This window comes from Somniosus microcephalus, chromosome 10 (assembly GCF_052327205.1).
Source record: "Somniosus microcephalus isolate GS21.2 chromosome 10, FLI_Smic_1.0, whole genome shotgun sequence".
NCBI lineage: Eukaryota > Metazoa > Chordata > Chondrichthyes > Squaliformes > Somniosidae > Somniosus > Somniosus microcephalus.
In genome coordinates this window covers 165,305,844-165,377,932 of record NC_140996.1, presented here as the reverse complement: position 1 = coordinate 165,377,932, position 72,089 = coordinate 165,305,844, and the positions used below count along the sequence as shown (strand labels likewise).

General features: G+C 44.9%; 2 protein-coding genes across 3 annotated transcripts in view; one reads left to right on the top strand and one right to left on the bottom strand.

Moving 5' to 3' along the window:
• Nucleotides 1-26,003: 26,003 nt before the first annotated feature.
• sln (sarcolipin) lies at nt 26,004-29,695 on the top strand. The gene is made up of 2 exons (XM_085999088.1): nt 26,004-26,113; nt 28,386-29,695. Exon 2 carries the CDS (start codon nt 28,517-28,519, stop codon nt 28,610-28,612), a length of 96 nt encoding a protein of 31 aa, XP_085855214.1. The 5' UTR covers nt 26,004-26,113; nt 28,386-28,516; the 3' UTR covers nt 28,613-29,695.
• Nucleotides 29,696-63,577: 33,882 nt separating this feature from the next.
• Nucleotides 63,578-72,089, bottom strand: part of kbtbd3 (kelch repeat and BTB (POZ) domain containing 3) — a 36,081-nt gene continuing 27,569 nt past the window's right edge. For both annotated transcript variants that reach the window (XM_085999085.1, XM_085999086.1), the window contains exon 4: nt 63,578-72,089. This exon is cut by the window's right edge and continues 138 nt beyond it. In XM_085999085.1, coding sequence (XP_085855211.1) covers nt 70,628-72,089 — 1,462 coding nt within the window. In that variant the 3' untranslated portion in view covers nt 63,578-70,627.

The window sequence follows — 72,089 nt, the reverse complement described above, 5'->3', positions numbered from 1 at the left end:
GAGAGTTGGTGGCGCTGCAGCTGGCAGCTGAGAAAGGAGCTCCAAGAGTTTCAAAAAGGCAGAAAAGAAAAAGAAGAAGCAGAAGATAATAACTGTCTAAAATAGTATCACTTCTACCATCTCAGGCGGGACACTATGAAAGGAGCTAAATTAGTTGAAAAACCGGAAATTAGCAAGACAGCCAGTTGGTTGTAAAAGTCCGCACTGCTGGTTCAACAGGACGAAAGTTCAAGCTGTTACGTCAAGAAAAAGGCTATGGAGGAGTCACGCTAGCCATGTGAACCGGCTACACCAAAGAGATACTGTTTGGAACGAGTCAAGATCAGAGACTGAATCTATGAACTGTTTCCGCAGAGACTGAACCTGTGAACTGTTCCCACCGAGGTTATATCTGTAAATTGTTATATGAAGTTGAAGATATGTATGTTTAATGGGGACTCTGTAAGTAATAAGCTAAAAAGGGAGGATTGTAGTGTATGTACCCGTCTACCTTTAAGGGAACTATTGAATGTAACCGTTCACCTTTAAGAGAACTACTTTAGGTGTGGCACTACTTGTTTGGCTTCTGTATACTGTAATACCGACAGTGACCACACCAGTATATAAGTGTTGTGGCAGGATAACTAGGGCAGATTCGCCCTGACCTTCGAATAGTAAAGACCTGTTTGTTTGTTACTTCTGAAGTCTGTGTATTTATTAACTGCACAACCCACAGACTTTACAGGTAGTCTGGGTGCAGACAATGGTTGTCTCATTGGCCTGCTTTCAGAGCTGGAACACGAGGGGGAGCAGCAAGGTAGACACCACAGAGCAGGAGCAGCTGCTAGAAGAGGGAGGAAGAGGAGGGCACTGCGCAGCAGGCCAAATCCACAGGGGGAAACAGAGAGCACTTTTCCTGCATGAACTTTATCCAGGAACATTGAATGAGGCGCCTTCACTTCACCAAGGATGCTGTCACTGAGATATGCCACTTGCTGCATACACAACTCAAGCCTGCATGTGGCCACCTTTCAGGCTAAACAGGTGACATCGGCCACAGCTCACCGTTCACAGTACCCAGATGTATCAGGGAGGTAACCGAGGCTCTCTATGCCAGGAGGAACACCTACATCTCCTTCTCTATGGACAGAGCGAAGCAGGATGAGATAACACAAAGTTTCACCTGCATGTCCTCGTGTGCTCCTTATCACCTGCCTGGCATCTTTATCAATCGAAAGGGATTCCACTCCCTCAACCTACAGCTAGTTTGCGATCACAGGCACCACATAATAGATCTGATAGCAAAATTGAAGCCCATGGGATTAAAGGGGTTGGGGGGGGGGGGGCAATGGCTGCGTGTCACAAAATTGGCTAAGGGACAGAAAGCAGAGAGTAGTTGGTTGTGTTTCAGACTGGGGGGATAAGAACATAAGAACATAAGAAATAGGAGCAGGAGTAGGCCAATCGGCCCCTCGAGCCTGCTCCGCCATTCAATAAGATCATGGCTGATCTGATCCTAACCACCAATCTACGATCACAGAACCATCTCCTGAATCTAACAGAATTAGACACACGAAATAGGAGCAGGATCAGGCTACATGGCCCCTGGGCCTGCTCCGCTACCCACAGGGCCATGTCCGATCCGAACCTAGACTCATGTCCAAATTCCTGCCCGCTCCCCGTAACCCTTAGTTCCCTTTACTTCTAGGAAACTGTCTATTTCTGTTTTAAATTTATGTAATGATGTAGCTTCTACAGCTTTTTGGGGCAGCATATTCCATGGACCTACCACCCTCTGAGTGAAGTAGTTCCTCCTCATCTCAGTTTTGAAAGAGCAGCCCCTTATTCTAAGACTATGCCCCCTAGTTCTAGTTTCACCCATCATCGGGAACATCCTCCCCGCATCCACCCGATCCAACCCCTTCACAATCTTATATGTTTCAATAAGATCGCCTCTCATTCTTCTGAACTCCAATGAGTAGAGTCCCAATCTACTCAACCTCTCCTCATATGTCCATCCCCTCATCCCCGGGATTAACCGAGTGAACCTTCTTTGTACTGACTCGAGAGCAAGTATGTCTTTTCTTAAATATGGACACCAAAACTGTATGCAGTATTCCAGGTGCGGTCTCACCAATACCTTGTACAACTGAAGCAATACCTCCCTATTTTTGTATTCTATCCCCCTAGCAATGAAAGCCAACATTCCATTGGCCTTCTTAATCACTTGCTGCACCTGCACAATAACCTTTTGAGTTTCGTGCACCAGGACCCCCAGATCCCTTTGTACTTCAGTACTTTCCAGTTTCTTGCCATTAAGATAATAACTTGCTCTACGATTTTTCCTGCCAAAGTACATAACCTCACACTTTCCAGTATTGTATTCCATCTGCCAAATCTCTGCCCACTTACTTAGCCTGTCTATGTCCCCTTGCAGGTTTTTTATGTCCTCCTCACTCATTACTTTCCCTCCCATCTTAGTATCATCTGCAAACTTTGATATGTTACACTCGGTCCCCTCCTCCAAATCGTTAATGTAGATTGTAAAGAGTTGGGGACCCAGCACTGACCCCTGCGGAACACCACTAGTTGCTGATTGCCAGTCTGAGAATGAACCATTTAACCCAACTCTCTGCCTTCTGTTAGATAGCCAATCCTCTATCCATGCCAGAATATTACCCCCAATCCCGTGATTTTTTATCTTAAGCAATAATCTTTTGTGTGGCACCTTGTCAAATGCCTTTTGGAAGTCTAAATACACTACGTCCGCTGGTTCCCCTTTATCCACCCTATATGTTACTTCCTCAAAGAACTCCAGCAAATTTGTCAAACATGACATCCCCTTCATAAAACCATGCTGACTTTGTCCTATTAAATTATGATTATCCAAATGTCCTGTTACTGTCTCCTTAATAATGGACTCCAAAATTTTACCTACCACAGATGTTAGGCTAACCGGTCTATAGTTTCCAGCCTTCTGTCTACTGCCCTTTTTAAATAAGGGTGTTACATTAGCAGTTTTCCAGTCTGCCGGGACCTTTGCTGAGTCCAGGGAGTTTTGGAAAATTATTACTAATGCATCCACAATCACTACCGCCACTTCCCTCAAGACCCTAGGATGTAAGCCATCAGGTCCAGGTGATTTATTCGCCTTGAATCCCATTATTTTACCGAGTACCACTTCCTTAGTGATTTTGATCGTGTTTAGCTCCCCCCCTCCCCCATAGCCCCCTGTTTGTCCAGTATTGGGATATTCTTAGTGTCCTCTACTGTAAAGACTGATACAAAATATTCATTCAGTGTTTTTGCCATCTCCATATTTCCCACCATTAATTTCCTGGTCTCATCCTCTAAGGGACCAACATTTACTTTAGCCACCCTTTTTCTTTTTATATAACTATAAAAACTCTTACTATCTGTTTTTATATTTTTTGCTAATTTACTTTCATAATCTATCTTCCCTTTCTTAATCAATCTTTTTGTTATTTTTTGCTGTCTTTTAAAGTTTTCCCAACCCTCTATCCTCCCACTAGATTTGGCTACCTTATATGCCCTTGTTTTTAGTCGAATACTGTCCTTAATTTCTTTACTTAGCCACGGATGGCTGTCTTTTCTTTTACACCCTTTTCTTCTCAGTGGAATATATATTTTTTGGAAGTTGTAAAATAACTCCTTAAATGTACACCACTGATCATGTATCGTCTTACCCTTTAATCTATTTTCCCAATCCACTCTACTCAATTCCACTCTCATACCTTCATAGTCTCCTTTATTCAAGCTTAGCATGCTTGTTTGAGAGCCAACCTTCTCACCCTCTAATTGAATATGGAATTCAACCATGTTATGGTCACTCATTCCAAGGGGATCCTTCACTAGGACATTTTTAATTAATCCTGTCTCGTTACACAGGACCAGATCTAAGGTTGCTTGCCCCCTGGTCGGTTCAGTTACATACTGCTCAAGAAACCCATCCCTAATACACTCAATAAACTCATCCTCAAGGCAGCCCTGCCCAATTTGATTTGTCCAATTAATATGATAGTTAAAATCCCCCATAATTATAGATGTTCCCTTATTACAAGCCTCAACTATTTCCTGATTGATACTCCATCCAACAGAGTTGTAACTGTTTGGAGGCCTATAGACTACATCCACTAGTGTTTTTTTTCCCCTTATTATTCCTTATCTCCACCCAAACTGTTTCATTATCCTGATCTTTTGACCCAATATCATTTCTCTGTATTACAGTGATTCCTTCCTTTATTAACATAGCCACCCCACCTCCCCTTCCTTCCTGCCTGTCCTTCCTGATCGTTAAATAACCTGGTATGTGTAATTCCCAGGTATTGTCACCCTGCAGCCATGTTTCTGTAATGGCCACAAGATCGTACCCATATGTAGTTATTTGTGCCATTAACTCGTCTATTTTGTTACGAATGCTACGTGCATTCAGATAGAGAACTTTCAAATATGTTTTGTGACACTTAGTTCCCGCTTTTGCCCTTTTTATTACTTTACCTTTTACTTCATACCTTCTGCCCCTTCCTGACACGCTCAGGTTTTTAATTTCCCCTCTGCTACCTAAGTCTATGACCTTCTCTGTTGTCATTTTTATTATTTGCTCTCTAGGAACCTCCCCCCCCCACTAGTTAGTTTAAAGCCCTCTCTACAGCCCTAGTTATATGATCTGCCAGGACTCTAGTCCCAGCACTGGCCAAGTGTAGCCCGTCCCAACAGAACAGCTCCCTCCTGCCCCAGTACTGGTGCCAGTGTCCCAGGAAGCAAAACCCATTTCTCCCACACCAGTCTTTGAGCCACGCATTTAACTCTCTAATTTTATTTGTCCTAGCCAAATTCGCCCGTGGCTCAGGTAATAATCCCTTGAGGTTCTGTTTTTTAATTTGACCCCTAGCTGCTCATACTCCTTTAACAGAACCGGCTTCCTAGTCCTATCTACGTCGTTTGTACCAACATGGACCACGACAACTGGATCCACCCCCTCCCACTGCAAATTTCTTTCCAGCCCAGAGGAGATGTCCTTAACCCTGGCACCAGGTAGGCAACACAGCCTTCGGGACTCTCGCTCTCGGCTGCAGAGAACTCTATCTATCCCCCTAATAATACTATCCCCTACCACTACAACATTTCTATTTACTCCCCCCTCTTGAATGGCCCCCCGTTCCACGGTGCTGTGGCCAGGTTGCTCATCCTCCCTGCAGTCCCTGCTCCTGTCCCCACAGGGAGTAAGAACCTCGAACCTGTTGGACAAGAGCAAGGGCTGCGGCTCCTCCAGCTCTACCTCCTGGATCCCCGTACCTGCCTCACTCATAGTCACACCATCCTGTCCCTGACCATGGGCTACATCTGAATTAATTAACTTCATAGGTGTGACCACCTCCTGATACACAGAGTCCAGGTACTTCTCCCCCTCCCTGATGTGTCGCAGTGTCTGAAGCTCAGACTCCAGCTCATCAACACGGAGCTGGAATTCCTGTAGCAGCAGACACTTGTCACAGACGTAATCACCGTGAGCCTCAATGGGGTCCACTGGCTCCCACATCTCGCAACAGTAACACATCACCTGCTCCATTCTATATAATTAATTAAATTTTTTATTGTTAGTTATGGACACCCTCTGCCCGATTTTAGATGCTAGTATCCCCTTTAATTAATTGGATTTAAATTAAATCAATCCCTCTAATTACACCAGTTAAATGGTTTACCAACAGTCACTCTGCACCAGAAAGGCCTTATTAACTACAACCCACAGAGTTAAAGTTTGAAAAGAGCACCTAACACCCCACTTACCCTAACTCACACTTACCCAAACTCACAGCACTCTCTGCTGACTCGCACTCAGTGCTTGCTCACACTAGGACTGGTCTTTTTATACTGTTTGTTTGTTTACAGCCAAATGAGTCACCCCTGCTGATTGGTTAGAAAACTGGTTTCCACTGCCTGCTGTGTCAATTTACTCCTACTGCAGTGTAACCTTGTTTTACTCTTCTTAAACCAACAGAATCCCAAATATTTAACTTTTCCCCTTTACTTAAACTGCTTAAGTAATCTTATCAAGAATGATTTAAAGAGAAATAACAATTCAAGAACTCTCACACTTACCCAAACTCACAGCACTCTCTGCTGACTCACACTCAGTGGACAGTGGTGTTCCCCAGGGGTCAATATAGGGACCACTGGTCTTTTTGATATGTTTTAATGTCCTGGACTTGGGTATACAGAGCATAATTTCAAAGTTTGCAGATGACACAAAACATGGAAATGTAGTAAACAGTGAGGAGGATAGTAACAGACTTAAAGAGCTCATAAGCAGACTGCTGAAATGGGCAGGCACTTGGCAGATGAAATTTAACACAGGGAAGTGTGAAGTGATTCATTTTTGTAGGAGGAATAAGGAGAGGCAATATAAACTAAATGGTACAATTTTAAAGGGTGTGCAGGAACAGAGAGACCTGGGGATGTACGTACAGAAGTTGTTGAAGGTGGCAGGATAAGCTGTTAAAAAAGCGTACGTGATCTTTGGCTTTATAAATGGAGGCATAGAGTACAAAAGCAAGGAAGTTATGCTAAAACTTTATAAATCACTGGTTAGGCCCCAGCTGGAGTATTGTGTTCAATTCTAGGCACTACACTTTAGGAAGGATGTCAAAGCCTTAGAGAGGGTGCAGAGATTATTTACTAGAATGGTACCAGGGATGAAAGACTTCAGCTCTGTGGAGAGACGAGAGAAAATGGGGTTGTTCTCCTTTGAGCAGAGAAAGTTAAGGGGTGATTTGATAGAGGTGTTTGAAAGCTTGAAGTGTTTTGGTAGAGTAAATAAGGAGAAACTGTTTCCAGAGGCAGAAGGGTCGCTAACCAGAGGACATAGATTTAAGGTAATTGGCAAAAGAACCAGAGGCGACATGTGGAAACATTTTTTTATGCAACGAGTTGTTATGATCTGGAATGCACTGGGTGGTGGAAGCAGATTCAATAATAACTTTCAAAAGGAAATTGGATAAATACTTGAAAAGGAAAAAAATTGCTGGGCTATGGGGAAAGAGCAGGGGAGTAGGGCTAAGTGGGTAGCTTTTTCAAAGAGCCGGCATAGGCATGATGGCCCGAATGGCCTCCTGCTGTGCTGTATCATTTTACGATGCTGTGCAGATCTGTTTCTGTTATCTGTTCCTCCTATCCTGGCAGCAGTCATTGTGTGTAGGCTGCCCAGTGCACCTAACATTTCCTGGTAGTTGCTCATCAGGCCTGCGCCCTCGGAGTCTGCATCGGAGTCCTCTGCAGCAGAATAAGTATGTAACCTCGCTCTGCTATGAACCAGCAGCTGTAGCATCCTATCTCCCTGCTCCAGATCCTGCGCACTTGTGCCCTGTGATTCACCACATACAGTTACCTCCTCTAACTCAGCCTCTAAAGCCTGCATGCTACCAGTATCTGAGCTGGCGCTTGCGAGAGTCAAATTGTGCGGCAGTGCATCTTCTGGAAGTCTCGGCTCCTCTTACTCCACTGGCTGAGGGGCTTCCACATTCTCAGCAGCTGAAATGAACAGAGGGACAAGGGTTAGCTTGTGGTGTGAAGGGAGAGCAGAGAGAAAGAAGTGGGTGTTGAAAGCATCCGCAGCTTGTCATGCAGAGTGTGTGGGGTGAGGGAGAAAGTCATGATGGACAAAGAGCATTAGGTATGAAGAAACCCTGTGCGGTATATCCTTCAGTATTGACAGTTGCCACGGCCTCAACTCTATTCCTACCTACGATGGCAAGCACACTTTCTTCAAGCGGGGGAGGGTCTGCAGGCAGTCAAGCAGAGTCAGCATGGTTTTATGAATGGGAAATCATGTTTAACAAACTTGCTGGAGTTCTTTGAGGAGGTAACGAGCAGGGTGGACAAAGGTAAACCTGTAGATGTGGTGTATTTGGATTTCCAGAAGGCATTCAATAAGGTGCCACGTCAAAGGTTACTGCATAAGATAAGAGCTCACAGAATTGGGGGTAATATATTAGCATGGATAGAGAATTGGCTAACTAACAGAAAGCAGAGAGTCGGGATAAATGGGTCATTTTCCGGTTGGCAAACGTTAACTAGTGGGGTGCCACAGGGATCAGTGCTGGGGCCTCAAATATTTACAATCTACATTAATGACTTGGATGAAGTGGCCGAGTGTAATGTAGCCAAGTTTGTAGATGATACAAAGATGGGTGGGAAAGCAAGTTGTGCAGAGGACTCGAAGAATCTGAAAAGGGATATAGACAGGCTAAGTGAGTGGGCAAACATTTGGCAGATGGAGTATAAAGTGGGAAAGTGTGAGGTTATACACTTTGGCAGGAAAACTAAAAAAGCAAATTATTATTTAAATGGAGAGAGATTACAAAATGCTACAGTTCAGAGAGTCCTGGGGGTCCTTGTGCATGAAACACAAAAAGTTAGCATGTAGATACAGCAAGTAATCAAAAAGGCAAATGGAATGTTGGCCTTTATTTCAAGGGGGTTGGAGCATAAAAACAGGGAAGTCCTTCTACAACTGTACAAGGTATTGGTGAGACCACACCTTGAGTACAGCGTACAGTTTTGGTCTCCTTATTTAAGGAAGGATATACCTGCATTGGAGGCAGTTCAGAGACGATTCACTAGGTTAATTCCAGAGATGAGGGGGTTGACTTATGAGGAAAGGTTGAGCAGGCTGGGCCTATACTCTTTGGAATTTAGGAGAATGAGAGGTGATCTTATTGAAACATATAAGATACTGAGGGGGCTCAAAAAGTTAGATGCTGAGAGGATGGGCTCGATTTTGCCAGGCCCGAGGAGGTGGGATTGGAGGCGTGTGAGGTGTTAAAATCGCAAAAGCTGGCGGGCGGGCTCGATCCCACCTCCATGCCGCCTCCGAGCAATTTTCCCAAATGCATGTTTTCTGACCCTGTTTCGGAGGCGGGATGGGCCCTAAAGGCCCTTAACAACCAGTTAAGTGCCTCTATAATCCCATTTTGAGGGTCCTTTGTGATTTTAACAGTTTTCCCACGTGCTGCAGGCCTCCTCTGAAACACGCCAGTGAAACCTGGCGGTAGCACAAGTAGATTGCTTACTAACAGCTGCAGCTCCAACATTAAAAGGAATTTTCAGCAATCTTCATTTGCAGGTGGCAGAACTTTGTTGTCTCAGGTCTGGGGGAACTTTTAGCAGGCTTATTCATTGTTGTGGAAGTTTGGAGCCTGACACCCATCTCCAGTGTGACCTCCTGGGAAACCCCCCTCCCCACCTTGACTGAGCGCTTCCTCAACTGAGGCATATACCAGAAGCATGGGAACCATTTATTTCCTTTCCTACTGAACATCAGATTCGGACGAAGACCAGCTGCGGCAGCAGCAGAACCATGAACAACAGTAGCACCAACAGCAGCAGCAACAACAGGAGCGCCAAGCTGCTGCTCACCCACCTGAAGCTGCACAGGCCAGAAGGCGCCAGCGCATGGAAGCCCGCCGGCGCAGGAGATACCCCTCAAACAGGGTCTACAGACAGAGGATCAGCTACCTCAACATGACTGAGCAGCAGTGCCAAAGGAAGCTGACTTTCTTGAGAGGTAGTGGGTGGCATCTGCGCAATGCTGCAGCAAGACCTGGAGCCCAGAGGAGCAGGTGGACACCCCTTGCCAGTGGCCGTCAGTCATCACCACACAACATTTTTGCTTCAGGCTCATTCCAGGGATCAGCAGCAGACATCAGCGGCGTCTCCCAGGCGGCCACAATCACTTGCATCACGCAGGTAACCGATGCCCACTTTGCCATCGCGCACCATCACATCCATTTCTCCAAGAATCAAGCCAGTGTAACCATGTGTGCGGTTGGGTTTGACAATCTGGCAGGCTTTCCAAGGGTGCAGGGCATCATTGACTGCACACATGTTGCCCTTAAGGCACCCCATCACAATCCAGGTATTTTTGTCAACCACAAGGGCTTCCACTCCCTCAACGTACAGCTGGTGTGTGACCACAAGAAGGAAATTTTGCATGTTTGTGCCAAGTACCCTGGCAGCTACCATGAATCCTTCATCCTGCGCCAGTCGAGTGTGCCTCTGCTCTTCCATCCGCCAGACCCACTTAACGGATGGCTACTTGGAGACAAAGGCTATCCCCTGAAGACGTGGCTAATGATGCCGTTGAGGAGGCCTTCCAACGAAGCTGAGGAGCGCTACAACTCGAGCCACATTTCCACCAGATCCATAATCAAGCAAACCACCGGCTTGCTGAAGATACGCTTCAGATGCCTGGATAGATCAGGTGGAGCCCTGCAGTACTCAGCAGCCAGGGTCTCCAGAATGGTCGTAGTTTGCTGTGTAATTCACAACATGGCACAGCATCGTGGCTTGCAGATGCCTGAGGAACAAGTGGCTCATTACATAGCCTCCTCAGATGAGGAGGAGGAGGAGGAGGAGAGCGACAATGACCAGCTTACAGAGGCGCATCAACCAGCGCCAGCAGCATGTGAGCACATTGCTGGCCGGGATGCAAGGGACGCACTCAGCTTGGCCAGATTTGCTTAGCCTGTCCAATCAAAAACTATTGTCTTGCACCTTCTTACCAGAGCATTGACAATGGCCAAGAACCTGCGGATTCCTATCACTCTGACCACCATACTGACAATTGCAAGTCACCCTAAGCCCTCATTGTGGAAGTCCCATTTGCGAAATGACACAGGCCACAACTGCAACAGTTTGCCATCAGAATTTTTTTATCAAAACAAGCAACTGATGGCATTTCAAAAATGAACACAACAATGACACCCAAGTGACTACCCTTGTGACTACTTGTGCATTATCTTCCTCATACGCGTGCTCCTATGTGGTGCTTCTCCTGTGGCTTCAGCAGATGTGGAGGCCCCTTGCTCACTTTGTTGCTGCTCCTGTCTCGACACCTTTGGCGGGCGACCTCTGGGGTTGCGAACCTGTGAGGGCTCAGCAACAGTCTGCTGCTCCTATGGCTGTGCAGGGGTTGAGACGCCAATCTCAGTTGGGTGGGGACTCTGGTGGGGCTCTGACCGAGGGCTTTGCAGTGGCATGGTCGTGTGCGCACTTGGAGAGGAGCCCCCACTTCCTTGTTGTCTGCCACCAACACCCCTCTCATGGGTCTGCCCCACTTCAGAGCTAGCAAGTGGCTTGACAGCACCTTGCTGCAATTCAGGGAGGCCATGAGGACCCGTTTCTGTACTGGAAGTCCTACTCCCAAGGACTTGCCTGAAGGTCTGGTTTGTTTGCTCAATAGCTGACCATCGCTCCTCAAGAGATGTCAGTCTATTCTGAACAATGACCATGTTTTCCATACCCTGGCAACTAAGCGCCTCCATGGACGTAGCCATCCTCTCCTCTACCATAACCATCCTGTCCTCTATGGTAGCCAGCCTTACCATAGAGGTAGCCATCCCTTCCACGGAGGTTGCCATCCTTTCCGTGGTGATGTGTTCATGCGCCAACGCCTCCACAAATGCTCTGCTCATGTTCGCGATGGACAATGAGTATTGTGTGCAGTTTTGGTCACCTTATCTGAGGAAGGATGTTCTTGCCATGGAGGGAGTGCAGCGAAGATTCACCAGACTGATACCTGAGATGGCAGGAATGAGTATGAGGAGAGATTGGGTCGATTAGGCTTATACTCGCTGGAGTTTAGAAGAATGAGAGGGGATCTCATTGAAACTTATAAAATTCTAAAAGGGTGGTAGAGAGAAAACAGGGAATTACAGACCGGTAAGCCTGACATTGGTAGTGGGGAAAATGCTGGAGTCCATTATAAAAGATGTAATAGCAGAGCACTTGGAAAAAAGTGACCGGATCGGACAAAGTCAACATGGATTTACAAAAGGTAAATTGTGCTTGACTAATCTACTGGAATTTTTTGAGGATGTAACTGGTAAAATAGACAAGGGAGAACCAGTGGATGTGGTGTATTTGGATTTTCAAAAGGCTTTAGATAAGGTCCCGCATAAGAGATTAGCGTGTAAAATTAAGGCACATGGGATTGGGGGCGAGGTATTGACTTGGATAGAGAACTGGTTGGCAGACAGAAAGCAAAGAGTTGGAATAAACGGCTCTTTTTCCGAGTGGCAGGCAGTGACTAGTGGGGTACCGCAGGGATCGGTCCTTGGACCCCAGCTATTCACAATATATATTAATGATCTGGACGAGGGAACTAGATGTAATATCTCCAAGTTTGCAGATGACACAAAGCTGGGTGGGCATGTGTGCTGTGAGGAGGATACCGAGAAACTCCAGTATGATTTGGACATGTTGGGTGATTGGGCAGAAGCATGGCAGATGCACTATAACGTGGATAAAGGTGAGGTTATCCACTTTGGTATCAAAAACAGGGAGGCAGATTATTATCTGAATGGCAATAGATTGGGAGAAGGGGAAGTGCAACAAGACCTGGGTGTCCTTGTGCACCAGTCGCTGAAAGTAAGCATGCAGGTGCAGCAGGCGGTTAAGAAGACAAATGATATGTTGGCCTTCGTAGCAAGAGGGTTTGAGTACAGGAACAAGGATGCCTTGCTGCAGTTGTACAGGGCCTTGGTGAGACCACATCTTGAGTATTGTGTGCAGATTTTGTCACCTTATCTGAGGAAGGATGTTCTTGCCATGGAAGGAGTGCAGCGAAGATTCACCAGGCTGATACCTGGGATGGCAGGAATGATGTATGAGGAGAGATTGGATCGATTGGGCTTGTAGTCGCTGGAGTTTAGAAGAATGAGAGGGGTTCTCATCGAAACTTCTAAAATTCTAACAGGACTAGACAGACTAGATGCTGGAAGGATGTTCCCGATGGTCGGGGAGTCCAGAACCAGGGGTCACAGTCTAAGGATAAGGGGTAAGCCATTTAGGACAGGGATGAGGAGGAATTTCTTCACCCAGAGAGTGGTGAACCTGTGGAATTCTCTGCCAAAGAAGGCAGTAGAGACCAATTCATTAGATATATTCAAGAAGGAGTTGGATATATTTCTTAAGGCTAAAGGGATCAAGGGATATGGAGAGAAGGCAGGAACAGGGTACTGAGTTTGGATGATCAGCCATGGTCTTATTGAATGGCGGAGCAGGCTCAAGGGGCCAAATGGCCTACTCCTGCTCCTATCTTCTATGTTTCTATGTTATGTTTCGAACAGGACTAGACAGACTAGATGCAGGAAGGATGTTCCCGATGGCGGGGGAGTCCAGAACCAGGGATCACAGTCTAAAGTTAAGGGGTAAGCCATTTAGGACAGAGATGAGGAGGAATTTCTTCACCCAGAGAGTGGTGAACCTGTGGAATTCTCTACCACAGAAGGCAGTTGAGGCCAATTCATTAAATATATTCAAGAAGGAGTTAGATATATTTCTTAAGGCTAAAGGGATCAAGGGATATGGGGAGAAGGCAGGGACAGGGCACTGAGTTTTGATGATCAGCCATGATCTCATTGAATGGCCTATTCCTGCGCCTATCTTCTATGTTTCTATGTTTCCTCCATTCGTTCCACACTCTCAGTGACCCTGGAGACAAAACCTGCCAGAGACTCCTGCACCTCTTCCTGGAGTTCCAGCACCACTCTTCTTCTGGATGGACCCGGAGGCAGAGGATCGACATGCAGCTGAGCCGAGCTGGCAGAGTCCTGCGCTCTCTGACTAGGACTCTCCACTGCTGTCCCTGTCTCCACAATCTGCTGATGCTCACTTGTAAGCTGTGATATACCAGGTGACAACTCTACTCTATCGCGTGAAGGTCCCACCGAGGTGTGAGTGTCTGCGCTGGTGCTGGGTGCGCTGAATTCTGCTGACACTGCGCCCTCAGATGTTGCAGCTTCCTCTGAGGAGTCTGGAGGCTCAGGCTGTTCCTCCTGGATAGTGGGGACGGGGGCTTTCAATAGTCCTGTGGGGGAGTAAAGGAAAGAGTCAGAGAAGTGAGGCCAAGGTTACATGCACATAGAATATTGCAGATGTAGGGTTTCACAAGAATTTCGAAAATCTCTACAACTCCGAAGACTTTTTTTGATTAAAGAAAACCTGGGTAGAATATACCTTTAAAAATCCAGGGCATCAAAATGGCCGTCAGACCTCGTGGCAGAGGAAAAAGGCAGCCTGTGTGTATGTGAAAAGGAAAATCAAAGATGGCTGTCCGGCCTCGTGGCAAAAGACACAACACAGCCTGTGTGTATGTGGAAGGAAAATCAAAGATGGCTGACAAAGGATTTGAAAAAAAAACAGCCTCTGAAATAATGAGGTATTTAAACTGTCAATCAAATGCGGTTTGGGAAGCTGCACCATGAACAAAGCTACAAAGTTGACTCAAGAGATTAATTACTTGAGACTGTCAATCAATTGCGGTTGGGCAGGACCGCAGGACAATGGATTTGTTTACACTAACATCCAAGGGCTGTTTACTCAGCACATAAGGAAACAGACATGTTTTTTTCAAACTGAGACAGCTTTATTCAAACCAGTCAATGAATGGGGTAATACATTAAAACCCATCACAGTCAATGGGGACAGATCGATTCCCTTTTGTATAGCCCAGATACATCCGGATTTGGGCGCGAAGATTTTGGCTCCAAATGGGGTATAAAGATAACTTCTCAGGAAGCCATCTCTCTCTCTCTCTGCCGCCTCACCTGCGTGCTCTGCCTGCAAGGAAGAACAACTCAACAGCCCGCCCAAAAGAGTGGAATACCAGCAGTTACTTTTAAATACTGGGGTATCTCTACTTCGGGGCGGTGAAGAACCTAAGACCGCAAGGGCATGGAGCAGGCATTCTCTGGTGAGCATAGATTTTCTGGCCCATCACAAGGCAACCTAGATAGGATTAGGGGTGGGAATTAAGGGGAATTTTTGTTCAATTGTAATTTTAGTCAATTTTCCCTTGTTGTGTCCGTTTTCTCCTCCCCTATTAAGTAAGACTGCTGCACTAGGTAAAAGTGCTGTATTAAGTAAAAGAGTGCTGCACTAGGTAAAAGTGCTGTATTAAGTAAAAGAGTGCTGCACTAGGTAAAAGTGCTGTATTAAGTAAAAGAGTGCTGCACTAGGTAAAAGTGCTGTATTAATAAAAGAGTGTTGTACTAAGCCAAAGAGTGCTGTAGTAAGCAAAAGTGTACTGTATTAAGTAAAAGTGCTGTATTAAGCATAGGTGTGTTGTATTGATTATTTTCCATTTATATCTTTTTATTTCAATAAATACTGGTCTGTTTTGCACCCAACCACGAGTCTCGTTTTGTCTACATCGCTGCTGAATAAGTCCAGCGGTCAGAACCAGGAAAGGGGAGCGATTCAAAACCGCACGGGGCTCTGGCCAGAGACAATAACCCCAGTTATAACCCCATCCCCCTTAATTCCTACACAGATGATCAAAAGTCAATCTGTTAGAGCATCAGAATCATTATCAGTGACTCATGCAATGTCAATGAGAGAGATGATAAACTATTCTGTCACCAACTTGCTCTGATGCACCCGTCTGTCCATCCCCCACTTGCGCATCCTCCTCCACTCTCACGATCTCCAGGGCCGCCTCCTCCCAGGGGGTGAGCTGGGCTACTGAAGGTGGCCCTCCTCCTGTCCTCGCTCTTTCCCTCTTATTGTGAGCTTTCTTTTCCTGCAATGAGGGAGACAAGTGGAGTTTGAGTGAGAATGAAGGAGTGAGTGTAGAGAATCCATATCATTGATGGCTAGAAGGAGACAATGATGGAGTGATGTGGCAAGACTAAGGGCCCTCCCTGTGTGTTGTAAGTTGTTTTCATAGCATCACAGCGATAGGGAGTGTGAGGGCTGCATAGTCGAATAGTTAGGTGAGTGTGACCATAGAGAGAGAGGGAATGGGTGAGGGTGCAGGGATGTCATTGTCAAGTGGGATGTGGAGGAAGAGGTTGTCAAAGCTGAGTGCTGGTGAGGTGAGGCAATGGGGATCAGATTGAGGGTGATGGGAAAGTCATACTCACTTTTCCAGTGCACAGAAGGTCATGAAACCTCTTCCTGCACTGAAGCCAGGTTCTGCGGCACATAGACAAAGAGTTGAACTCCTGGGCCACTTACATCCACACAGCTTTCGTCTGCTGGGGAGGCTTCTTCCTCCCTGAGGAAGGGAAGAGCACCTCCTTACTTCCTCTTGCTCCCTCCACCAAAGCTTGCAGGGTGACGTCATCGAATCTTGGTGCAGACTTTGGCCTACTGCTGGACATATTGGCTGAATGAATCGATCACACCACAGGCCATAAAGTTTAAAGGCTGCTTGCAGGCCTTAAATCCAGCAGCATTGATGACGTCATCGGAGGTGACTTTCAGAATGGAAAGACTCATTGGGCCAGGGGTTCCCACACGCTGGGAATCAATTGGCCAATTAGGTGAAAATCGCATTTTTCCCCCACATCAAAGTGGAGTCGGGTGGATAACACGAAAAGCGGCTGACACGCCCCCAGTCTGCCCCAATGACAAAATCGAGCCCAATGTTTCCCCTCGTGGGGAAATCTATAACTCGGGGGCACAGTTTTGGAATAAAGGGTCGCCCTTTTAGAACTGAGATGAGGAGGAATTTCTTCTCTCAGAGGGTCGTAAATCTGTGGCATTCTCTGCCCCAGAGAGCTGTGGAGGCTGGGCCATTAAATACATTTAAGGTGGAGATAGACAGATTTTTGCAAGTTAAGGGAGTGAAGGGTTATGGGGAGCGGGCAGGGAAGTGGCTTTGAGTCCAAGATCAGCCATGATCTTATTGAATGGCGGAGCAGGCTCGAGGTGCCAAGTGGCCTATTCCTGTTCCTATTTCTTATGTTCTTATGTTCTCCTCCCCCGGAGCGAGCTGCTGCCAAGAGTTGTGCGCAACCATCGCCTGCAAGAAAGAAGGGAGTGTGTTAGTGAGAGTCTTGTGAGGTTTTTGGAGAATGTGGCTGTCATGGTGGAATAGCTGATAATCCGTGAGATGTGAGTTGTGGATAAGTGAGTGTTGTAATAGTGATGATTGTGTGAGTATGAGGAGAACGAGGTGTCGTGAAAAGTGGTGCAGTGATTGTATGATAGTGAAGGGAAGTGGAAGAAGGGATGCTTGTGAGTGCTGTCAGTGTTGTTATTAATAAGGCTGTAAGTGGTTCATCATAGAAACATAGAAGATAGGAGCAGGAGTAAGCCATTCGGCCCCTCGAGCCTGCTCCGTCATTCAATGAGATCATGGCTGATCATCCAAATTCAGTACCCTGTCCCTGCCTTCTCCCCATATCCCTTGATCCCTTTAGCCTTAAGAAATATATCTAACTCCTTCTTGAATATATTTAATGAACTGGCCTCCACTGCCTTCTGTGGTAGAGAATTCCACAGGTTCACCACTCTCTGGGTGAAGTAATTCCTCCTCATCTCTGTCCTAAATGGCTAACCCCTTATCCTCAGACTGTGACCCCTGGTTCTGGACTCCCCGGCCATCGGGAACATCCTTCCTGCATCTAGTCTGTTTAGTCCTGTTAGAATTTTATAAGTTTCAATGAGATCCCCTCTCATTCTTCAAAACTCCAGCGACTGTAAGCCCAATCGACCCAATCTCTCCTCATACGTCATTCCTGCCATCCCAGGTATCAGTCTGGTGAATCTTCACTGCACTCCCTCCATGGCAAGAACATCCTTTCTCAGATAAGGCGACCAAAACTGCACACAATACTCAAGATGTAGTCTCACCAAGGCCCTGTACAATTGCAGCAAGACATCCTTGTTCCTGTACTCAAACCCTCTTGCTACGAAGGCCAACATACCATTTGCCTTCTTAACCGCCTGCTGCACCTGCATGCTAACCTTCAGCAACTGGTGCACAAGGATACCCAGGTCTTGTTGCACTTCCCCTTCTCCCAATCTATTGCCGTTCAGATAATAATCTGCCTTCCTGTTTTTGCCACCAAAGTGGATAACCTCGCATTTATCCTCATTATACTGCATCTGCCATGCTTCTGCCCAATCACCCAACCTGTCCAAATCATACTGGAGTTTCTCGGTATCCTCCTCACAGCACACACGCCCACCCAGCTTTGTGTCGTCTGCAAACTTGGAGATATTACATCTAGTTCCCTCATCTAGATCATTTATATATATTGTGAATAGCTGGGGTCCTAGGACTGATCCCTGCGGTACCCTACTAGTCACTGCCTGCCACTCGGAAAAAGAGCCGTTTATTCCAACTCTTTGCTTTCTGTCTGCCAACCAGTTCGCTATCCAAGTCAGTATCTTGCCCCCGATCCCATGTGCCTTAACTTTACTCGCTAATCTCTTATGCGGGACCTTATCGAAAGCCTTCTGAAAGTCCAAATACACCACATCCACTGGTTCTCCCTTATCTATTCTACCAGTTACATCCTCAAAAAATTCCAGTAGGTTAGTCAAGCACGATTTACCTTTTGTAAATCCATGTTGACTTTGTCCGATCCTGTCACTGTTTTCCAAGTGCTCTGCTATTACATCTTTTATAATGGACTCTAGCATTTTCCCCAGTACCGATGTCAAGCTTACCGGTCTATAATTCCCCGTTTTCACTCTACCACCTTTTTTGAATAGTGGGTTAACATTAGCTACCCATCAATCCATGGGAACTGTTCCAGAGTCTATAGAATTTTGGAAGATGACCAGCAATGCATCTACTATTTCTAGGGCCACTTCCTTAAGTACCCTAGGATGTAGATTATCAGGCTCTGGGGATTTATCGGCCTTCAATCCCGTCAATTTCCCTAACACCATTTCCCTACAAATACTGATTTCTTTCAGTTCCTCCCTCTCATTAGACCCTATGTTCCCCGACATCTCTGGGAGGTTATTTGTGTCCTCCTTTGTGAAGACAGAACCAAAGTATATATTTAGTTGGTCTGCCATTTCTTTGTTCTCCATTATAAATTCCCTTGATTCTGACTGCAAGGGACCTACACTTGACTTCACCAATCTTTTTCTCTTCACATATCTATAAAAGCTTTTACAGTCAGTTTTTATGTTCCCTGGAAGCTTACTCTCATTCTTTATTTCCTCTCTCTTAATTGATCCCTTTGTCCTCCTTTGCTGAATCCTAAACTGCTCCCAATCTTACCAAGTTTACTGCTTTTTCTGACCTTTTAGAATTATTATTTACTGTGGCCATGTTTGATTTAATCCCTTGATTTCTCTGACTGCCACCTTTGTTTTTCTCCTTCCTGTCTTATGCTTCTATCCTTGTTTCCCTTTCCTCTGTCTCCCTGCTCAGGTTCCCAACCCCCTGCCATTTTAGTTTAAACCCTCCCCCAGAGCACTAGCAAACACTCCCCCTAGGACATCGGTCCCGGTCCTGCCCAGGTGCAAACCGTCCGGTTTGTACTGGTCCCACCTCCCCCAGAACCAGTTCCAATATCCCAGGAATTTGAATCCCTCCCCCTTGCACCATTCCTCTAGCCACATATTCATCTGAAATATCCTTCTATTTCTACTCTGACTAGCACGTGGCACTGGTAGCAATCCTGAGAGTACTACCTTTGAGGTCCTATTTTTTAATTTACCTCCTAACTCCCTATATTCAGCTTTTAGGACCTCATCCCATTTTTTACCTATATCGTTGGTACCTATATGCATCACGACAACTGGCTGTTCACCCTCCCCTTCCAAAATGTTCTGCAGCCGCTCTGAGACATCCTTGACCCTTGCACCAGGGAGGCAACATGCCATCCTGGAGTCACGTTTGCGGCCGCAGAAACGCCTATCTATTTCCCTTGCAATAGAATCCCCTATTACTGTAGCTCTCCCACTCTTTTTCCTCCCGTCCCGTGCAGCAGAACCACCCACGGTGCCAGGAAGTTGGCTGCTGCTGCCTTCCCCTGATAAGCCATCCTCCCCAACAATATTCAAAGCGGTATATCTGTTTGAGAGGGGGATGGTCACAGGGGACCCCTGCACTACCTGCCTGCGCCTATTACTCTGCCTGGTGGTCACCCATTCTCTTCCTGCCTGTGCAGCCTTTACCTGCAGTGTGACTAACTCCCTAAACGTGCTATCCACGATGTCTTCAGCATTGCGAATGCTCCAGTATGTATCCACTCGCAGCTCCAGCGCCGCAATGCGGTCTGTCAGTAGCTGCAGCTGGATACACTTCCCGCACACATGGTCGTCAGGGACACAGGAAGTGTCCCTGATTTCCCACATAATGCAGGAGGAGCATACCAAGGCACAGAGCTCTCCTGCCATGACTTACCCTTTAATTAATTCAAATTAACTTAAATCAAATCAATGCCACCAATTAAATGATAATGATAGGGCCCTTGGTTACTATAACCACAAAAAATTAAGACCTTCTAAACTTTATAAACTATGAACCTTAACTGTCTAACCTGGCCGTAATCACCCAATCAGCTGCTCCCTCCTGCCCGTGTCACGTTTTGAATCGTGACTTGGCTCTGGAACGCCGCCGCCAGTCTGAAATTGGTAAGCCTCTGTAAGAAAGTCCGTGAAAGTGAGTTTAAATACTCACCGGGCCTTGGGTCTCTGGTCTCACCGCTCCCACACCAGCCTCTGTAAGAAAAGCCCGTGAAAGTGAGTTTAAATACTCACCGGGCCTCGGGTCTCTGGTCTCACCGCTCCCACACCAGCCTCTGTAAGAAAAGCCCGTGAAAGTGAGTTTAAATACTCATCGGGCCTCGGGTCTCTGGTCTCACTGCTCCCACACCAGCCTCTGTCAGTGAGCAGATAGTATGAGAGCAGTCTTCTTACCTTAACAACTCTAGTTAGATCATTACATTTCTAGTGGCATTGCAGCCATGTCGTGGGTGCAATGCTCCTGGCATTAAAATGCTCGGCAATTTCTTCCCACTATTGTTGAAGTTAATGCTGGGAGGGCTCCCTGCCCCCTGGGCAGGGAAGAGGATGTTCCTCTTCACCTCCACTGTCTATACAAGGGCCTCCAAGGCAGCATCGGAGAATCTTGGTGCCCACTTCACTACCTCCTTCAGCCATTTCTTCAACACAAGTTCTTCCTGTGTGTCTGCAGCCAGAATGCACTTCACCAAAAGTGGTGCTGTCTGCCTTTAAGTGGCATCATAGACGCCCGATATCTGGCCCACCCCGATAGCCGTGCAATCAATCAGTAGAATGGGTAATGTTGGCTGCACGTCTGTGTCATTATAATCAGCAGGCAGCGCGAATATTACATGCTGCCTGAGTCAACATTAACAGGCACATGTAGTGTGTGCCCCAGCCCCTGCATGCCCGGTTTTGGGCACGATCGGATTTCTAGGCCAGAGTTTCTTCTAGCAGCAAACTAATACTGAGTCTATGCTTAAACCACAGAAAGACAGATATTTTTGTTCCAACAGTGTGCAAGGATTATTTTAACCAGCAATGTGAGAACTCTAGAAGGCTCCATAGCAAGCATAGCAGACAGTGACAGGTGTTAGTACGTGCACTATGCAAGAAGCAGAGTATTGGATTCTATTCAATGTGGAAAGAACTAGAAATAAGTGTTTACTATTGCAAATGCTTTATTTAACCTTCAACAGCAAAATAACACTTCAGCCAGGTAGTATAGAAATTAAAGTATTCTACAAATCTACAGACACAGATCTGGCTTGAATCCACTGATCACATACTTGATATTTTGCCAAATCACAGCTAGATCCATAATGTGGGACACCTCACAACAAGGTATTTTCCTTTCAAGAGAAAATATAAAACGGACTCACCACCAAACAGGCACAAGTGATACAAATGATTGACTCCTGCACATCATCTACTTAGCTGAATAGCTCATGGTAATGATAACATTTGGGAAATCAAATATGTGCACTGTAAAATCATTTTATACATGTTATGTGTGTGTTTTAGAGGAGAGCAAAAATGAGGGGAAAATTTAAGTGATTAAAAAGTAATTTTTTGTCTTAAGATACTTTTAAAGTGTGGAAACTCTGAACAAACTCTTTAAATAATTAAGAACATATGAAATAGGCCCCTTGAGCCTGCTCCGCCATTCAATATGGAAGGTGGCATCGTCAGAGCAGATGCGGCGGAGACGGTGAAACTGGGAGAATGGAACAGTCCTTACAGGAAGCAGGGTGGGAGGAAGTGTAGTCTAGGTAGCTATGAGAGTCAGTGAACTTATAGTGGATGTTTGTCGATAGCCTATCCCCAAAAAGTCGAGGAAGGGAAGGGAAGAGTCGGAGATGGACTATGTGAAGGTGAGGGTAGCATGGAAATTGGAAGCAAAGTGAATGAAATTTTCTAGTTCAGGGCGAGAGCAGGAAATGGCACCAATAGTCATCAATGTACCAGTAAAAGAGGTGAGGGAGTGGACCTAAGTAGAACTGGAACAAAGAATGTTCCACATATCCCAGGAAAAGGCAGGCATAGCTAGGGCCCAAGCAGGTTCCCAGAGCAACACCTTTAATTTGGAGGAAGTGAGTGGAGTCAAAGGAGAAGTTGTTCAATGTGAGAACAAGTTCAGCCAGGCGGAGGAGGGTGGTGGTAGATGGGGACTGGTTGGGCCTCTGTTGAAGGAAGAAGCGGAGCACCCTCAGGCCATCCTGGTGGGGGATGGAGGTGTAGTGGGATTGGATGTCCATAGTGAAAAGGAGACGGTTGGGGCCAGGAAACTGGAAACTGTTAAAGTGGTGGAGGGCGTCGGAAGAGTCGCGGATGTAGGTGGGAAGAGACTGGACAAGGGGTGAAAAAATAGAGTCAAGATATGAAAAAATCAGTTCCATGGGGCAAGAACAGGCTGAAACAATGGGTCTACCAGGGCAGTCCTGTTTGTGGATCTTGGGAAGGAGGTAGAAGCGGGCTGTGCAGGGTTGGGGGACTATGAGGTTGACAGCCATGGAGGGACGATCTCCAGAGGAGATGAGGTCAGTGACAGTCTTGGAAACAGTGGCTTGATGTTCGGTAGTGGGGTCATGGTCCAGGGGGAGGTACGAGGAGGAGTCGAAGAGTTGGCATTCAGCTTCCACATGGTGGAGGTCAGTTCGCAAAACAACAACAGCACCACCCTTGTCAGCAGGTTTAATGACAATGTTAGGATTGGATCGGAGAGAACAGAGTGCTGCAAGTTCAGGGGGAGGTAGGCTGGAGTGAGTGAGAGGAGCAGAGAAATTGAGATGGCCAATGTCACGGTGGCAGTTAGCAACAAAAAGATCTAGAGAGGGTAAGAGACCAGAGGGAGGGGTCCAAGTAGAACGAGAATTCTGAAAGTGGGAAAAAGGGTCAGCTGTGCGGGGGGCGTTGGGGAGACTCCTGGCAAAAGAAGTGGGCACGGAGACGAAGGCAACGGAAAAAGTGCTCGGCATCGTGCCGAGCTCGAAATTCATTGAGATGGGGGCGCAAGGGGATGAAGCTCAGGTCTTTGCTGAGGACTGATCGTTCGGGGTAAGAGAGCGGAAGGTCAGAGGGGATGAGTTTGGAAGAAGGGATGGGGTCAGAGGAAAGTGAAGGGGAAGAAGGGCCCGGAGGGGTGTTAGTGTCCAAGAGTTGTGGAAGTTTGCGATCCTTGACATCTGAAAGGAAGAAAAAAAGTTTTTTCTTGAAACGTCGGATGAGGCGAAGGATGAAATGGAACTGTGGACGAGGACAGTTTTGAGATAGAGTGCGTCGGTGCTGCTGAAGAGAGAGGTGGCGAGTGTTCATGTGGCAATGCATGGCGTTGAACGTGGATCTCAGAATGCGGTGAGAGCAGTAGTTCGAGGAATGCTAAATATCCTGGAGATGTCTGTAATCCTGGGTGGATCCGAAACATGAAGGGTGGAATTTCAGTTGGAATCCACATGGAATAAGTCGGAACTGGAGGCAGTTGCTGAGGAAAGAGAATGTGTTGTTGCCTGTCTAATCCATGCCCATCTTTCCTGCAACTCCAGGTTTGAACCTCTCCAGTCAGGCACTGCCCACACCTGGTTCCATTCTTATCTATCCAGTTGTAGTCAGAGAATCTCCTGCAGTGACTTCTCTTCCCGCTCCTGCACTATTACCTTTGGAATCCTCCAAAGATCTATCTTTAGCCCCCTCCTATTTCTCATCTACATGCTGCCCCTCGGCCCCAGGCTCCACATGTACTTTACCACGACCTCTCATGAACCTCCACTGCCTCTGATTTGTCACGCTGCTTGTTCGACATCCAGTACAGGACGAGCAGATATTTCCTCGGTTTAAACATTGGGAATACCGAAACCATTGTCTTTGGCCCCCGCCACAAACTCCATTCCCTAGCCACCGATTCCATCCCTCTTCCTGGCCACTGTCTCAGGCTGAACCAGACTGTTCGCAACCTTGACGTCCTATTTGACTTTGAGCTGAGCTTATGACCTCATATCCTCTCCATAAATAAGACCGTCTACTTCCACCTCCCTAATATCGCCCGTCTCTGCCCCTGCCTCAGCCCATCTGCTGCTTAAACCTTCATCTATGTTTTTGTAACCTCCAGACTCGACTATTCCAATGCTCTCCTGGTCTGCCTCCCATCTTCCAGCCTCCATAAACTTGAGCTCATCCAAAACTTTGCTGTCTATTAACATTCACTCTAAGCTGTGCGGCTGCGCAGCCCGGGACCAGCTATTCCAATGTGAAATTTTGCACATGCATGAAACTTTGAATGGGCCGCGTAGCCCATTAGAGGGACCAGGCACCCAAAAAATAATTAGGGGAAACATTGCTGCCTGTATCCTAACCTGCACCAAGTCCCGTTCAAGCATCACCCCTGCCTATGCTCGCTGACCTATATTGGCTCCTGGTCCACCAATGCATCGAATTTAAAATTCTCACCTTTGTGTTCAAATCTCTCCATGACCTCACCCCTCCTTATCTCTGTAACCTCTTCCAGTTCTACAACCCTCCGAGAAAAAGAAAAACTTGCATTTATATAGCATCTTTCACGACCTCAGAACATCCTATAGCGCTTTATAGCCAATTAAATATTTTTGAAGTGTAGTCACTGTAGCAATGTAGGAAACGTGGCAGCCAATTTGTGCACAGCAAGGTCCCTCAAACAGTAATGTGTTAATGGCCAGATCATATTTTTTTAGTGATGTTGGTTGAGGGATAAATATTGGCCAGGACACCTGGCAGAACTTCCCTGCTCTTCTTCGAAATAATGCCATAGGATCTTTTCATCCACCTGAGAGGGCAGACAGGGCCTTGGTTTAACATCTCATCCAAAAAACAGCACCTCCGACAGTGCATCAATCCCTCAGTTCTGAGTTGGAACTCTGCGTTCCTCCAATTCTGGCCTCTTGTGCATCTCCGACTTCCTTCACCCCACCATTGCCGGCCATGCCTTCAGCTGTCCAGGCCCTACACTCTGGAATTTCCTCACTAAAGCTCTCCTCTACCTCTATCCTCCTTTAAGACACTATTTAAAACTTACTTCTTTGACCAAGCTTTTGGTCACCTATCCTAATGTCTCCTTCTTTGGCTCAGTATCAATTTTTGTCTGATTACGTTTCTGACAAGCGCCTTGGGATGTTTTGCGACATGTCTGTCGTTATATAAATGCAAGTTGTTGTTGTTGTGCTATATCAAGTGGGCAGGCATTGAGCGCAGGCTGCAATATGTCTCAGAAAGGGGGAGAGAAAATCTGATGGGCGAGTTGTACATGGGTGATCCTGGGTGCTTCCTAGCAACCAGTTATAGGGGCATTCATGGCAGCTTGGGAACAGGTTGTGTGCTTACTATCAATTTCCAGATGTCAGACCGGGCAGATGAAGAAAACAAGACAAACCTACTCAGAAAAATTAATATATGGAAAATTTAACGTTTAAAAAAAAATAATTTTGACATTTATAATATTTCTGCACATACATAAATGAAAAGCTTATTTGAATTTAAATGATTATATTGCATTTTCCTATTACTTTTTCTGCTATGAAAGTATTTTATTTTGTGGTTCAGACTTTTTTAAAAGTTACTAGTAAGATTTAACATGTAAATATTTAATTAAAAATTACTCAGAGAACCCACCCATCCTCCAGGCCCATCCACTCAGTGGCATACCTTACCTGTGACATCATTGCTTTTATTGCCAAATATGTGGTGCTGTCCTCCCTCTTGGACTACTTTAGATCCCACTCAGAGATTCTCTGCCCAGACTGCAGTTGAAGATAGAGTGAACCAGAGCTATCTGCCCAGAGCGGGAGAGGCATTAATAACTACAACATTTAGATCATTTGCTCCATAGGTAAAGTATAAAGTGCATGTTTGCGAAGTAATATGTCAAGTAACAGCTGTTACTCTTTACAGACTTTGTAAATCTTTCCAAATGTGTGAATTATTTTCTGAATTATTCAAACATTTTAATAATGAACACAAGCTGTTAGATTAGCTAAACTAAACACTGATGTTGCATTTATTGGAAGAAATTTGAGTGTAGCACAAGAGAGCAAGCATTCACACGCATTTTTAAAACGTGATGTCTGAACTTCTCTTATCTTTTTCCATTTTTAGGATTTTAATTTTCTAGAACAAACAAGAATGTCATATAAAGTTAGGAGTTTAACACTAACAGTAATCAATTAAACCTACATATAATATGAAGAATTTTAGCTGCTAACTTGTATTTTTAGATGTGTAATTCTTCTCCAATCAATATTACTTTTCGGTAGACTGAAATATTACACATAAAATCACAGCTTCATATTACATTCTGTTTATAGCTGATCATTAATTCTTTCAGGACTGCTATACCATTTCACACTAAAATAAAAAAATACATCTTTCTTTTAGTTTATTAATAGAATATTGCAACTATGTATTGCATTCCAATAGATGTTTCTAATTCTGTTTTATAATATCCATCGTTATGAAATGGAAGAGAGAATTCGTTTTGCAAATGACTTAAACTAGATGATTTTGGACTTTGTAAACAGTTAAGGATGTGCAGTACTCAAATGATCAGATGCAGCTCTAAAATGATTAAGTGAATTCCACAGCAAAAACATGTGAAGCTTTTTGATGCCAATGTATTACAAAAATATTTAATACTTTAAACATAATTGGCTTCACGGAACAATTATTTCACACCTCTTCTCATCCCAGTGTCCCATCTGAACAGAAATGAGAGATCTTGTGCTTGAGACATGCAATTATATTTAATTTTTTGAAATGATATGAACCCTAGCCATATGAACCTAAGCACAACTACACAGTCCAAAACAGAAAAAGAAATACTGTTTTTAAAATGATTTAGTATTGTTACTTTTTTCCTATTTTAATTTCCTAAATATATTACTAAGAATTTTGAATTTCTAAAATAAACTCTCAAGTAATAAAGGTGAAGAATTTTCAAGTTAGAAATATTAGATCAATTAGTGTTAGAACCCAATGTATTTTTAGACCATGGCTAGTGAAATGATATAATATCCATCCCTTCGACACATATGTTGAGAGCAGTGGTATTAGTATCAAGCATAAATAGGACTTCTTTGTAACCTGATAGTATAGCTCTTCAGAGTTGCAGAACACACTCCAAAAAGTACATAGAATAAACTCATCAAAAGTTGATTGTAATTATGTTTGTTGTGCTTGGATGTGTTGGAAAATATTTCAGCTGCAACAGATATGTTCTCAGTTTGGCACTATTAAAGGATGAATTTTAAGACTGTAACTATAACGATGAAGAATCAGTTTGGTCTCAAGAAGCTTCTGTACTGTCCTTAGGCGGCCATTCCCAAATATTGTAGTTAGATTACAAATATTATAAACATATTCATTGCACAACTGTTCAGCTCATTTCATTACTAGTTAACTCCTGTCTTTACTAAAGATACATAATGCACTTTTTTGGTATATTTTTGTGCTCACCAAGGCGAGGGATGTTAGTGGTGGGGAATTAAGCTCTTTACCATTTTGGGAACTTTAGTGTTAGTATTGAACAGCCCTAGGTCTGGCATAACATGGTTCAGAAGCAGAGCTCAGCTCCCTGTACTGAGTAGAGTTTATTGCATCCTAGCAATGTGTCTTGATTCCAACTTCTGAAGATCAACTCGAACTGTGATTTTTTTTTCATCCTTTCTACACTTCTGATCCTTAAAGCCGCTGAGTAAGATTTTCAGTTTCCTGCCAGCTTTGGACAGTTTTATGCTGTGGCCCCACATACACTGGAGGCTGTCCAAGGTCATTTCAGCTAGGCTTCTTGGAACCAACTGAGAAATGTGAGACTGCCATCTCATAAGTCTGGGTTGGATTTGAATCGAGGTCCCAGAAATGGAAGGAAAGCAGAGCAATGCACTATACTTCCCTGTCAACTACAATTCACATTTTCAGCATAAGAAGAAATTATATTTAACAGGACAGGTCAAGAGCTGATATGTTTCCAATGCCATTTTGTTCCTTTTTAACGTATTAAGTGTTGAAAGCTGTTTATTCAATTAATAATTAATACTTCTACCAGAATGCTCTACGGAAAACAACATCTAAACTAACAAGAAAGATCTGTGTAATCTTTATTTCAGACAACCTAAAGGTGTAAGGAGTGCGCTGGAGTACAGTCCAACCTGCTGTTATTCTGAGGTGTTGGCTCATCTGAAGTGGTCTATTTCTGTGGAACTGGTTGTGCCATCCTGCTCCCTAACACTCTGTAACCATGGATAAATCCACACAAGAGCTCTTCTTGAACTTTATGGTGGTTTTGATGACTGTGCTACTTATGTGGATTCTCGTTAAATCCTATCAGGAGTGAGAGACTGTCCTCTATGTAAAACTAGCTCTTACAATAAATTGTGCCAGTCTGTCATGGCTTCTGTTGTTCTTTTGCTGTATCTCTAAGGAGGCTATTCAGTGGCTAGTGTGCAGATGATTTAAGTTTGCAATTGTTTACTTGAATTCTGATACTTTGTACATTACACCTTTTGCCAAATGCCCTATTTTTACCCTTTGTAGTGTATTTGAAAGGGCATGTGTCACCCCTTTCATGGTTTGGGGGCATGAACAAACATGTTGCGTGAAATTGCCTGCAAAGAACAAAATCACTTCACAGTATCACCTTTGTAATGTTGTGTACAACTGCAGCCATTAGGAGCAATGGGCTACAACTCAGTACATTCTGATCACCTTTGCACTTGCATGAGACAACATGATGGTGATGATGCTGCCCATCAAGGATCTCATATTTTCAAGCAGGCTTTTAAAACACAAGCTTGGCGTCAAGCAAAAAATACTTCTTTTGATTTATCTCTGTTCTCTACTACACTTTTCAATCTTGGTGTTGTCCAGCATGGTTTTTGGCCCTTCACCTAGGTTTCTCAATTTTCTGGTTTGAAATCCAGAAATACGGGATGATACATGCCCTTTAATCCATACAGCTACCTGCTTTGATATTTGCAGTACAATGTGATGGTACATATGTGACTTTGTTTATCAAATGGCAATTGCCACTGACAATTCAAAGAAAATTTTGATTAAAATGGTCAATGCAAATGTACTTACAAATATAGTAGCACTACTAAAATCATACTGTTGTAAGTGATTTCTGTATAGTGAACAGTTTGCTTTCTACCTTTTGTTCTTTCTATTCCTTATGATGCCCACTCTTGAAATGAATGGTTATCTATTACCTTCACTTTAGATATGCCCTGTAATATTGTTTGAGGTACAAAGTCATGTATAACAAATATACTGTCTTGATCAAACAAGTGTCACAGTATTAACCCTTAGCCTCCTACATATGGATTATATTCAAATGTTTTTTTGCCCAGCAGGCTAAAGGTTAATGAATCTTCCCCTCATGTATCATTTTATTGTAATTAAATATATTTCCAAGCTCTTTCATTGTTCCCATGTTGCTTTGTTCACTATAGCATCTGAACTACCTACACCAATATATACAGTACAACCACTTGTACTAAAAGTATTGTCAATCCTATGAACTCACTAAATAACACCAGAGTTGAATATATTCACACAAGCTCAAAATATGAATTATAGTCCATTCAATTGCATAGGTCTTAAATGCTACTGTGTGTTCACAATATTTTATTGTACTAATAAGATGTGTTATGCTTTTGTAAAACTTAATAGTGTTGACCAGCAGTTGGAACACAATGAAGATTTATCATGAAAATACATGCTAGATGCCAGTTTTAAGGATTATTTACTTACTTACATAAGTAAATAACTCTTTTGCCCTGGTTATAAATATTGTTGTCCCTGATATTCTCCAGCCACACAGACAGACAGGTGACCTGCACCCACGGCTTTGCCAACGTTAGTAAGAGGTACTAGAGGGTGGCCTGGTGCATTTCACATTCTCTTTTTTTCTGTGAGGCTGTGCCTGGGATCTACGCTGTATCTCACCCCAGCGTCACATAAGAGAATATAAATTGTGGGCAGGCACAAGCACAAATTCACAAAACACTCCATACAGTTTTTTACATATATTACTTTGTCTTATGAAGTAGGGGTGGCCATAACATATTGAGGTCAAAATAGCCAATTAGACACTTTGGCCTTGATACTAACCCCACCTCCCCCCCTCCCCATGATGAATGGGAGAGTGTCATGGGATGGGGGGGGGTTTAAAAATTAAAACTTGGGGAGCACGTCCGCAACCCAATGCTTACGCGCCTGCCGCCATTTTTACGGCGGCGGGTTAAGTGGCATGCGAGTGTCTCATCATCAAGAGGTGGGACACTTCATTATAATATTTAAATCAGGCTCCTGCAGTGCAGTTGGGAGCCTGATTTAAATTTAACAGCTGCTGGCTGGGTTTCCCGGGGCTCGGGAAAACTGGCAGCGAAATGGAGGCGAAAGCTACAACAACAACAACTTGTATTTATGTAGTGCCTTTAATGTAGTAAAATGTCCCAAGGCGCTTCACAAGATTATTATAAGACAAATAAAATTTGATACCGAGCCACATAAGGAGAAATTATGGCAGATGACCAAAAGCCGGTTCTAGCAGGTTAGTGCTTTTTAGAGAACTCCTTGTGGGCCAGGAAGAGCAGGTGTGCTTCCCCCAGCTCCTCAAGGAAGCCTTCCTTCTGATGATAGCGGCCTCTCCTTGCGCCCCCCCCCCCCCCCCACCCCCTGCCAAGCTTTCCCAGCAAGCTCCGATTTCAAGCCTCCTGCTGGGCACTGACACACAACCCTGTAAGAAAGGGCTAATCCGCTCGAAAGCTTGGTGAGAGAGCATTTAACGAACTAACATAGTTAGCAGCTATTGTGTAGAGAACAGTCGAATCAGCAAACTATATCCTGTTACTGAATCCAGAACAAACCTCAGCTACAATGCTAGGAAGACAAGACATGATCACGAACTAGGAAAGTGAGTGTGGTACGTGCTGATTGGATTAGGTTGTGTTCCATTCTCTAGTGTGTAAAGGACAAGCGCTCAGGCTGTTTAGTGTAGAAGAATCCTGAGGCGAGAGGCGATGGCAAACATCCACAAGGAAGGGAATAGATCCATAACATCAAGAGGCACACTTCTATCCAGGGCAGAGTGGGTGATATACATTCTGTCTGGTTCTGTATACTATCGCTCATGTGTTAAGTTTTACAAGTCTTAAATAAAGTACCATTGTATCCAATTGGAGTTGAGTCAAATTCCTAGATGCGCCCCCTCCCCACCTTCCCCCAACCAAGCTCTGATCTAGTGCCTCCTGCCGAGTTATGACCCGACCCCCCACCCCACCACCACCAAGCTCCAATCTCAAGCCTCCTGCCAGGCTCTGAACCTTCCACCCCTCCCAACGAGCCTTAATCCTAAGCCCTGATCTCTCCTCAATGGTCCCCGCCTGTGGCCTCCCACCGCTGGTTTTCCCGTCCGGCAGCCGAACAGCCTGTCAATTTGGGAAGTGGAAGAAGAAAATGTTAGAGGTTCTGCCGTTAATATCGACAGGACCGCCATATCCCCAGGCTTTCCAGATTTTAGATGCACCATTGCGCTCCCCCGCACCCTCCCAGGCATGATATTTTTCTTTTCGTTCTTACCTGCTTTTTCCTTTTAGACGATTGTCATTATGAAGCAATAACAAAAAACAAATTGAAATTCATGTAAGAACCAGACTTATAGGACAATGGACACTATTCGTTGTAAATTGTGTTTGTTAGGATCATAAAGGTCACAACAGGAAAAGGACCAAACAAAGAGAAAGGAAAAAGCTGTCACATCAATTTGAATGCAACATGAGCAGGGCCTAGTTATAAAGCAAGAGGCAGGGGGTGGGGTGGGGGAATATGATGAGACATCAAAAAGCATTAACTTATTCTGATTAATCACAATATAGCAAAACTATTTCCCCTTTGATCTAATATGATTTTTACTATATGCTGCAGATATAGATTTGCACTTTTTACAACAAATGGACATAATTAGAGCAAAGAAGGGGATGAAAAGGAGGATTCAGAGACAACGCTTAGGGAAGAAACAATTGCCTGTTGGAGAGGCAGGAAAACTGGAAGCAAGGGAGTTATGCTAAACCTTTATAAATCATTGGTTAGATCTCAGCTGGAGTATTGTGTCCAATTCTGGACAACACACTTTAGGAAGGATGTCAAGGCCTTGGAGAGAGTGCAGAGAGATTTACTAGAATGGTACTAGGGATGAGGAATTTCAGTTATCTGGAGAGATTAGAGAACATAAGAACATAAGAAATAGAAGCAGGATTAGGCCATTTGGCCCTTCGAGCCTGCTCCGCCATTCAATAAGATCATGGCTGATCTTCTACCTCATCTTCACTTTCCTACACTATCCCCATAACCTTTGATTCCCTTAATATTCAAAAATCTATCGATCTCTGTCTTGAATATACTCAACGACTGAGCCTCCACAGCCCTCTGGGGTAGAGAATTTCAAAGATTCACCACCCTCTGAGTGAAGAAATTACTCCTCATCTCAGTCTTAAATGGCCGACCCCTTATTCTGAGACTGTGACCCCTGGTTTGAGACTCTCCAACCAGGGGAAACATCCTCCCTGCATCTACCCTGTCAAGTCCTGTAAGAATTTTGTATGTTTTAATGAGATCACCTCTCATTCTTCTAAACTCTAGAGAATATAGGCCTAGTCTACTCAATCACTCCTCATAGGACAATCCCCCCATCCCAGGAACCAGTCTGGTGAACTTTCGTTGCACTCCCTCTTTGGCAAGTAGGTAAGGAGACCAAAACCAAACACAATACTCCAGGTGTGGTCTCACCAGGGCCCTATATAATTGCAGTAAGACGTCTTTACTCTTATACTCAAATCCTCTTGTAATAAAGGCCAACATACCATTTGCTTTCCTAATTGCTTGCTGTACCTGCATGTTAACTTTCAGTGATTCTTGTACAAGGACACCCAGGTCCCTCTGAACACCAACATTTCCCAATCTCTCACCATTTAAAAAATACTCTGCTTTTCTATTTTTCCTACCAAAGTGGATAACTTCACATTTCTCCATGTTATATTCCATTTGCCATGTTCTTGCCCACTCACTTATCCCCTTGAAGCCTCCTTGCATCCTCCTCACAACTTACATTCCCACTCAGCTTTGTATCACCAGCAAATTTGGATACATTACATTTGGTCCCCTCATCCAAATCATTGATGTAGATTGTGAATAGCTGAGGCCCAAGCACTGATCCTTACGGTACCCCATTAGTTGCAGCCTGCCAACCCGAAAATGACCCGTTTATTCCTACTCTCTGTTTTCTGTCTGTTAACCAATCCTCAATCCATGCTAGTATATTACCCCCAATCCAATGAGCCCTAATTTTGTTTAATAACCTCTTGTGTGGGTACAGAAGCTAGGAATGTTATTCTTGGAGCAGAGAAGGTTAAGGGGAGATTTAATAGAGGTGTTCAAAACTATGAAGGATTTTGATAAAGTAGATAGAGAGAAACTGTTTCAACTGGCAGGAGGGTGACTAACCAGAGGACATAGATTGAAGATAATTGGCTAAACAACCAGGGGAGATGAGGAGATTTTGTTTTACACTGAAAGGGTGGTGGATGCAGATTCAATAATAACTTTCAAAAGGAAATTGGATATATATTTGAAATGGGAAAAAATTACAGGGCTATGGGGAAATAGCAGGGCAGTGAGATTAATTGAATAGCTCTTTCAAAGAGCCGGCACAGACACAATGGGCTGAATGGCTTCCTTCTGTGCTGTACGACTCTATGATAATCATAGTTAGTACTGGTATAAATCAGATATCATGTTTCACACTGAACCCAGTACAAATATATTTCATTAAAAATGAAAGCATCATCATGTATAGGAATCTAGCAACTTCATCTGTCTCCATATTAAAGGCACTAACATTTCCATGTAAGGTCTCAATATATGTATAGGTGAGTGGGCTGTTTGGCCTATCTTAGTTTATTGATCCTGGCTCAGAAGTCAATTTCAAGTGATATTTGCATGAGGAAGAACCTCCTGACACTAATCCTAAATTTGCCCTTCGCAATTTTGAATCTGTGCCTTCCTGTCCTAATATACCCAATTTCTCCCCCATTTGGTCTACTGATAAGACTGATTTTAGTTCAGTGCACTATGTATAACAGTAAAAAAAAACTATTCCCCACCTTCCACTACTCTGAAGTTCTCACTATTTTAGCACCGTAAAATTCTCCAAGAGTTTGTACAAACACATTCCATGTTGTACAAGTTTGAAGTCATTCAGGTCACAATCATTGCTAATGGAAAGAAGCTGTTGCAATCTGTTACTGACACACTGCTGAAGGCAACAGTAGGAATGCAGGATATTGAATCTCTCAGCTACTAGTGTTTAGCTAACTATGATAGATTTCACCAAGAATTTTCCTTAACACTCTATAGGCCAGAAATTCGGGCGCACCCATTTTAGGGGGGGTGGGGGGCCTGCGCCTTAATGGTGAGGCCCGTAGCTCCCCCGATATTGTGCCTCTGGCCTAATTTCAATGGAGCCAGTGAGGCAATACGAGACTGTCGGTGAAGAGGAGTGCAAGATCAAACCATTGCTAGCATTGCAGCGGTCCTCAGTTAAGTAGGTCTAGGGGTTGGGTCCGGGATCAGGGCTGGAGTTGGGGCCAAGGGTTGGGTCCAGTCGGGGATTGGAGCCAGAGGTCTGGCCGGGATCAGGTCAGGGACAAGATCAAGGTCGGGGCTAGGGATCGGGTGCAAGGTTCGGGTCCAGAGGTCATATTTGGGATTTAGAATTGGGGGCTGGGGATCGTGGGGTCGGGGGAGGTAGATCGGGGTTTGGTGCCAGGAGCAATGGTGATGAGGGTAAAGGGGGGTGGTTGGTGTGGCGGCGATCGGTTCCTTTAATGTGGGGTCAGGAGGAGCACTCCTGGTCCTACCGGCTCCACATTCAGGTAAGCTGAAGACTTAGGGCTGTGGGCCCTGACAACATTCCGGTAATAGTACTGAAGACATGTGCTCCAGAACTAGCTGCGCCCCTAGCCAAGCTGTTCCAGTACAGCTACAACACTGGCATCTACCCGGCAATGTGGAAAATTGCCCAAGTATGTCCTGTCTACAAAAAGCAGGACAAATCCAACCCGGCCAATTACCGTCCCATCAGTCTACTCTCAATCATCAGCAAAGTGATGGAAGGTGTCGTCGACAGTGCTATCAAGTGGCACTTACTCAGCAATAACCTGCTAACTGACGCCCAGTTTGGGTTCCGCCAGGGCCACTCAGCTCCTGACCTCATTACAGTCTTGGTCCAAACATGGACAAAAGAGCTGAACTCAAGAGGTGAGGTGAGAGTGACTGCCCTTGACATCAAGGCAGCATTTGATCGAGTGTGGCATCAAGGAGCCCTAGCAAAACTGAAGTCAATGGGAATCAAGGGGAAAACTCTCCATTGGTTGGAATCATACCTAGCACAAAGGAAGTTGGCTGTGGTTGTTGGAGGTCATTCATCTCAATCACATGACATTACTGCAGGAGTTCCTCAGAGCAGTGTCCTAGGCCCAACCATCTTCAGCTGTTTCATCAATGACCTTCCCTCCATCATAAGGTCAGAAGTGGGGATGTTTGCTGATGATTGCGCACTGTTCAGCACCATTCGAGACTCGTCAGATACTGACGCAGTCTGTGTCCATAGGCAGCAAGACCTGGACAACATTCAGACTTGGGCTGACAAGTGGCAAGTAACATTCGCACCACACAAGTGCCAGCAATGACCATCTCCAACAAGCGAGACTCTAACCATCTCCCCTTGGCATTCAATGGCATTACCATCGCTGAATCCCCCACTATCAACATCCTGGGGGTTACCATTGATCAGAAACTGAACTGGACCAGCCATATAAATACTGTGGCTACAAGAGCAGGCCAGAGGCTGGGAATTCTGCGGCGAGTGTCTCACCTCCTGACTCCCCAAAGCCTTTCCACCATCTACAAGGCACAAGTCAGGAGTGTGAGGGAATACTCTCCACTTGCCTGGATGAGTGCAGCTCCAACAACACTCAAGAAGCTCAACACCATTCAGGATAAAGCAGCCCGCTTGATTGGCACTCCATCCACCACCTTCAACATTCACTCCCTCCACCACCGGCGCACTGTGGCTGCAGTGTGTACCATCTACAAGATGCACTGCAGCAACTCGCCAAAGCACCTTCCAAACCCGTGACCTCTACCACTTAGAAGGACAAGGGCAGCAGACGCATGGGAAAATCACCACCTACAAGTTCCCCTCCAAGCCACACACCATCCTGACTTGGACCTGTATCGCCGTTCCTTCACTGTCGCTGGGCCAAAATCCTGGAACTCCCTTCCTAACAGCATTGTGGGTGTACCTACACCATATGGACTGCAGCGGTTCAAGAAAGCGGCTCACCACCATCTTCTCAAGGGCAATTAGGGATGGGCACTAAATGCAGGCCTAGCCAGCGACACCCACATCCCATCAATGAATTTAAAAAAAAGTTACTTAGCTTCTTGGTTGGGCCTAGCACAGCGGTGGGAAAAATACGGCCCTCACCTGACCCCCAGCTTGACCCCACCCCATGTAACGTCAGGAGGCGGGTCATTATCTCTGAGGCAGCAGGGGAGCCATAACCAACAACAGAGGCAGGCAAATCGAATCTGCTGCTCGCTGCATCAAAGTGTTGTTAACACACCCGAAACCTCAGATTCTGCTCCTTCACTGCAATGTGAAAGGTGAGTTACTCAGGTGGGTTCAGCTTCCATAAACCTGTGCAAACTTTCCAGATAAATGCATGATAACATAAATACTTTACATATATAAAATAACGCCATTGGCAGCATAACTCGGAATTGACTCAATTGAATCGATTGGAAGATTATTTACTTAGAACTTTTTTAAAAAACTTGCAGTGAGTTTTTAGTCTCAACTCGTCTCTGAAGGAATTTTAGCGTCTAATTCAAAATTAGTCCTGGGCTTGATTTCATTCCAGTGAGTTATAAAATGCTATTTTTGTTTACTGGTACAATTGGGTGAACGGTGTTGTCTGAATTCTGCGGGGGTACCGCCGGTCTCCCGGCGTAACTCTGGCGCAGACCCATTTACGTCGAGCCCCTGCCGTTTCTAGGAGTTTCCTCAGTAAAGAGCGGGGGAGCCTCAGCGAAAACCAATCTTGGATGGGGGCGTCAAACAGGCATTAGGTTCCTTGTTTGCATATGCGAAACACCTAACAACAGTTTCAATCGTGGGTAAAGGATGAATATTTTTTGTCCTTACCCATATGGCGGCCGTCGCACTTCCAGTTGGAAATGTGTGCACGCTTCTTGCCTGCCATATTGGAGCCTTAGTAGACCAAGTAGCACCCTAGTAACTGGTGCTGTATGGACCAATTCTTAAGCCTGTGACTTCCCTCATGGTAATATTTAACAAAAAAGCAGAATGTAACCATCTTCCAGAGTCAGCACCTGAACAGTGAGATACCTGATGCCATAGAGCAAATTTTGGCTCCAATTTAAAATTTTCGTTAACTAAATATAAGTTTCAGAAACTAAATATAAATTCCTAACTTGATCTGTTAATAAAATATAGGTTGATTTCCACTTTAGTTTGGAGTTGAAGTGTATTTGTGCATCTTTCCTCAACACAGCTTCCATTTCTTGTGTAAAGTAAGCACCACTGATAAATGTATTATGGGAATAAATTGTGTGTAGCATTCATAACAGTAAAGGTCAGGAAGGATAGGAATGAGAGGTAAGTGGGATAGGATAAGATGTAGGCAGTGGAGTTCTAGATGAATTGAAGTGTCCATAAGATGGAGTTCAGAAGTAAGGTTAGAAGAAATCAAATCTGAAGGTGACATAGGTGTGCATGAAGATTCTGGCAGCAATGTGGGTGAGGTATGGATAGAGGTGAGTGATATTGTGGAAATGGAAAAAGGCAATCTTGGTCACAGGATGGATGTGGAGCTTGAAATTCAGCTCATTGTTGAACAGAAACCAAGACTGAGTGTTGTTGGTTGATCTGAAGTGAGAACCATGGTTGACTTTTGCTCTCATTAAATCAGGGGTGCTGAAGCTTTCTGCTAGAATCAAATTGTTTACTGTAACTGTATTACTGGAACATTTACAGAGAATTATTTGTTTTGTGGCTTTGTGACAATTAGTATTATTACTTTTAATTATTCCTTACCATTTCTCCAAGTTTTTCAACATGATGGGCTGGATTTTTATTCAGAAGTTGGGAAGGAGGTGGGACTACAACTTTCGGGGTTGTAGTCCCGCCTCCATCGAGATGCGGCCAATCCACGCGATTTTCACTTGATTGACCTTGTTGAGCCCGCCCAGTGGGCTCAGCAGGCCAATTAAGGGCCACCTGGCAACAGGTGACGTCACAGACTGAAATTTCATCTGTCAAGGCGTGTTGACAGATGAAATATCAGTGTTTCACAGCTGTTTGAAGCTGTCAAACACTGACAGTCTTACTTCTAACCTGAGTCCTTCTACGCAGACTCAGTTAGAAATCTCACCGACACTGAAAGCTGCAGGCTGTCATTTTTGACAGACCGCAGCCATTCTGCTTTCTGTGCCGGCTGAATGATGGACTCCCGAAGCCTAGAGGAAGGAAGGCTGTAAAGGTAAGTACAGTTAATTTAAACTTCTTTACACACTTTAGACACACCGAACACACTTACCATTGCACTCAATGGCAGTTAATTGGCACTAATCCCTTCCCGCCTCGGGTCGGCGGGTCCCAGTGCGGGGCGGGTACCCGCCTCCTTTGTAACTTACATGGAGGCGGGTTTTGGGCAGGATGGTGTCGGGACCCCCGAATTCGGGATTTCAGCCCCCCGCACGTCTAAAAGCCCGCCTCATGGCACACTGATAATAGACCCCGATGTGTCAGGTGTTGGAGTTGTTTCATCTGGTAGCACACCTCCTCATAAACATTAGCAGGTAACTGGTTTCCAACAGGGTTTGAGAGCAGGGAGTTCCCTGTTGAATAATCAATACTATACATGGATGAGCAGCTACTTGGTGGTATAGCCATTTCTTCACTTCCACATTCTAGGTCAGGTAGGGTTAAAGTAGAATCTGAACTCCAGAAATTGGATTGAAGATCATACCTCACTTTCTCTACAACATTCTCTGTACTGTGATAAGAAAGATCCTCTGGCTTTTGGAACTTTGTCATTTCAGAGTGTTCTTTCTCCATCTGCCTGTCTGTATTCTGGTAAACAGATTTATTCAAGTGCTGAAGACGGTTCTTAAATTCAGTCTCTCCGTGAGTCTTCCATATTTGAAAAGGTACTGTACATCTGGGGTTGATATGAATCGCAGGAAAATTGGAAAATGAAGATAACTTTCTGCTGTTTAATTTTGGGGTTTGTTTTGAGGTGGAGCTGGAGCATCTTTTAGCACTGCGACGCTTTTCCTGGTTAGAAGTTAAGAAGGCATTAAGAGAACAGTGGCGTTTCCCCATGAAGTAATTTTCACGCGATTTTCCATAAGGGTTAAATCTGGTTAGATGTGTGAATATGGGAGGATGAAGTGTACAGCTTGAACATTCTGCAAGAAATTAATGTAAATGCTTACTACCTGCAAAATGTGCACTTATTTCTAAAGCCATGCTTGGAACAAGATATTTTGATTAAAGCACATTTTATTTCACAAAGCTATTTATCAGCTAACGTGGCATCTTAGCTTAGCTCTGGTACATCAGTTCCTGGTTTAGAAAAGTGCTGGGAATTCAGAATAACATTGCCTGGTTATTAACAGTTTTCTTCTGCACGCTCCTGGGAAAAAATTTCAGTGGAAGTACAATATTGCCACTGGTACATCACAAGAACAAAATGCAGTCACATGGTTGAACTGCCTGGAGTTATGAGAAATTAGCAAAATGGGTGGGAATTTTAACTGCCAGTGGAATTCCGGTGGGAAACTAAGTTGGCGAGTTAATTTCCCACCCACCTGCATCCATTCTTGACGGGAAGTGTGATGTCAGCGGGAAGCGGTGGAAAATCGCGTGGCCCAGAGGCCGCCTGCCGACAACAGGTAAGTGGTGAGATCGGCTGACGGACTACATTGTAGGGGTCCTGCAATCGGGGTGGGCAGGGTGGAAGATTGCTGCAAGGGAGGCGTAAGCATTCCTTGTGGGGTCTTGCAGGAGCCCCCAGAAGGAAAGTAAAAATGATTTAAAACCTACCTTTTTGGGCCTTCTCTGGCCCCAATCCTCTTTGCCACAGTTAGCCTGGCAGGAAACTCACTGTCACTTGCTGCTCAGGAGACCTAGTAAAAACTGCTGTTGGGTCCCGATGACGTCATTGGGACCTGACATGTATGTGTTTGGTCGGGTATCATTGCCATCTCCTCAGGAGAGCAGGGGAAAACCGGAATCTGTCAGCTTCCAGCATCTCTAGGGCATATAAGTAACTTGGTGACTTTATCTGACCCACAGCCAGTTTCTGCTGGGCGTTTAGGGTTAAAATCGCCCCTAATATATAGTGTGGAATGAAAATAAAAAAGTGATTTGTACAAGATACAATGAGAAAGTGACAGATATAGAGTCACAATGTGAAAGTGACTGATGCACAGTCACAATTAAAAAGTGCAACAGAATATGTCACAGCCAAATAGTATGAAAGGATAACACCTTTACTTGCAGTTATTCATTAAGTTTATCTGTGGAGATATTTAACAGATACAGCATGTCTTAACATATTTATTTATTTTATTTATTATAGAGAAAGGGGCTAAGTTCACAACCTAAACCTTGGCATTTCTCAGCACACAGATAGTGAAGTCAACACTGTGCTTTACACCAACCAAGTTACATAACTTAAATATATGTTGCGAGGGGGGGAGGGGGGAAGACTTGCGACCAAAATGAGTGCAAAGTGGGCGGGGTGACCGTTCGACTTGCCAGTGATGGCAGCATGAAGCACAATCCCTTTTCAAGTTCATGCCCCATTTAGATTTGATGGATGAGCTGTCAGCACGAATCGTGCTAGTAATTGGACATCGCGCCGATTGGGCAGGGGGTAGCGATTTTGGACAGGCCCAATGCCAGTTTCTGGTTGTTTGCACCTCTTCTAAGAAAGGTGCAGTGCTCATTGTGGAGCTCGGCTGAAAACTGCTTGGGTACTGGAAGGCAAAAAATGTTGATTGGGAGAGCACCCAGATTCTGTACTAATGCCTAGGAAGCTTTAATGGAGGAAGCAAGGAGAAGGAAGAATATCCTATTTCCAACAGATAGGAGAAGGGTTCCGTGCCATACTGTGAGGGAAGGATGATCAGAGATGGCTGAGTATGTAAATACTGGAGGTTTAGTCCCCTTGGACCTGGAAGCAGTGCAGAAAGAAGTTTAATGACCTGACCTGGGCTACTAAGGTGAGACTTCCATTCGCAGTCTTGGTGTCATTATCAGCACAGCCCTGCACTACTTTACTGTATCAGCATCAATGAAAATCTTGACCTCCCCCACTTCACTTTCCTCTCATCCAATCATTGCAACACCCTTCAGTGACCCATCTCCTGCTGCCACTTCCAAACACTGCCACTGCTCTCATTATTCATGCCCTCTCTTGCACACATCTGATGCTTCCTCATAATACCAGACAAACTATTCTACCCTCATCAACCCTCTCTGTTACTTCATTAAAGAACTCATTCAATTTAGTCAAACACAATTTGCCCGTAACTAATCTGTGCTGGCTTTTGTTTATTATCCCATAATTTTCCAAGTTACAATTAATTTTATCCCAGATGTTGTCTCTAAAATTTTCCCAACCAAAGATCTAGCTTTGGATGACTTTCCTTTCCTCCTCGTGGGAATGTGTCTAGAGATACCCAAACTAGCTCCTGTTTGAAGGCCTCCGATGCTGTCATTCACTGAAGAGGCTGCTATGGACAGCCTGGGCAGAGCGAGAGCCAGAGCTGTTGCAAAGGATGAGGCAGGAGGAAGCATGCCACAGGGTGCTGGCCCTATAAACATCCATTCTCTTATCACTTAACTATGATCCTCAATCAACCTACATCACAGTCTGCTGCTTCGGTGAGCAACCAATGTTTTCAAACAAACAATTTCCTCAAGTTACTAACCATAGACTCAAGTTACTAACCATTTTCTATATTACCTCTTTCCACTTCCTTTTTTAACTGTAGAGAAAATGGTTGGTAGCTTGAAAGTAGCACACTACAGTCTAAATAAAGTAACCAGATGTTTTACCTGAGAGAACCTTTGATCCCTTTATATATCGCTAGGAATGGCACCCTCCAGACTGTTCCTACCTATGATTTCTGTGACTGATTTAGAATTGACAAATAGGATGCAGAGGAGTTGAAAAGCACAGGACCCTAACTTGCATGCTTAAATAGGCAGCCGCCAATTTCAGACGTGAACGCTGGGTGCCTGAAAGATGTCTCGATTCAGAATGGTGACGGGTTAATTCTGTGCATGAAATGGACGTGCAAGCTCCTGACCTGACTTTCAGTGCCTTTGGAAGTAAAACAGGTATTCCCAAGTTGAAAGTCCCCCCTATATACTGAAGGGCAGCATGAAACTACTGGACTTCAATTATCTGAAAATGCTTTTCTTTCCAAAAGGTATCAAAAACAAATGGTGACAAAGTGTTTCTTTTAATTAAAAATCCTCATTTATAAAATTGCTCTTCTTGCCGGCCTTCCATCTTCCAGTCTCCATAAACTTGAGCTCATCCAAAACACTGCTGCCCGTACCCTAACTCGCACCAAGTCCCGTTCACCCATCACCCCTGTGCTCAATGACCTACATTGGCTCCCGGTCCACCAATGTCTCAATTTTAAAATTCTTATCCTTGTGTTCAAATCCCTTCATGGCCTCGTTCCTTATTATCTCTGTAATCTCCTCCAGCCCTACAACCCTCTGAGAACTCTGTGTTCCTCCAACTCTGGCCTCTTGTGCATACCCGACTTCTTTTGCCCCACCATTGCCAGCTGTGCAGTCAGCCATCTAAGCCGTAGTGCTCTGGAATTCCCTCCCCAAACCTATATAAATGCAAGTCATTGTTGTTGTAATATTTCTCTCCAATAACAGCATATCTCCAATAGCTACTGAACAGCAACTAAAATTGTTATAGGTTTCTGGCCCAGTGACGCACCATATTAGTGTCTTGGAACATCCAGCTTTGGATTTCAGTCTCAGCTGCTATTTGTACTGTAGCTTCCTCCTCGACTACTTCTGCTGGGACACTAGGGCCATCACCAAAGGAGATAGAGTGGTGACTAGACAGAAGGAGTAAATATCAACAGGGGTTTTAGAGTTGCATTGAAGCCTCCACAACACACACAGGAATAAAGATGGCATTTTTAAAACAAAATTCATAGTAATATTTTACTTCAAAGAAAATGGGCAATAAAAATACTTACAAAAACTAAAAATAACTATTAATAATGTTAAAGGTATTATTAAGCATATGAAACGCTACCTCAAATTGGAGTATATATGAGAATTAGTCAGCTGTTCACACAGAGGCCTAGATTTTCAGTATGCTGTGAGGCGGGCTTTTAGGCGTGCGGGGGCCTAAAATCCCGAATTCGGGGGTCCCGACACCATCCTGCCTCCACGTAAGTTTCAAAGGAGGCAGGTACCCGCCCCGCACTGGGACCCGCCGACCCGAGGCGGGAAGGGATTAGTGCCAATTAACTGCCTGTTAACAGGTAGTTAACAGGCAGTTTTTAGCCTAATCCCTATTTTGAGGGGTGTCGTGTGGGATTCCCGACGGCTCCAAACCACGCCAGGTTAGAACAGGCGGGCCGTCGGGTTGAAGATTTGGAGGGATCGCAATGTCGGTGTTCAGGTGAGTGATGGGTGCATAAGTGCAAAGGTAAGTGTGTTTGATGTGTCTAAAGTGTGTAAAGAAGTTTAAATTACCTGTACTTACCTTAACAGCCTTTCTTCCTCTAGGCGTCGGGAGTCCATCACTCAGCCAGCACTGAAAGCAGAATGGCTGCGAGCTGTCAAAAGTGACAGCCTGCAGCTTTCAGTGCCGGTGAGAGTTCTAACAGTCTGCGTAGAAGGACTCAGGTTAGAAGTCAGACTGTCAGTGTTTGACAGCTTCAAACAGCTGTGAAACACTGATATTTCATCTGTCAACACCTCTTGACAGATGAAATTTCAGTCTGTGATGTCACCTGTTGCCAGGTGGCCCTTAATTGGCCTGCTGGGCGGGCTCAACAAGGTCAATCAAGGGAAAATCGCGTGGATTGGCCGGATGTCGATGGAGGCGGGACTAAAACACAAAAGTTGTAGTCCCGCCTCCTTCCCGACTACTGAATGAAAATCCAGCCCAGAATGTTTTCCTGCAACTAAGGACAACAGTAATAATATTACATTTGTTTCTTAGCAAATTAGTTCTAAGATGATGTCATAACATAAACTGCTGATGAGATCATGAGACTGTTTATAACATCACATTAAAGGTTTAAAAAAAATATTCAACAGCCTTTGAACAAGGGACACATAATGGCTGGAATTAGTCCAGTACCTAGTGGTTATGACACTGGACTAGCAATCCAGAGGTTGTGGATTCAAATCCTACCATGGCAAGTTGTGAAACTGAATTCAATAAATCTGATGATATGTAGAAAAACAACCGGTAAAAGCTTTTGGATTGTTGCTAAAGCCCAACTAGTTCACTAATGTCCTTCAGGGAATGGACTCTGCCACCCCTACCTGATCTGGCCCTACACGTGACTCTCGTCCCACATTATGTGGTTGACTCTTAATGACCTCTGAAATGACGTCGTTGTGAATCATTCAGTAGTAAACAATCGCAACAAATTTCCGTAGTAAGAAGCAACTCAGGCATCAAAATAAAACTAAGGAAACCTCCGCCCAGTCAACCCGAACACTATCACGTTCTGACTCTATACCAATTCTGGACACTGAGGGCCTCAGGTCAAACAAGATCAAGGAAACCTGCTGATCACTCCCCTCAAATGATGAATATAACTTGGAGCACACCGTGAGAGAAAAAAGGGCATAGAATGTTCTCTGGGTGGGGGACTTCAATATCAAGAGTGCTGCCAGACTGCATCTGTGTCATGTGGTGAGGGAACTAATACGAGGAAGTAACCTCAACCGTACCAATATACTTGTTGAAGACCTTGATAGCATTTGTAGAAATGTTCATCGCTCTCGTCTTCACCATGAGGACATCTTCCATCATGTAGTGTGGCATTATAACCAAGTGCCAAGTGGGACAGACTTGATCGCCTAAAACTGGGCAATCATGATGTACCATGGGTCATTAGTAACAGTAGAATTGTATACAACCATAATTTGTAACCTCATGGTCTGCACATCCTTCAGTTGTTGATCATGATCAAGCCAAGAGACTGAGTTCAGAAAGGCTGTCAGGAGCAGTGTACCTTAGAATGAGGCACCAACCTAATGAAGTTCCCACACAGGGCTACCTGCACACTAAGCATCCAAAGCAGCAGGCTATAGACAGAGCTAAGTGGTCCCATAACCAATTGCCGGAGTCATATCAGGAATTCTTCTTGCAGTATGAAAATTTGTAACTGTAGAATGTTGTTAAAATTCAGCATTTCATAAAATAAACTATCACATTCAACACAATAAAAACTGTCATATAATAATAACCTTAACACCTTCACATACTGCTGGTTACTAATCTATTACTATTTGTTGATCTAGTATCCCATGGTAGACAAATATGGACATCAGATGTATTATCAGTTTGAGATGCACTTTTGTTTAATAGAACAATGTTTATATTTTTTCAGAAGTGATCTGCAGTTTGGAGATATGTACCAATTTCAATTTGAACAAGTTAGTTCTGATCTTCCGCTAAGGACGTGTTGACAGGGCAGAAGGAGTCATAATGATTTTTTTCTCTCTTCTCTCCACATTTGCGATAGCTTCCAGTATTTGTTTAAGCTGTTGCTCAAGTTTTGCTAAGATGGTCTCTGCATCTTCAGAGCTCTTTGCAGCCTGCATGTACTCTGTCCAATATTTCAGCAAGTATTGATGAAGGAGTCACCACACAAGTAATTCTTAATACCAGCATCTTAAACTGTCAGTTCCCTACAATAGTAGCAGTCTGCCTCTAATTTTGATTTTACCAGCCAGCTGTGTACCTTGTTCCATGATCAGCTTTCAGATTTAATTTTCCTGAAGCTTGTTCCTTATACCCTGTGAAAGTTTGCAGGCTGCCCAGTGCACAAAGAAGCAGGAGTCAGAGGAATGGAGAAGTCAGAGGTATGGTTGTAGGGCTGGAGTTGGTTACAGAGATAGGGAGGGACAGGGCCACAAGGGATTTAAACAAAAGATGAGAATTTTTAATTTGAGGCACTGGGGGACCAGGATCCAATGTAGGTCAGCATGGACAGGGCTGAAGGACTTGGTGGAGGATAAGAAATGGGCAGCCGAAATTTGGATGAGTTGAAGTTTACAGAGGGTGGAGACAGGAGTCCGACCAGGTCGTGTCTGGAGGTGGCGAAGACACAGATGTTCAGTGGAAGATGGACTGAGGTAGGGGGTGGAGATGGGTAAAGTTACAGAGATAGAAATAGGCAGTCTTTATCATTGAGAGGATATGGAATTGGAAGCTCAGTTCGGGGTTTAATAGAATGCCAAATTGAAGAACAGTTTAGTTTAGCCTGAGACAATGGCTGAGGAAGGTGATAGAGTTGGGGCAAGGGTACAGAGGTTGTGATAAGGACTGAAGATGATGGTTTCAGTCTTCCGAATGTTTAGCTGGAAGAAACTGTGTTCATCCAAGACTGAACGCTGATCAAGTAGTCTGATAGCAAGAGGCAGTGCAGGAGTCAAGAGTAGTGAAAAGGTAGACCTGGGTGTTGTAAGTGTACATGTGGAAGCTAATCCCAATGTTTGCAGATGAGGTTGCCAAGGGGCAGCATGTTGATGAGAAAGAGGAGGGGGCGGGTGGGGGGGTGGGGGGGAGTATGGATCCTTGTGGGATTCCGAAGGTACCAAATGCAAGTAGTTTAATGTTGCACAGTTATTATCTCTTCTGTTATGTGCCATGTTATCCTGAAAGTAGTGAAGAAGTCCTAAATTTGAAGAGCACTAACAGTGAGACACAAGTATTGTCCATTGTGTATGTGAACTTGCATCATGAAGTTAGATTGAGTTAGAAGGATTTGCTGTTTGAAGCCCCTTTAAGATTTCAGTTTAATTGTAGTTTCAGGTGTAAATTGCAGTTTGTATTTGTGACCTGCTGTAGTATCGCCATGTATGGAAACATTTTGCGAGGGTAATAACTGAAAGATTATTTCCACTGGTTGGCAAATTAATAATAATGGAGCATTGATTTGGGATTATCACTAGAAGAACAAAGGAGTACATCAGAAGAAATTGGGGGAGAAATTCAACTTGCCCCTCAAACGGGCTGCATGTTGGCAGAGCAATTACTTCATGCGCTGGCCCGATCGGCATCAGGCCTCATTTGAATGGAAGCGGCGAGCTGCACGCACCATATGGTCATCCCAATGCTGGTCGGGACCTGACAAATTCTGTGCGGCTCCAATGTTGAGCTGGCCCACAGGTAGGTCCTGGTAGGGGGAGGCAAAGCTAAAGGGCGCGAGTTCAGGCTGACAGCAGTGCACAATATTTTTACAGAGCCTGGTGAAGCACTCCTACTCCTTCTGGCTCCACAAAAATATAACTTTGAAAAGGTTTTGTGGTAATTTTTGAGCAGCCTCCAGCGGTTGGTTCGATCGCTCAAGACCTGGTACAATTAGATGGATGCACAAGTTCTTCCCATTTGTTCCTGAATTTTGCATCAAGAATTTAGGATCTATTTATCCAGACAGTTCTCTGCTTTCAGATTTAAGATTCTTGAAGTTTTTACCTCATCCCGATTGAAAAGGATAAAATTGAACTTGAGTGATTTTTAAAATTTATATTTCCTAGTTAGAAATCAGGCTGCTAACATGGGCCCCAGACAGCTGCAAATGTTGCTCTGCTCAGGCTGCTGAGACTTGCCCTCTGATTTTCCACTCTTCAATCACTTGGTGTCATATACATCATAACCAAGATCAGGAATTTGGCCAGGTTTCCATATTAACTTCACTTAATCCTGTTCATTTGTGTGACTATATGAAACAGTCATGAAATATAGTAGAGGTCTCCAAATACTAATACATCGCTGGCAAGCAGCAAAACCTTTTTATCATCCCACCTAAATTCGCGACTCTTCCGACGCCCTCCGCCGTTTTAACAGTTTCCAATATCCTGGCCCCAACCGTTTCCTTTTCACTATGGACGTCCAATCCCTCTACACCTCCATCCCCCACTAGGATGGCCTGAGGGCGCTCCGCTTCTTCCTTGAACAGAGGCCCAACCAGTCCTCATCCACCACCACCCTCCTTCGCCTGGCTGAACGTGTTCTCACATTGAACAACTTCTCCTTTGACTCCACTCACTTCCTCCTAATTAAAGGTGTTGCTATGGGAACCCGCATGGGCCCCAGCTATGCCTGCCTTTTCCTGGGATATGTGGAACACTCTTTGTTCCAGTCCTACTCAGGCCCCCTCCCTCACCTCTTTTTCTGGTACATTGATGACTCTATTGGTGCTGTTTCCTGCTCTCGCCCTGAACTAGAAAATTTCATTCACTTTGCTTCCAATTTCTGCCCTTCCCTCACCTTCACATGGTCCATCTCCGACTTCCCTTCTCTTCCTTGACTTCTCTGTCTCTATTTCTGGGGATAGGCTATCGACAAACATCCACTACAAGCTCACTGACTCCCACAGTTACCTGGACTACACTTCCTCCCACCCCGCTTCCTGTAAGGACTCTATCCCATTCTCCCAGTTTCTCCGTCTCCGCCGCATCTATTCTGACGATGCCACCTTCCATACTAGTGCTTCCGATATGTCTTCCTTTTTCCTCAACCGAGGATTCCCCTCTACCATGGTTGGCATGGCCCTCGACCGTGTCCGTTCCATTTCCTGCACTTCTGCTCTCACCCTTCTCCCTCCCAGAACCACGATAGGGTTCCCCTTATCCTCACCTTTCACCCCACCAGCCTCCACATTCAAAGGATCATCCTCCGCCATTTCCACCACCTCCAGCGTGATCCCACCACCAAACGCATCTACCCCTCCCCTTTCAGCATTCCGAAGGGACCGCTCCCTCCGCAACACCCTAGTCCACTCCTCAGTCACCCCCAACAGCCCTTCCCCTTCGCCTGGCACCTTCCCGTGCAAGAGCAGGAGATGCAACACTTGCCCTTTTACCTCCTCCCTTCCCACTGTCTAGGGCCCCAAACACCCCTGCCAGGTGAAACAACGATTTACTTGTACTTCTTGCAATTTAGTATACTGTATTCGCTGGTCATGATGCGGTCTCCTCTACAATGGGGAGACCAAATGCAGATTGGGTGACTGCTTTGTGGAACATCTCCATTCAGTCCATAAGGGTGACCCCGAGCTTCCGGTCGCTTGTCACTTTAATGCTCCGCTCCACTCTCACTCTGAGCTCGGCCTCTTACACTGTTCCAGTGAAGCTCAATGTAAGCTCGAGGAGCAGCACCTCATCTTTCAATTAGGCACTTTACAGCCTTCCGGACTCAATATTGAGTTCAACAATTTCAGATCATAACCTCGGCCCCCATTACATTTTTACTTATATTTTTTATCCACACCTTTGTTTTGGCCCCCCCTTTTTTTCTCTCCCACATGGCAGCTGTCTCCCATTCTGCCAGCGCATTTTACACCTAATCTAGAGCCGTCTTTTGTCTCCACTAGTCCTATCACCATCTCGTCTTGTTTTGAATACCTCTTGATGTCTTCACTTCTCTTTTGTTCTCTCCCAGCCTCCAAACTGGCCTTTTAATTTGTTTAATTTCCTGCGCTTTTTCAGTCTTGACAAAGGGCTTTGACCCGAAACATTGACTCTATTTCTCTCTCCACAGATGTTGCCTGGCCTGCTGAGTTTTTCCAGCATTTTCTGTTGTTATTTCGGATTTCCAGCATCTGCAGTATTTTGCTATCATAATTGAGTTCAACAATTTCAGACTATAACCTCTGCCCCAATTTTTTCACATGGCAGCTGTTGATGATTCTGCCATCCCCATTTGCAACATTTAATCTCTCCTAAAATAACAACAGAAAATGCTGGAAATACTTTGCAGGCCAGCCAGCATCCTATTGTATTTAATCTCTCCTGCCTCCCACCCTATCACAGACCATTCCTTTTGTTCTTTCTTCCCCTCCCCCTTTCCCTGCCTCTGCACCAGCTTAAAACCTGTTACACCTCAAACCTTTTCCAGTTCTGATGAAGGGTCACAGACCTGAAACGTTAACTCTGTTTCTCTCTCCACGGATGCTGCCTGGCCTGAGTGTTTCCAACATTTACTGTTATTTTACATTTCCAGCATCCACAGTACTTTGCTATTGTAAAGCTTTTTTATCTCCTTCTTAGCATGAAGCAAACCGTAGAATGTGCAGGGATCAAATTGATGCCAAATCAAATGTTCTATTGAAAAGCACATCCTTATTTAATGGCATGCTCATTAATTGGTATGCACTGTTCAATTAATTTACTGCTGTGCTCATTTTCACTACCTATACTGCTAGGGACAGAGACAGCTGGTTAATCACAACAGATTTAATACCGTTCATTTTTGCCAACCATGGTCTGGTCTGTTGCTGCATAAGCAGCATTGCTCATAATGCATCTATGGATTGTTTCACTGAAGGGTGATGTTTTAATAATGTTGCCTAAAATAGATGCTGTACTGAAAACACCAATTTAAAGATAGTTTACAGAGACTACAAAATATTGGCAGACAATATGGGGACGTGTGACATATATAACACTAGCTGGAGTGCCCGGCGGTGCCGAGGCTTTTTTGAGGGAATGTTGTTGTTGGAAGAAAGAGAGAGAGCGACTGGGGGGAAGAGAGAGAGCGACTGGGGGGAAGAGAGAGAGCGACTGGGGGGAAGAGAGAGAGCGACTGGGGGGTAGAGAGGGGGGAAGGACGGGTAGGGAGGGGGGAGGGGAAGGGGGGGAGGGGGGGAGGGGAAGAGGGGGAGGGGAGGGGTGGAGGGGAAGGGGGGGAGGGGGAGGGGAGAGGGGAGGGGAGGGTGGAGATGAGGGGGTGGAGGAGGGGAAGGGGGGTGGAGGGGAAGGGGGGAGGAGGGGGAGGGGGTATGTGGGGGTGGGAAGGGTGTGGGGGGGGAAGGGTGGGGGAAGGAGGGGGGAGGTGGAAGGGAGAAAGGGAGGGGGGGAGAAAGGGAGGGGGGGAGCCAGCAGACCCTCTCCCCTCTGCCGGCGATGGCTCCGCGGAGCTCAGTGCCGCCCCTCGTACTGACATGGCCCAGCCGAGCGCAGCACCCCGGTCAGCCTGAGCCCCGCCCTCCCAAGCCCCGCCCCACGCCCTCCCGAGCCCCGGCTTCAAGACCGCCGATTGTGGCTAGGCCTGCGCTGGAGCCAAGCCCCGGCAACGGGCGTGAGCCGGCTTGAGGCTGAGAGAGGGCCGGGCCCGGTTGCCGGGGTAACCCTTCCCCCCTTCCCGCTCTCCCGAGCACCGGCCTCCCGAGCACCGCCCTCCCGAGCACTGGCCCCCCGCCCGAGCCACGGGGGGGGAAGGAGAGAGAGAGCCGCCGCTCCTCCGGTCGATGTGTTGCGGGCTGACCCCTGATGAGCGCCCGATCAGCTGAGCCCGAGCCCCGCGGTGACCACAACTCACCTCCCGCTAGGCTCCCTCCCGCCCCGCCAGCCTTTACCAAAATGGCGGCGATGGCTACGCTTGGCCCAGTCCCGCGCCACCAGTCTTTACCAAGATGGCAGCGATCGCGGGGCGGGCCCAGCGGGAGGGGCGGTGCCTTGCTTGGGCGTGGCTGGGCAACAGAAGCCCAGGCTTCCAGGCCTGCAAAAACGGTGAAAGGTAGGAAAATTATAGAGGTTAGAGAAAAGATTGACAAATTAATTAACTTTTTTAAAAAACAATTTGTGTTTTAAAAGCAACTTTTTTTTTTGCTGGAAATCTAGATTTGAAAAGAAACACGCAGAAAGTGGGAAAAAAAACTTACGAATCACGATGGCGGACACTCACCTCAGTTCAGAATGATAAGGCCCGCCCACACACGTACCGATTGGTCAACCGTCAGGTCACTGAACTGTAGGATTGGTCAATCATCACGTCACTCAACTCTAGGATGGCCCGCCTGCACACACAATGAACCCGCCCCCACTCGATGCTAATGAGCAGATAATGAGCGGAATTTTGAACGTTTTTTGGATACCGTCGGCACAATTTTTGTCCGACCAAAAAGTAAATACACCTACAAGAGTCCCCTAATGATGAGCTTTCTTTTGATATAACATATGTGTAGGTACGCTCTATAACTTTTGATTGTATAGCCAGACAGACAGAGAGACAGAGAGACAGACAGACAGAGAGACAGACAGAGAGACATACTGTTTTATATATATACTAGCTAAAGTGCCCGGCGGTGCCGAGGCTTTTTCGAGGGCATGTTGTTGTTGGAAGAGAGAGAGAGAGCGACTGGGGGGAAGAGAGAGAGCGACTGGGGGGAAGAGAGAGAGCGACTGGGGGGGAAGAGAGAGAGCGACTGGGGGGAAGGGAGAGGGGGAAGGGGGGAAGGGAGAGGGGGAAGGGGAGGGGGGGAAGAGGGGAGGGGGAAGGGGGGGGGAAGGGGGGAAGGGGAGGGGGGAAGGGGAGGGGGGAAGAGCGGGGGAAGGGGAGGGGGAAGAGGGGGGGAGGGGGGAAGAGGGGGGAAGGGGGGGGAAGGAAAGACAGAGAGACATACTGTTTTATATATATATAGATAGATTACAAATCATATAGATTCGTGGGCCTAAATTCATAACGGGGGCGAAATGGTTGGCACTTCACATGCTCTGATCGCATGCCTGTTTACATGGGCTTGGGGCCTGCGCTAAATTTCATGCCTGGATAGCACGAAATAATGAAGCCGTAAGCGCTACTGTTGCTCTTCAATGGCAGATCACCTAATTTGCGGGGGGTGGGGGGGGAGGGACTTGAAATTGGACGTCACTTGCATCAGTTAAAAGCAGCCAGCACCTCTTAAAGGGAGCTGCAGTATGCCTGTAATCAGGTTCATTTTGAACACCACTGAAATGGCAGACAGAAGTGGTACTGGATGGGGACCCTGTATTTCAGATGCAGTTCTGGAGGTGGTGGTGGACGAGATCGGCAGGAAGATGGACTTCCTCTTTTCACTGAGAAGATATTCTGGGTAGTTTTGCGACAACAACGGGCAGAGGTGACAGAGCAGATCAGTACCAGAAAAATTGCACCAAGTTGCAATGCTAACTCATTTCTTTCATTACTCTATGCATAGCCCTGTATTTCGTATAGCCTCAGCACTCACACCCTTCGCTGCTGCGCTTTCTGCCAATCTCCTTCAATCATTGCAGCACAGTTCTCTCCACCTCCTTCTGCTGCTATTGTCAAGAAAGAAAGACTTGCATTTATATAGCGCCTTTCATGACCTCAGGACATCCCAAAGCACTTTACAGCCAATGAAGTACTTTTGAAGTGTAGTCACTGTTGTAATGTAGGAAACGCAGCAACCTTTTGCGCACAGCAAGCTCCCACAAACAGCAATGTGATAGTGACTTGATAATCTGTTTTAGTGATGTTGATTGAGGGACAATGGCCAGCTAGAGATAACTCCCCTGCTCTTCTTCAAAATCGTGCCGTGGGATCTTTTACAGCCACCTGAGAGAGCAGACGGGGCCTTGGTTTAACATCTCATCCAAAAGACAGCACCTCCGAAAGTGCAGCACTCCTTCAGTATTGCACTGGTCAGCCTAGATTTTTGTGCTTAAGTCTCTGGAGTGGGACTTGAACCCACAACCTTCTGACTCCGAAGCGAGAGTGCTACCAACTGAGCCACGGCTGACACCGTCGCGCTCTGTACCTACTACTCTCCTCATTATCACTTCCTTCACCTCCTCATACTTGTACCATAAGAACATAAGAAATAGAAACATAGAAGATAGGACCAGGAGTAGGCCATTCGGCCCCTCAAGCCCGCTCCGCCATTTAATATGAGATCATAGCTGATCATCCAAATTCAGTACTCTGTCCCTGCTTTCTCCCCATATCCCTTGATCCCTTTAGCCTCAAGAAATATATCCAACTCCTTCTTTAATATATTTAATGAATTGCACTTCTGTGGTAGAGAATTCCACAGGTTCACCACTCTCTCGGTGAAGAAATTCCTCCTCATCTCAGTCCTAAATGGCTTACCCCTTATCCTTAGACTGTGACCCCTGGTTCTGGACTCCTCCGCCATCGGGAACATCCTTCCTGCATCTAGTCTGTCTAGTCCTGTTAGAATTTTATAAGTTTCAATGAGATCCCCTCTCATTCTTCTAAACTCTAGCGACTATAAGCCTAATCGACTCAATCTCTCCTCATACGTCATTCCTGCCATCCCAGGTATCAGTCTGCTGAATCTTCGCTGCACTCTCTCCATGGCCAGAACATCCTTCCTCAGATAAGGCGACCAGAACTGCACACAGTACTCAAGGTGTGGTCTCACCAAGGCCCTGTACAACTGCAGCAAGACATCCTTGCTCCTGTACTCAAATCCTCTCGCTATGAAGGCCAACATACCATTTGCCTTCTTAACCGTCTGCTGCACCTGCATGCTTACTTTCAGCGACTGGTGCACAAGGACACCCAGGTCTCGTTACACTTCTCCTTTTCCCAATCTATTGCCGTTCAGATAATAACCTGCCTTCTGTTTTTGCCACCAAAGTGGATAACCTCGCATTTATCCACATTATATTGCATCTGCCCAATCACCCAACCTGTCCAAATCATACTGGAGTTTCTCGGTATCCTCCTCACAGCACACACGCCCACCCAGCTTTGTGTCGTCTGCAAACTTGGAGATATTACATCTAGTTCCCTCGTCTAGATCATTAATATATATTGTAAGAGCAGGAGTAGGCCATAGAGCCCCTCGAGCCTGCTCCGCCATTCAATAAGATCATGACTGATCTTTGACCTCAACTTCACTTTCCCGCCCAATCTCCACATCCCTTGATTCCCCTAGAGTCCAAAAATCTATCTATCTCAGCCTTGAATATACTCAATGATCCACAGCCCTCTGGGGTAGAGAATTCCAAAGACACTCAACCCTCTGAGTGAAGAAACTCCTCCTCATCTCAGTCTTAAATGGCCGACCCCTTATCCTGAGACTATGCCCCCTAGTGCTCCACTCTCCAGCTAGGGGAAACAACCCCTCAGCATCTACTTTGTCAATCCCCCTCAGAATCTGGTATGTTTCAATGAGATCACCTCTCATTCTTCTAAACTCCAGAGACTATAGACCCATTCTACACAATCTCTCATCATAGGACAGCCCTCATATCCTAGGAATCAATCTAGTGAACCTTCGTTGCACTGCCTCCAAGGCAAGTATATCCTCCCTCAGATAAGGAAACCAAAACTGTGCACAATACCCTAGGCATGGTCTCACCAGAGCCCTATACAATTGTAGTAAAACTTCCGTATTCTTTTACTCGAACCCCTTTGCAATAAAGGCCAACATGTCATTTGCTTTCCTGATTGCTTGCTGTACCTGCATGCTAACTTTCTGTGCTTCCTGTACAAGGACACCTAAATCTCTTTGAACACCAACATTTGATAGTTTCTCACCATTTAAAAAATATTCTGTTTTTCTATTCTTCCTACCAAAGTGAATAACCTCACATTGCCCCACATTATACTCCATCTGCCACCTTATTGCCCACTCACTTAACCTGTCTACAGGAAACTTTTTTTTATCCGGCACGGACGGGACCGACGTGGTGCCGGTTCATCAAAAATTCCGGATAACCGAACGCTATAGTAAAAGATACGGAGCTCTAAAGCAAACCCTGTTGCTTAGCAACAGGTTCAAAACAATGGCCACAAGTTGCAAGCGTCTCTGTAGCTTAGCAACAGTTGAAGCCACACCCTTCCACAGCAACACATGGAGCAACACAAGTAATAAAAGTTACCTGAACCTACTCCTGAATTTTGCCGGTTAACCAACATTTCCGGTTATTTAGGTGCCGGTTAATCGAAAGTTTCCTGTATATCCCTTTGCAAGCTCTTTGTGTCCTCCTCAGTTTACTTTTCCACCTAGCTTTGTATCATCAGGAAACATGGATACATTGCACTCGATCCCTTCATCTAAGTCATTAATACAGATTGTAAATAGCTGAGGCCCAAGCACTGATCCTTGCGGCACACCACTAGTTACAGCCTGCCAACTGGAAAATGACCTGTTTATCCCTACTATTTGTTTTCTGTCCGTTAACTAATCCTCTATCCATGCTAATATTATTACCCCCAACTCCATGAGCACTTATCTTGCATAGCAACTTTTTATGTGGCACTTTATTGAATGCCTTTTGGAAATCCAAATATACTACATCCCCTGGTTCCCCTATATCTACCCTGCTAGTTACATCCTCAAAAAATTCTAATAAATTTGATTAAATACGATTTCCCTTTCAGAAAACCATGTTGTCTGCCTAATCAGATTATGATTTTCTAAGTGCCCTGTTGCCACTTAATAATGGATTCCAGTATTTTCCCGACGACTGATGTTAGGCTAACTGGCCTGTAATTCCCTGTTTTCTTTCTCCCTTTCTTGAATAGCGAGGTTACATTTGTTAGCTTCCAATCCACTGGGATCATTCTAGAATCTAGGAAAATTTGGAAGATCACAACCAATGCATCCACTATCACTGCAGCCACCTCTTATAGAACCCTAGGATGTAGGCCATCGGTTCCAGGGGCTTTGTTGGATTTTAGTCCCATTAGTTTCTCAAGTACTTTTTCTCTGATATTAATTAATTTAAGTTCCTCACTCTTATTAGCCCCTTGGTTCCCCACTATTTTTGGTATGCTTTTTGTGTCTTCTACTGTGAACAGATACAAAATATTTGTTTAAAGCCCCTACCATTTCCTTATTCCCCATTATAATTTCTCCTGTCTCAGCCTCTAAGGGACCAACGCTTACTTTTGCCATCTTTCATTCAGCAGCAATACTATTCTACCCTGACGTGCACATCTTCACAACGGCAACATTAACACACTTCCTTCTTTTTTCAGGAGAAGCTAGCACGCAATAACAGGAACCAGACAGCCACAGGAGGAAGCCCAGCATCCACATCCATCCTATCCTCTCTGGAAGATAGCTATGGACATAATGGTCAAGGTGTGTGCTAGGAAAGTGGCTTCTGGAGAAGTCCCCAGTTTTTTTTCTTGCCATCTCAGCCTCTTTTTCACTTAACTTTCACTCTCACATACTATGCATGACAAAGGGGCGCTGCTTTCAGCAGTCACTCATCTGTCTCTGCTTACCCTTGACACTAATTGCTAACACTTTTCCATCTTCCCCTTTAGATCCCAAAGGGGACAACGGGACAGGAGGAAGAGGTCATCCGTCCAGCATTTTTTTCTTGGATTGTTTTTGGTCTCGGTATTAGTCTTGTAAAGCCAACCCATGAAGTTGGGCTGTATGATTGCATTCAGATGGCAGTTGTGAGGAGTGGGTTAGGTGGATGGAGGGACTGTTGGTGCATTGGGGAGGGGAAAAGAACATCGATGAGCGTGTGTCATCAATGAGTTGTTGCCCCGAGAACTCTGGCAGTTGGCAGAACGCCTGGACCTTGGTCTTTCCCAGCCGCCTAAATCTCTTTATCCCCTTCTTCCTGTGCCTCCTCTTGCAGCTCCAATATTAGCCTCCTTTCCACGGTGAGAAGGTCAAGCATGTAGCATACAATGACAAAGCTTGACACTCTGCTTTATCATTTTCAAATAAATCATCACGGACCCTGAAGGACGAGTTATTATAGAAACAAACAACTGAAAAGTTAACTACTGTGGGGCAGTGCAACTTAAGTTTTTATTTTATTGCCCTACTCTGCAAAATCAAAAACAAAGCAAATTAAAAAAGTCAAAACTTAATGTATTCATTAACTTTATTAGCCACAATAAAATAAAACAATCATACAAACAGCACTAAAACTACCATTGAATAATATTTTGAGTAATTTTTGTTGTCATTTTTCCACTGATTACTCTTAACTTTCCAATAAAGCGAGTAGGCAGGCGTGTTTGTGTTGAGGTATACCCATAAACCTCAGCACCATCTACTACGCTCTTTCCTTCTTAAAATATCTGTACAGTAATGCCCACTTCAGATCAACTCTGTTGAGATCAAACCCACTTCCTATATCATTCCAGCACACCTTCTGATGGGTCAGATAAGGAAAAACTCTAACACTACCCATAGAGAAAGCTACATGCTGGACCACTTTATGCCCCTAATGCAATAACCTAGCAAATAGCAGCCAACAAGGCTTCATAAGGGAAAGATCCTCCTTGACTTTTTTTAATTGAGGAACTGACATCCCAAATGGACTGTGGAAAACTTTATTATATATGTACCGAGATTTCCAGAAAGCCTTTGAAAGACCTACTTCCAAAGGCTGTTACATATGCTTATAGCAGTTAAGAATTTAATATAAAACATTAGGCCAAGCACAGACTCATTTCTAATCTTTGCTATAAAATGCTGTCTCATGTAGCAGTCTCTTACCACATCCACAAATTTCTGATTATTTTGCTCCTGGCACAAGCACTACCCAAACTCCATTCAATATCTGGGTAATTATTAAAGCATTACCCTTCCTAGATGTACTTCTTACTTTCCTGTGAAATAGCTATCAATATTGGTCTGCTACAAATTCGCAGTTTCCCTCATTTAACTGTCCAGAAACATTCAGTCTCTGCCTTTCCTGTACCTTTATGCTATTCTCTATATGAAACGCAATTCTTCCACCTCTATCTGTTCCTTCCGAATAGCGAGTAGTAGCTGTAGCACTTAACATGCCCAATCACAAACAAATAAAATGCTGCATTATATTACTAAATTAGTAGAGTATAATTTATGAGGCTGTGTGCTCCGGTCAGACCACACCGTAAGTCCAGTTTTAGTCAGAGACACAAGGGATGCATTCAAGCCTTGGAGATGATGCAAAGAAATGCCACCAGGCTCCCTAGCATCAATGACTGAATTACGAGGAAAGGCTGGAGAAACTTGGGCTCTTTATCCTTGAAAGGACATTACAGAGAGCACTTTAGAAATATAAAACATATTTAATGATACAGGAAAGGTAAATACAGATAGCTCCTTCAAGGTCAGCCATGATTTTATTGAATGGCGGAGCAGGCTCGAGGGACCGAATAGCCTACTCCTGCTCCTAATTCTTATGTTATTTTTTTTAAATCGGCGCAGTGTTGACCTAAATGAAATGTAAGTCTTGGTGACATCCTTCCCAGTGATTGGTGTTTGCAGTTGTAGTCCTATTGGTCACAGCCATGGCAAATGGAGTGAGCGGCCAGTACTGGGTAGTGGGGGGCGGGTGCACGTGTCGACCAAGCTTGGAATCTGAAGGCCAAAGCTCTGTCTGATCCAGCTGGGGGGGGGGGGGGGTGAAGACCTGGATGGTCTTAAATTATCACGATAACGATAAAGGCCAGAAAGCGAGGCACAATCGATAAAGAGGAGGTACTTAAAAAGGTTGGCAGCGCTCAAAGTAGAAAAGTCACCCGGTCCGGACGGGATGCATCCTAGGTTGCTGAGGGAAGCAAGCGTGGAAATTGCAGAGGCTCTGGCCACAATCTTCCAATCCTCCTTAGATATGGAGGTGGTGCCAGAGGACTGAAGGATTGCAAATATTACACCCCTGTTCAGTAAAGAGGGGAGCGATAAGCCCGGTAACTACAGGCCAGTCAGCCCAACCCAATGCTGCTGGTGGGGAAAATTTTAGACAATAATTTAGGAAAAAATTAATTGGCACTTGGAAAAATATAATGAAAGTCAACACGGATTTATTAAAGGAAAATCACATTTGACTAACTTGATTGAGTTCTTTGGTGAAGTAATGGAGAGGGTGGATGAGGGTAGTGTGGTTGATTGTCAAATGCTTTTTGAAAGTCCATAGACACAAGTGCCACATAATAGACCTGTTAGCAAAATTAAAGCCCATGGGATTAAAGGGACAGTGGCAGCGTGGATACAAAATTGGGTAAGGGACCGAAAGTAGAGAGTAGTGGTGAACGCTTGTGTTTCAGACTGGAGGGAGGTACACCATGGTGTTCCTCAGGTATCGATATTAGGACCACTGCTCTTTTTGATATATATTAATGACTTGGACTTGGGTATACAGGGCAGGACATAATTTCAAAGTTTGCTGATACAAACATAGACAGGCTAAGTGAGTGGGCAGAAATTTGGCAGATGGAATATAATGTTGGAAAGTGTGAGGTTATGCACTTTGGCAGAAAAAAATCAAAGAGCAAGTTATTATCTAAATGGAGAGAAACTGCAAAGTGCTACAGTACAAAGGGATCTGGGGGTCCTGGTGCATGAATCACGGAAGGTTAGTCTGCAGGTACAGCAGGTGATCAGGAAGGCCAATGGAATCTTGGCTTTTATTGCAAGGGGGATGGAGTATAAAAGCAGGGAAGTCTTGCTTCAGTTATACAGGGTACTGGTGAGGCCACACCTGGAATACTGCGTGCAGTTTTGGTTTCCATATTTAAGAAAAGATATACTTGCTCTCGAGGCAGTTCAGAGAAGGTTCACTCAGTTGATTCCAGAGATGAGGGGGTTGACTTATGAGGAAAGGTTGAGTAGGTTGGGCCTCTACTCATTGGAATTCAGAAGAATGAGAGGCGATCTTATCGAAACATATAAGATTGTGAGGGGGCTTGATCGGGTGGATGTGGGGAGGATGGTTCCACTGATGGGCGAGACTAGAACTAGGGGGCATAATCTTAGAATAAGGGGCTGCCCTTTCAAAACTGAGATGAGGAGAAACTTCTTCACTCAGAGTAGTAAATCTATGGAATTTGCTACCCCAGAGAGCTGTGGAAGCTGCAACATTAAATAAATTTAAAACGGAGATAGACAGTTTCCTAGCTGATAAGGGAATTAGGGGTTACGGGGAGCAGGCAGGGAAGTGGACGTGAGTCTAGGTTCGGATCAGCCATGATCCTATTGAATGGCGGAGCAGGCCCGAGGGGCCGTATGGCCTACTCCTGCTCCTACTTCTTATGTTCTTATAAAACTCGGAAATGTAGTCAGCAGTGAGGATAGTAACAGACTTCAGGAGGACATAGACAGACTGATGAAATGGGCAGACACATGGCAGATGAAATTTAACACGGAGAAGTGTGAAATTATGCATTTTGATAGGAAGAATGAGGAGAGGCAGTGGCCCGTATATTCTGATGCCTACGGGTGTGTACGGGCTGTGTACACACCCGTAGGGACATCGGGAATGCCTGTTTCAGGCATGCGAAGCGCATGCGCTGAAAACTGGTATTTCCGATCTGTCAAGAATGCTCTCAACAGATCGGGCACCTGCCCTAGAGAAGGGCCTCTGTGGGCGGATAGTTCCATTTTCTGGAGAACCTCTGACCGCAGAAAACCCTTAGAAATCTTACGCCTGGTAAAAGAGTTGAAAAAAAAAGTTAAAACATTTTTTTCCTCTCATTTATAATTTTAAAATACTTTATTTTTTTCAAAAAATTAAATTTTTGTTTTAAGTATTTAATTAATTGTAATTTTAACTCATTAAAAAAATAATGTAGTTTTACTGTGTTTTTGGGGTGATCTCCATTCATATATTTGACAGGTCTGTCAAAAGTATGATGGGAGATTCCCTTCTGCTATTGGCTGGCCTGGCCCACATGATCCCAGGGACGCTTGCGAACTACATGCACCTCTGGGATACCTGGGCCCTGCGCATTTCGAGTTTGGAGAGGCCCAGGAACGGAAGAGTATGCACCTCGGGAGCCCTCGGGTAAGTTCGTAGATCTTTTTCCCCGATAGGACGCATCCGCACGCAGGAAGCCTCCTATCAGAAATTACGGGCCATTATAAACTAAATGGTACAATCTTAAAAGGGGGGTGCAGGAACAGAGAGACCTGGGGGTGTACTTACACAAGACTTAAGGTGGCAGGGCAAGTTGAGAAGGCTGTTAAAAAAGCATGTGGGATCCTTGGCTTTATTAATAGAGGCATAGAGTACAAAAGCAAGGAAGTTATGCTAAACCATTGTAGAGCACTGGTTGGACCCCAGCTGGAGTATTGTGTCCAGTTCTGGGCACCGCACCTTAGGAAGGATATCAAGGTCTTGGAGAGGTTCAGAGGAGATTTACTAGAATGGTTCCAGGGATGAGGGACTTCAGTTGTGTGGAGAGACTGGAGAAGCTGGGCTTGTTCTCCTTGGAGCAGAGGTTGAGAGGAGATTTGATAGAGGTTCAAAATCATGAAGGGATTTGATAGAGTAGATGAGGAGAAACTGTTTCCAGTGGCAGGAGGGTCGGTAACCAGAGGAGACAGATTTAAGGTAATTAGCAAAAGAACCAGAGATGACATGCGGAAACATTTTTTTACGCAGCGAGTTATGATCTGGAATGTGCTGCCTGAAAGGGCGGTGGAAGCAGATTTAATAGTAACTTTCAAAAGGGAACTGGATAAATATTTGCAGGGCTATGGGGAAAGAGCAGGGGGGAGTGGGACTAATGGGATAGCTCTTTCAAAGAGCGGCACAGGCACGATGGGCCGAACGGCCTCCTTCTGTGCTGCAAGATTCGATGATTCTATTCTATAAGGTGTGCCATGACAGTATGACAAGAGAACACAGGTTCAAACTGGTGCAAGCCAAATTTAGGGCTGATTTCAGGAACTTCTTCAAGTAAAGAGTGAATAACACTTGGAATAGACTGTGAGTGCAGTAGTTCAGATTAAAGCCATGGATACAGTTAGCTGCTGTAATGGAAGAAAGGAGTGATAATACTTAGCTACAGTCACTTATAACTAATTACCAATGATGGGCCAAATGATACTTCTCATTTATCCTGCGTGGTGCAGGATCTGGCTTTCCGAGGACTGAGGGGAGGAAGGAGGTGAGAATTTATATTTTTAATGTTATTAAAAATTTTAGATTTTAAAAAGTTGGTGCTGTAGCCTTTACTCTTCACTAGCTGTCTTTAGCACATTCTGAAAATGCTCTTTACACAATAACATTTTTTCGTGAATTAGTGATACCTATAGGCAGAAAATAGGTTTTACAACATTTTCAGTTTCATCATTTTATCAAAATCTACAGTTTAAAAACAATTGCATCAAGTTACAACAAATACTTCCCAAAACGTTTCACAGAGGTGTAATCAGAAATAATTTACATTGGTTTACACATCGGTTGAGTCACTGTACATTTATTTCAGATGGCATTTGCAGGAACATTCATTATAAATATAAATTAATCTGAAGGTGGCTTCACTCCAGCCTATTATTGTCTTCCAAAATTGGGTTAAAGATCTATGCATGAATACAGTAGTCAATTAAATATTAGACCTGGAAGCTCATTGCTAAAATCACTATAAGAAAGGCAATAGTATAACCCTTTGTACTCTGTTTCAGAGACCTTAAGTTTATAGTGGGTTATAAAAGAAATACAGTTCCATGCTTGTCGTTGCATACAGAGGTCACAGACCGTTGCTGCTAAAAACAAAAACACACACGAATACAATTTTACCACCAAGTATTCACTTTAAACTCTGCTTAATCTTTTTACATTACTAAACCAAGCATAAACCTGAACATTACATTTTCAACCTCCACAGCTTATAAAATTGTTGGCTATTGCAAATATCTATCATATGTAGAGTACTATTACATTTGGAAATTTGAAAGGAGAAAGTTCACGAGCTTTCAAACTCATACGCTTTATTACTGCATTATTCTTCAGTTTTAAGTAAATAAAATTTATTCTACAAGCCGGCATAACATTACATTGGTACAGAAAAGATTGAACTAATGAACTCCCATTTTATAGCTTTTTTTAATAAATACAAAATAAATTAAAATGTTAACAATGCTTGGAATCATTATCGTTTCACAGTTGTTGAGTAGTAGTGTAACAGTTAAAATGTTTTCTTCATGTCCCTTCTGGTTAGGGTTCAAGTCCCAGTGCTCATAAAGACTGAAATTTATCAGTCAATCAAGGTGAAGACTATTGTGAATATTTGGCTATATTGTAGGAGGAGTGTCGCTCAGAATTCTCTTACCTTAAACGTGGAAAAACTAAAGTGCACTTCACTGTATAACCAAACACTTCCTGTCTGCTGAGCACAAAACAACATTGCCCTTGATGTAATTTTCCGCTCCTCCTCCTGCACTCTTTAAGGAGCATACATGATGACAACCCATGAGGATTGCATTTTGTTAAGTGGAAATTGCATATTTGTCTAATCACCACAGAAAAGTAACAACATTGAGTATAATATTAACAATGTATTTTCAAAATAAACCTGAAAGTGTGACTTACATCCAGTTCCATTTAGAGATACGCAGCTAGAATTTCCACTGGGGATCCCAGATTTCACGCTGTTGCTTCGGGGAAAACCCAGAGAAACGGCATAAATGGCCATTCACACCATTACTGTGGGGTTTCCATCGAAGTTACAGCAGGAGAGTGGGAGAATCCCCGTGGAAATTCCAGGCAAGTTTCAACCAAAAATACAATGGGGTAATCTTCACTTTGGCAAGGGAGGGGGGAAACTGGTGGTAGATGCCCATTATACACCCAGCCTGATTTTCCTTTCCATTGAAGAAAATGGCTGGTCTGCAACCCAAGTTTCCCATTAGTGCCGAAAGTAAAAATTAACTCCAATTAAGGAAATTGCCACTTTTCTTTTGTTCAGGTTCATTTTACAGTTTTCCCTGATTTTTTTTGTTTTCATGCACTAATACACCATACAAATTACAATGATAAAGTAGACCTCTATTTGAAGTTAGTACTAGCATATTTTAATCATGCGCAATGTTAAGACACTACAGTACAAATAGATATATGTTCCCTCCATAAACTTGAGCTGATCCAAAATTTTGCTGCCCTTATGCTAACTCACACCAAGTCCCGTTCACTCATCACCCCTGTGCTCGCTGACCTACATTGGCTCCCGGTCCAGCAACGTCTCAATTTTAAAATTCTCATCCTGGTTTTCAAATCACTCCATGGCCTCGCCCCTCCCTACCTCTGTGACCTCCTCCAGCCCTCCGCCATCTCTGCATTCCTCCAATTCTGGCCTCTTGTGCATCCCCGATTTTCAGCGCGCCACCGCTGGCGGCCATGCCTTCAGTTGGCTAGGCCCTAAGCGTTGGTATTCCCTCCCTAAATATCTCTCTCCTCCTTTAAGACTCTCCTTAAAAGCTACCTCTTTGACCAAGCTTTTGGTCACCTGTCCTAATATCTCATGTAGCTTGGTGTCAAATTTTGTTTGAGAATGCTCTTGTGAAGCGCCTTGGGACGTTATACTACGTTAAAGGCAGTATATAAATCCAAGTTGTTGTTGTTGTAATTTGCAAAGAAGTGGTGCAATGTACAAGCACATTCATTGGAAGTTGTAGAATTACAACCCTCAGATAGATATCAAGCAAATGGCGAGATCAAGGCTTTGAGAAATCTTCATATTATTTTGTAGCAAATTCAGGTGCCTGGCTGAAGCAGATGGGAAGCTCATTTAGATATTTAAATGCCATTTTGATTGGTTGTGCCGGAAGTAGTGCTGAATGAAAAATACTGGATGGTATAGGGTGGAAATGACAATTGGGAGAGCTATTTAAAGGGGCATTCACTTGCACACCTTCACATGCCAGGAATCTATCTGAAAGTGGTTTGGTTGTGTTTTTGGAGCTTTGGAGAGTTTTTCTGCTACTTTATCCCATATTTTGATCCTTTCATTTACTGAAAGGAATGTCTGGGAAGTTCAGAGGATCAAAGTCATCCTTGCCATTCACTTGTGGATGGAGAAAGAAAGAGGAGCAGCAGCAGCAGCAAGAGGAACTTGATGTGGACCAGTGATGGCAGCACAGGTGGGGGCTGTTTGCACATAGGAGTATATAAACCAAGGATTGCTTACCTGCAGCTAAACAGAAGAACAGCGCATCAGCAGGCTGTAGTTTTCATGACAAATGGTGACAGACCTGTGCAGCCTCCTAAAGGAGGTCATGCAGCCAAGTCTACCAGCTGTCCATTCTTTGGCTGTGGCAGTAAAGGTAACCATGGCCCTAAAATTTCCCCGCCTCAGGCTCCTTTCAGACTGCATTGAGGGGCATGGCTCACAGCAGCTAATCTGCAGTCCATGCCTGAAGTAAAAAGGTGATGGATGCATTTTTCATCAAGGCTAAGGATTACATCAAATTCCCTCTTGAGCCAACAGGAAAGAGCGGTGGGGTTTGCAGCAATTGCAGGGTTCCACAGGTACAGGCAGCCAGACTGCACATGGGACCATCAGGGTACTGCCACATGAGCCAGTGACATTCCTTAATCGGAAAGGGTACCACTTCCTTAAAGTGCAACTGGTATGAAATCACCGCCAGAACATCATGCAGGTATGTGCCCAGTTCCCTGGAAACTATAATGTTGCATATATACTCTGGCAGTCCACCATCCCCCATGTGTGATGAGTAAGTTGGCTATTGGAGAACCCTTTGTAAAAATTCTTGTGACATCTCTGTGGAACCTTTCCGCCCCGGTTGAACAAAGAGACAAGTTGAGCCATGGCAGCACGACAGCAAAATTAGAGCAGACAACTGGCATACTCAAGCAACGTTTTCAGTGCCTGGATAGATCAGGGGAAGGATTTCTTCTGTGCATGCCACAAAGAGTTTCTTACATTGCTGTGGTGTGCTGCGGCCTACACAATTTAGCAGTTCAACAGGGATAGGAAATAGAGCCTGTACCAACAGAAAACCTCCCATCAGCCAATGAAAAAGAGCCCGAGAACAGCGAGGGGGTGGGGTGAAGTAGGAGGAGGACTGTCCCGTGCCAGCAACTGATAGAGCCATGTTTCAGCTGAAATGTACTGTCTACCCACTTGAACACCCACCCCCACATTAACAGTCATCCATACTATATGAACAAGACTGTCTACCATGCAATAAAGAACCTCCATCCATTGACACAGATGCCACCTACCACTGCTGCACATAGTACAGACAGATAGTAGAGCCCACGGACTGAATGAAGCTTAAACTGGTGCCAATCAAAGCTACAAGAGCTGGTGACACAGACTTCTGGCTGCAGCATCCAGAGGTGACCACATGCTCCATGGAAAACTGCAGAACACTAATATTACACATGCTGCAATTGTATTCCTGCAGACTCAGACATGCTGCGACAGGCTGTCCTTGCTACCAATAACTGCTGGCAAATATTAAGCAGTTTTCTTTTCTCGGCTGAGCCTTTGAAGTCAGCATCTCTATCCTTTACATTAGAGCAAGGACCCAATCTTTTTTTATTCACTCATGAGATGTGGGCATCACTGGTAAGGCCAGCATTTATTGCCCATCCCTAATTGCCGTCGGGAAGGTGGTGGTGAGCCACCTTCTTGAACTGCTGTAGTCCATGAGGTGAAGGTACTCCCACAGGGAGTTCCAGGATTTCGACCCAGTGACAATGAAGGAACGGTGATATATTTCCAAGTCAAGACGGTGTGTGACTTGGAGGGGAACTTACAGGTGGTGGTGTTCCCATGCGCCTGCTGCCCTTGTCCTTTTAGATGGTAGAGGTCGCAGGTTTGGGGGGTGCTGTTGAAGTCTTGGTGAGTTGCTGCAGTGTATCTTGTAGGTGGTATATGCTGTAGCCATGGTGCGCTGGAGGGAGTGAATGTTTAAGGTAGTGGATGGGGTGCTAATCAAGCGGGCTGCTTTGTTCTGGATGGTGTCATGCTTCTCAAGTGTTGTTGGAGCTGCACTCATCCAGGCAAGTGGAGAGTATTTCATCACACTCCTGACTTGTGCCTTGTAGATGGTGGAAAAGCTTTGGGAGTCAGGAGTTGAGTCACTCGCTACAGAATACCCAGCCTCTGACCTGCTCTTGTAACCACAGTATTTATGTGACTGGCCCAGTTAAGTTTGTGGTCAATGGTGACCCCCCCAGGATGTTGCTGGTAGGGGATGGTAATCCTGTTGAATGTCACGGGCAGGTGGCTAAACTCGCTCTTGTTGGAGATGGTCATTGCCTGGCACTTGTGTGGTGTGAATGTTACGTGCCTCTTATCAGCCCAAGCCTGAATGTCATCCAGGTCTTGCTGCATGCGGGCATGGACTGCTTCATTATCTGAGGAGTTGCCAATGGAACTGAACACTCTGCAATCATCAACGAACATCCCCACCGCTGACATTATGATGGATGGAAGGTCATTGATGCAGCAGCTGAAGATGGTTGGGCCTAGGACAATGCCGAGTGACTCCTGCAGTGATGTTCTGAGGCCGAGATGATTGGTCTCCAACAACCACAACCACCTTCCTTTGTGCTAGGTATGACTCCTGCCAGTGGAGAGTTCCCCCCCCCCCCCACCCCGGTTCCCATTGACTTCAATTTTACTAGGGCTCCTTGATGCCACACTCGATCAAATGCTGCCTTGATGTCAAGGGCAATCACTCTCACTGCACCTGTGGAATTCAGCTCTTTTGTCCATGTTTGAAACAAGGCTGTAATGAGGACTGGAGCAGAGTGGTCCTGGCGGAACCCAAACTGAGCACTGGCGAGCAGGTGCACTATAAATCATCTTGTGCATCCCCTTCTAGCTCACTATCTATCCCAACTGGGGTTCTGATTTCTGTGCTGGCGCGCGAGAAGGATGGACGGTGCTTCTTCTGGAGGGTTGTCTCCTCCCAAGTATTCTCTTGTAGGATCTGAGTGATGGGAAGAGCCTGGAGAAAGGGAAAAAGGTCAGCATGGTTAGAAAAGGTTATGTAGATGATGACCGGCAGTGCTAGGCAGCACCAAGTACCATGCTGATTGCTAAAGAAAAAAGAAAGAGGCAAACACCTTGCTGAGTTCGCTATCACTGATGCTCTTCAAGCTGCCTTCACCAAAGATTAGCATGGCTTTCTCCATCTTCACAAGAGCCTAAATGGAGGCAAACATACTCTCCCATGGTTAACGTTCTTTCCCTCTTGTGTGCTAGCTTTTCCTGCAAAAGGAGTTGGAGTGTGTGGTTCATGTGAAGAGCTGTGCAGCTTTGCGAGGCATCTTCATCTAATGTGCCTGCTGAAAGACAGACATAGCAAGTTGGGAGAAGTGCGGGGAGCTGTTCATGTACAAGAGAGTGGCTGCAGTGAGAAGCGTGTAAGCAATTAGCAGAAGCCTTCCATTTGTGACCAGGTGAACAAAGACTGCTGTTTTATGCCTATTGTGAGGGCATCAGCAGCAGGTGAATGTGTGATTGTAACAAAGAGAGCTGGTACAGTGACCGACTGCGATTGGAGAAGAAGCAAGTGGAGCGGGGAAGAGAACAGTTTGGAGTGCGGAGGACAAATACAAAAAGAATGATGTTACAAGGTCAAATGCAGAGAGATAGAAAGACATCAATCTCATCTTCGTCAGGTTACTGAACCTCTTGTAGCACTGAACCCATATCCTTGGGTTGATGCTGCAGGCATTTGACAATTTCAGCAACCTCATTGCAGACTTCCTGCTCAGTTTGTTTAGCGACCCAGGTGCCATTTGAAGGGAAGAAAACCTGCTTCCATGTCCTCAGCTGCTCCACCAGGACCGCCAACGCTGTGTCACTGAACCAGGGGGTTCATGACTTGGACACTTTGTTCAGCCTTTAAAAATTCACACAACCAGCAACTATTTCTTCTGGGTGAAAGAACATCGCTCTTTATGAGGTACATTTACCCTTTAAAATACTTGCCTGCATGCGGGGTACCCATCAGCGCTACCAACATGTGGGTAGCCCGCAAATTACTTGCAAACGAGGCCCGACCATCAAAATTGCCCAGGCTTTCTGCTCACACAATCAGGCAACGAGACCGATCACTATGCCCACCAGACATTCGAAACCTGCAGTGAAAATTAACCCCAGTGTTCCCAGGCTAAGGAGGATAAAAATCCAATATAAGCCTTGAATGCTATCCAGCGATCTACATTGCAAACTGCATGCATAAACAGTAAGTGACAAAAAGGATTAAGGTTGGCTGTGATGGTCAGCACTGTCAAATAGCCTGCCAACATTCATCATCTAGAACTCAAGGTGAGGACGGTCACTGGATGAGGGACCAGACAGCTAATGAAATAACATTCTCGCCTATAGGAGAGAAGTAAGGGGACATTATTTTGGGGGGGGGGGCGGGGGAAAAGGGCTTGCTTGGAAATTAATAAGTTTAAATTTAAAAATACAATTTAAATAAATAGTTTGACTAACTAAAAAAAAAAGTTATTTGTCACCAATTAACATTAGAATTGACTTTTCCAGGGATCCCGATATCTATTAAACTGAATCACCTGACAGTGAAACTCAGTTAAAGCCCTGGGCATTGGTGATACTTCCTCCCATTCAGATCTGCTACTGTGGTACACCTGTACTTCATCTGTGATTTCATCAGGAGCATAATCCCCACCCAAAATATAAATCTTGTCTGCAATCCCAATAGCCCCTGCATTGAAGCCCGCACACTCAAACGAGCCCTCACCTTTCCAAACACAGGTCTCTGGACAAAAACTGTAGACTTTGTAAGTAGAAAGGTCACAAATGTACAAAGTGCAATTTACTGGGACAGCTTTCACAAGGGTAGCATGAAAAAACTGGCCAAATTCTGCAACAAGTTCTGACCACTGATCAGAGGACACACTGTATTTGAAGAAACAATCCATTGACGGATTGAAGATATCAGCTATTTCCACCTCAGAGCCAAGGACATATATAATGTCGTTGCAGGCACTTGCTTCTGGATAATAAATTCCTCTTGGCAAATGGCTCACCGATCTCCATTCTTTGGTAAGTGGGTTGTAGGATTCAACATTTAAAAGACTCCGGATATCTCGTGCTCCTCTGGTTTTCCCACCTACTACAAAAAGTTGATTCATTGCGATAACCGATGTGTGCATGGTCCGAGTATCTTTCATTGATGAAACAGAAGTGAAGTTGTTTGTCCTTGGGCAGTAGCACCATGTCTGATCAGTTGCATCATGACATCTTTCTGCAATGTGCAGTCGTATACATCTACTGCAGTCAATCTTACATCCTCCAGTAATAAATATTTTTTCTCCAAAGGTAACCAAACTTGACCCTGGAAAATCAATAATATCTGTAGCGGGCAACTCCTTCCAGGTATCACTTTCAATGTTATAGCAAAATGTATGCTTAATCACACCATTTTCTTCGGTTTTGTGAACAAATATGTATTTTTCTGTTGTGGATGGTCTTGCATCAGGAAAGAGCCCATTGAACTCTTGAAGTTTATTGAGAACATCACTAATGGATTCCATGCATTTAGGATTGTTTGCTAGTAAACTTTCAGAGCTCATAAAGTCCTCCAGAGTTTCTTTGGATAGCTGATGCAATCTTACTAGATTAATCAAGTGAGGCAAATGCTTTTCTCTCATGTCAACATCATATCGTGTCCACTGAAGAACAGCATTCAGAACAGCGTCCTCATCAGGGACATTCAATGCATCTGCTTCAAGGCATTTTTCTAGTAGTCCAGCATTCATTTCTAAAAAATCATTGGATTTTAACAGAAGCGAGAAGTGCTGCACTACAAATAGCAAAGCATGATTGTACAAAGCGGTAGAACCATAACCCTCAGACAGAGACAAAAGTTGTAAGCAATTGGTGAGATCAAGGGTTTTGATCAGAAAATCACTGCATGCTTTAGCTAGCAGTGACACTTGAAGAAATGAGGACATCTGAAAGAAC

What these genes read in the sequence shown, in the direction of transcription:
- sln (XM_085999088.1), top strand. Translation starts at nt 28,517, where the DNA reads ATGGATAAATCCACACAAGAGCTCTTCTTGAACTTTATGGTGGTTTTG.